We start from the raw sequence: 72089 nt of genomic DNA on the forward strand, positions 1-72089 counted from the left end.
GTCACAGAGCAGATTTATCCATGGAAAAAAATTTACATGAAGTAGACTAACCATTTTGATTATGTTAAAGACAGAGGACACCATAAGAAAACAAAGGCCAGCAAATTAATTTAAAAAAGAGATTTTAAGAACCAACAATAGATCATAATTGATTGAAATCATAAACTATTCATTTCCTTTGTTTTAGAATAAGAATTGAGGTTTTAAGTTTTGTCCCCCTGTCTTTTATCATATGTTAGATATACAATTAATGAAGTGTCACAAAAGTTTCAGGTAATAAAACGCACTATAATAAAACTATCAACATATTGATGTTCATTCTTGGTGGTTATGGTGGTTTAATTTCTCCTTTATGAAATGAGGAATTCATTTTTAGATGACCTACATATGGCAATTCTAAGGTTACTATGTGCGTTTTCACCCTGTGAAAATAATTTTTATTAAAATGAACAGAAATATCTGGTATGCAGTAGAGAGGTAATGTATATTTGATAAATGAAAAAAATAAATTTATAAATTGTCTTAGAGACTGCTGTGGTGTGTGCAAGGAATGCACTAGGCCAAGATACTGAATTTGAAAAGAAGCATGAAATCCTGGAAGTCAATTTTTAATTTAATTTAATATTTTTAAAAGGATAAAAGGCATTATGAAAATTCTTCTTAAATTACTAGTAGTGGCCCCAGGGAAAAGATTTAAGGGTAAAAGATGTGATTAAATTGATGTCTCTTAGACAAAGTTACCATATGTATGGGCCTAGAAAATATGATCTCATATAAACACACTTCTATCAGTGGCTTCTATAAGTTATTAGCATATTTTTAACATCTAAATTTCTATAATATTAAGAAGTCAATTTATTTCGAAGTATTTATGTGGTGCATAGGAACACTAAACTGTTGATTTTAGGGAAAGCTAAAACGTGCAGGAATTCTTAAAATTTTACCTTCTCTTTGATTAAATAACTGAACAAATAAGTCAACAAAATTATATTATTGGCCAGCCACCTGGTAGGTAAGCAAATACAGAATCCCTCCCTTGATGAAGTTTATGAGTTAGAGCACAAGACAGATATGAAACTGAATTTAAAGTGTGCTGAGTATACAGTGCTCTTGGATATAGAACTAATCTGGCCTGGGCATTTGTGAGAATTGCCTGAAAATGACATTTAAGTTGAGACTTTATTAATGGGAAGGAGTTAGCTAGGAAAGGAGAAAGAGGGGGAGAAAACAGGGGTTCAGGCAGAAGGAAGAGCAAGGCAAAGATCTCGAGGAAAAGAAGAATGTAGTTTGTCCAAGAAATGAAATCCAGCATGGCTGGTGCATAGATGCAGGTAGAGAGAGGAAAGAAAGCAAATACGCAGGGGGAAGGTCACTGCCTCTCACAACAATATATTATGTGGAAATCACAAAGCTTGAAACATTGCATGATTCCCTCAAAATGATCTCAGAATGGGTTACGTCAGTAAATGTCAACCTCCAATCAACTCCTCTTTCTCTATGGCTTTCTTCTTCTGGAAAGGACTTACCCGAGGCCACCCTGCTGGTTGGTGGCAATGTCCTAAACCTCCCCACCATACTTGCAACTAAGTTGTGCCATAGCTCTGGAAGATGAGATGTCTGGAAAGTCCCATTGGAGGGCATCACATTTTTTTTTTTTTCCCAGAATAAGTGTTAAGCATTTCTTCTTCTTTTTTTTTTTTTAACATCTTTATTGGAGTATAATTGCTTTACAATGGTGTGTTAGTTTCTGCTTTATAACAAAGTGAATCAGCTATATATATACATATATCCCCATATCTCCTTCCTCTTGTATCTCCCTCTCACCCTCCCTACCCCACCCCTCTAGGTGGAAACAAAGCACTTAGCTGATCTCCCTGTGCTATGTGGCTGCTTCCCACTAGCTATCTATTTTACATTTGGTAGTGTATATATGTCCATGCCACTCTCTCACTTCATCCCAGCTTACCCTTCCCCCTCCCCATGTCCTCAAGTCCGCTCTCTACATCTGCATCTTTATTCCTGTCCTGCACCTAGGTTCTTCAGAACCAATTTTTTTTTTATATTCCATATATATGTGTTAGCATATGGTATTTGTTTTTCTCTTTCTGATTTACTTCACTATGTATGACAGACTCAAGGTCCATCCACCTCGCTATAAATAACTCAATTTCGTTTCTTTTTATGGCTGAGTAATATTCCATTGTATATATGTGCCACATCTTCTTTATCCATTCATCTGTCGATGGACACTTAGGTTGCTTCCATGTCCTGGCTATTGTAAACAGAGCTGCAATGAACATTGTAATACATGACTCTTTTTGAATTATGGTTTTCTCACGGTATATGCCCAGTAGTGAGATTGCTGGGTCATATGGTAGTTGTATTTTTAGTTTTTTAAGGAACCTCCATACTGTTCTCCGTAGTGGCTTTACCAACTTACATTCCCACCAACAGTGCAAGAGTGTTCCCTATTCTCCACATCCTCTCCAGCACTTATTGTTTGTAGACTTTTCGATGATGGCCGTTCTGACCGGTGTGAGGTGATACCTCACTGTAATTTTGATTTGCATTTCTCTAATGATTAATGATGTTGAGCATCCTTTCCAGTGTTTGTTGGCAATCTGCATATCTTCTTTGGAGAAATGTCTATTTAGGTCTTCTGCCCATTTTTGGATTGGGATTTTTGTTTCTTTGATATTGAGCAGCATGAGCTGCTTGTATATTTTGGAGATTAATCCTTTGTCAGTTGCTTCATTGGCAAATATTTTCTCCCATTCTGAGGGTTGTCTTTTCATCTTGTTTATGGTTTCCTTTGCTGTGCAAAAGCTTTTACGTTTCATTAGGTCCCATTTGTTTATTTTTGTTTTTATTTCTATTTCTCTAGGAAGTGGGTCTAAAAGGATCTTGCTGTGGTTTATGTCATGGAGTGTTCTACCTGTGTTTTCCTCTAAGAGTTTTATAGTGTCTAGCCTTACATTTAGGTCTTTAATGCATTTTGAGTTTATTTTTGTGTATGGCGTTAGGGAGTGTTCTAATTTCATTCTTTTACATGTAGCTGTCCAGTTTTCCCAGCACCACTTATTGAAGAGGCTGTCTTTTCTCCATTGTATATTCTTGCCTCCTTTATCAAAAATAAGGTGACCATATGTGCATGGGTTTATCTCTGGGCTTTCTATCCTGTTCCATTGATCTATATTTCTGTTTTTGTGCCAGTACCATACTGTCTTGATTACTGTAGCATTGTAGTATAGTCTGAAGTCTGGGAGCCTGATTCCTCCAGCTCTGTTTTTTCTTTCTCAAGATTGCTTTGGCTATTCAGGGTCTTTTGTGTTTCCATACAAATTGTTAAATTTTTTGTTCTAGTTCTGTGAAAAATGCCAGTGGTAGTTTGATAGGGATTGTGTTGAATCTATAGATTGCATTAGGTAGTAGAGTCATTTTCACAATGTTGATTCTTCCAATACAAGAACATGGTATATCTCTCCATCTGTTTGTATCATCTTTAATTTCTTTCATCAGTGTCTTATAGTTTTCTGCATACAGGTCTTTTTTCTCCTCAGGTATGTTTATTCATAGGTATTTTATTCTTTTTGTTGCAATGCTAAATGGGAGTGTTTCCTTAATTTCACTTTCAGATTTTTCATCATTAGTGTGTAGGAATACAAGAGATTTCTGTGCATTAATTTTGTATCCTGCTACTTTACCAGATTCATTGATTAGGTCTAGAAGTTTTCTGGTAGCATCTTCAGGATTCTGTATGTATAATATCATGTCATCTGCAAACAGTGACACCTCTACTTCTTCTTTTCTGATTTGGATTCCTTTTATTTCTTTTTCTTCTCTGATTGCTGTGGCTAACACTTCCAAAACTGTGTTGAATAATAGTGGTGAGAGTGGGCAACCTTGTCTTGTTCCTAGTCTTAGTGGAAATGGTTTCAATTTTTCACCATTGAGAACAATGTTGGCTGTGGGTTTGTCATATATGGCCTTTATTATGTTGAGGTAAGTTCCCTCCATGCCTACTTTCTGGAGGGTTTTTATCATAAATGGGTGTTGAATTTTGTCAAAAGCTTTTTCTGCATCTATTGAGATGATCGTATGGTTTTTCTCCTTCAATTTGTTAATATGGTTTATCACATTGATTGATTTGCGTATATTGAAGAATCCTTGCATTCCTGGGCTAAACCCCACTCGATCATGGTGTATGATTCTTTTAATGTGCTGTTGGATTCTGTTTGGTAGTATTTTGTTAAGGATTTTTGCATCTATGTTCATCAGTGATATTGGACTATAGTGTTCTTTCTTTGTGACATCTTTGTCTGGTTTTGGTATCAGGGTGATGATGGCCTCGTAGAATGAGTTTGGGAGTGTTCCTCCCTCATATGTATTTTGGAAGAGTTTGAGAAGGACAGGTGTTAGTTCTTCTCTAAATGTTTGATAGAATTTGCCTGTGAAGCCATCTGGTCCTGGGGTTTTGTTTGTTGGAAGATTTTTAAGCACAGTTTCAGTTTCAGTGCTTGTGATTGGTCTGTTCCTATTTTCTATTTCTTCCTGGTTCAGCCTTGGTAGGTTGTGCTTTTCTAAGAATTTGTCCATTTCTTCCAGGTTGACCATTTTATTGGCATATTGTTGCTTGTAGTAATCTCTCATGATCCTTTGTATTTCTGCAGTGTCAGTTGTTACTTCTCCTTTTTCAATTCTAATTCTGTTGATTTTAGTCTTTTCCCTTTTTCTCTTGATGAGTCTGGCTAATGGTTTATCAATTCTGTTTATCTTCTCAAAGAACCAGCTTTTAGTTTTATTGATCTTTGCTGTCGTTTCCTTCATTTCTTTTTCATTTATTTGTTATCTGATCTTTATGATTTGTTTCCTTCTGCTAACTTTGGGGTGTTTTTGTTTTTGTTTCTCTAATTGCTGTAGGTGTAAGGTTAGGTTGTTTATTTGAGATGTTTCTTGTTTCTTGAGGTAGGATTGTATCACTATAAACTTCCCTCTTAAAATTGCTTTTGCTGCATCCCATAAGTTTTGCGTCGTCATGTTTTCATTGTCATTTGTTTCTTTTTTTTGATTTCCTCTTTTTTGAGCTATTTTTTGATTTCCTCTTTGATTTCTTCAATGGTCCCTTGGTTGTTTAGTAGCGTATTGTTTAGCCTCCCTGTGTTTGTATTTTTTACAGATTTTTTTTCCTGTAAGGGATATCTAATCTCATAGTGTTGTGGTTGGAAAAGATACTTGATATGATTTCAATTTTCTTAAATTTACCAAGGCTTGATTTGTGACCCAAGATATGATCTATCCTGGAGAATGTTCCATGAGCACTTGAGAAGAAAGTGTATTCTGTTGTTTTTGGATGGAATGTCCTGTTAATATCAGTTAAGTCCGTCTTGTTTGATGTGTCATTTAAAGCTTGTGTTTCCTTAATTTATTTTCATTTTGGATGATCTCTCCATTGGTGAAAGTGGGGTGTTAAAGTCCCCTACTCTGATTGTGTTATTGTTGATTTCCCCTTTTATGGCTGTTAGCATTTGCCTTATGTATTGAGGTGCTCCTATGCTGGGTGCATAAATATGTACCATTTTTATATCTTTTTCTTGGATTGATCCCTTGATCATTATGTAGTGTCCTTCTTTGTCTCTTGTAATAGTCTTTATTTTAAAGTCTATTTTGTCTGATATGAGAATTGCTACTCCAGCTTTCTTTTGATTTCCATTTGCATGGAATATCTTTTTCCATCCTCCCCTCCCTTTCAGTCTGTATGTGTCCCTAGGTCTGAAGTGGGTCTCTTGTAGACAGCTTATATATGGGTCTTGTTTTTTATCCATTCAGCCAGTCTATGTCTTTTGGTTGGAACATTTAATCCATTTATATTTAAGGTAGTTATTGATATGTATGTTCCTATTATCATTTTCTTAATTGTTTTGGGTTTGTTATTGTAAGTCCTTTCCTTCTCTTGTGTTTCCTGCCTAGAGAAGTTCCTTTAGCATTTGTTGTAAAGCTGGTGTGGTGGTGCTGAAGTCTCTTAGCTTTTGCTTGTCTGTAAAGATTTTAATTTCTGTGTCGAACCTGAATGAGATCCTTGCTGGGTAGAGTAATCTTGGTTGTAGGTTTTTCCCTTTCATCACTTTAAATATGTCCTGCCACTCCCTTCTGGCTTGCACAGTTTCTCCTGAAAGATCATTTGTTAACCTTATGGGGATTCCCTTGTATTTTATTTGTTGTTTTTCCCTTGGTGCTTTTAATATTTTTTCTTTGTATTTAACTTTTGATAGTTTGATTAGTATGTGTCTTGGCATGTTTCTCCTTGGATTTATCCTCTATGGGATTCTCTGTGCTTCCTGGACCTGATTGACTATTTCTTTTTCCATGTTAGGGAAGTTTTCAACTATAATCTCTTCAAGTATTTTCTCAGTCCCTTTCTTTTTCTCTTCTTCTTCTGGGGCCCCTATAGTTTGAATGCTGGTGCGTTTAATGTTGTCCCAGAGGTCTCTGAGACTGTCCTCAATTCTTTTCATTCTATTTTGTTTATTCTGCTCTGCAGTAGTTATTTCCACTATTTTATCTTTCAGGTCACTTATCTGTTCTTCTGCCTCAGTTATTCTGCTATGGATTCCTTCTAGAGAATTTTTAATTTCATTTATTGTGTTGTTCATCATTGTTTGTTTGCTCTTTAGTTCTTCTTGGTCCTTGTTAAATGTTTCTTGTATTTTCTCCATTGTATTTCCAAGATTTTGGATCATCTTTACTATCATTACTCTGAATTCTTTTTCAGGTAGATTGCCTATTTCCTCTTCATTTGTTTGGTCTGGTGGGTTTTTACCTTGCTCCTTCATCTGTTGCGTATTTCTCTATCTTCTCATTTTGCTTAACTTACTGTGTTTGGGGTCTCCTTTTCACAGGCTATAGGTTCGTAGTTCCTGTTGTTTTTGTTGTCTGCCCCCCATTCATAAGGTTTGTCCGGTGGGTTGTGTAGGCTTTCTGGTGGAGGGGAATGGTGCCTGTGTTCTGGTGGATGAGGGTGCATCTTGTCTTTCTGGTGGGCAGAACCACGTCTGGTTGTGTGTTTTGGGGTATGTGACCTTATTATGATTTTAGGCAGCCTCTCTGCTAATGGGTGGCTTGTGTTTCTGTTTTGCTAGTTGTTTGGCATAGGGTGTCCAGCACTGTAGCTTGCTGGTTGTTGCGTGGAGCTGAGTCTTAGCGTTGAGATGGAGATCTCTGGGAGAGCTTTCACCGTTTGATATTACATGCGTCCGGGAGGCCTCTGGTGGACCAATGTCCTGAACTAGGCTCTCCCACCTCAGAGGCTCATGCCTGACACCCGGCCAGAGCACCAAGACCCTGTCAGCCACACGGCTCAGAAGAAATGGGAAAAAAAAAAAAAAGAAAGAAAGAAAGAAAAATAAAATAAATGAATTTTTTAAAATAAAAAGCAAAAACATTATTAGAAATAAAAAAATTAAAAAGTAATTAAAAAAAAAGGAAAGAAGAGAGCAATGAAACCAAAAAACAAATCCACCAGCGATAAGAAGCACTAAAAACTATACTAAAAAGAAAACAAACAAACAAACAAACAAATGGACATATAGAACCCTAGGACAAATGGTAAAAGCAAAGCTATACAGACAAAATCATACAAAAAGCATACACATACACACTTACAAAAAGAGGAAAAAGAAAAAAATATATATATATATTTAAAAAAAAGAAAGGGAAGCAACCAACTCAATAAACAAATCTGCCAATGATAGTAAGCTCTAAATACTAAATTAAGATAAACATAAAACCAGAAACAAATTAGATGCAGAAAGCAAACCCGAAGTCTACAGTTGCTCCCAAAGTTCACTGCCTCAATTTTGGGATGATTCATTGTGTATTCAGTTATTCCACAGATGTAGGGTACATCAAATTGATTGTGGAGATCTAATCCGCTGTTTCTGAGACTTTTGGGAAGTCTGAGGTCTTCTGCCAGTGTTCAGTAGGTGTTCTGTAGGTGTTGTTCCACATGTAGATGTATTTCTGATGTATTTGTAGGGAGGAAGATGATCTCCACGTCTTAGTCCTCAGCCGTCTTGAAGGTCCCCTGGAGGGCATCAATTTTGAATAAAAGCCAAAGCCTTGCTAAGAGAAATCATTTTGACCCCATTTACCTTTCCCCACTTTTGCTGTTTGGAAGGTAGATATGAGTCCTGGAGATGCAGCAAACATCTTACAACACGAGGATCAATCCTTGCATTTTGAGGATGGTGATGGGAAAGATAAAAAGAGCCTGAGACTAGGCGGGGAGGATGGGACTTATTTTGCAATTGCTGTCACTGGCAGCACCTAGTATTGTGCACTGCACAGATTATGTGGCCATATGCAGATGCCTTACCTGTGATCCCATTAGTATGTCTCGTTGAGGCCCCTTATCAGAACTGAGCTGTCTATTCCCATTGTTATTTAAGCTGCCAAAATGAATATTCTGATAACTACTACCAGTCACATTTCCAACTTTCAACAATGTTATATTTCACCTATTTATAGGTCAAATATGTATGTTGAAAGCCTATGTATTGCCTGAAGAAAAAATATTTTTGACAGTCTGCTCTTTTTATGTGAATATATAATTAGTGTCTTGGAGTACTACTTTCTCCCCCAGGCAGTGTCCTTCTAAACAATTCAAATGTCATCTCCTCAAAGAGTCTTGCCCTGTTTCCTTCAGGCAAAATTAGTTATTTCCAGGGCTCCTAAGGAACCCTAGGCATTGACCACTTATCACATTCTCTTACAATTCTGTTTGTATCTCCATCTTTCCTATCAACCTGTGAGCTCTACGGGTACTATTTTTATCATATTTATTTTGTATCCCTATTGCCTAGAATGTTATACTATTAGCTTAGAATATTAGTGCTAGTAGTAATGTTCATTATTCTCTGTTGCATTGAAATTTTATTTTAATAAGCACTTATATAGTGCTTACCATATTCCTGACACTCTTTTAAATACTTCCCAGGCCTTGTATGATTTAGTGAATTTTATACTCATAACTCCCCATTGAGGTAGACACTGTTACCATCTGTGTTTTATGGATGAGGAAATTGTGACCTAGAGGACTGAGGTAACCTTCTCATGGTCACAGATCTATTTAGTTATGGAGTTTGGATTAAAACCCTGATAACAATGTTTGTGTTTGAAATAGTATCTCAGAATCAAATTTCAGATCAAGGGAACCTTAGAAATAATCTAATTTCCTTTGATATACAAAGAAATATTGTATATGACATATAGAGGCATAGAGATATTAGGTGACTTACTAAGTGTCAGAATGTTGACTTAGTAAGTGTCAGAATGTTAGCTGGTAAGAGCTGAGACTCTGGTCCCGATCTCCTGATTTACAGGTAAATGCTGCTTCATTTGGCTCCCCAAACTGATTTTGTATCAAAATCACCTGGGAAATTGTTGTGATAATCCAGATTCTAGAGTCCACTTTCCAAAGATTCTGATTTAGAATATAGACTTTTAAAAATATTCCCAAGATAAATTTAATTGTAAGACAGGTTTGAAAATTGTGAGTCAGTAGTATATGCGTATCTGTCTAGGTTTGGTCAGAAAAAATAGAACCACCACAACTATTATGGGAAAAAGGTATTTAACATAGGGATTAAGATTTACATGAATTAGGGAGAAGCTGGGGTAATAAAGGTCTGGAAGAGGTAGAAAGAGGATCAGAGAAACAGCCAGTGATGACATTGGCCAGAAGCACTGGAGTATGTGGAGCAGACGGAACTTAGCGGGGAATCTGAGAAGCTGCCATAACCATAACATGAGAGCATCTGAGAGGTCTGTAAAGTCTCTACGTCTGGGTGCCACAACCTCTATGGATAGTGGCTTTTACTTCACTTCTATTTTCCGAATCATATAGAAGTTCCTCTCACTGGCAAGCTCTAACCCACACTCACATACACAAGTTGGAAGATTCTGAGAATGTAGTTGCCCCTTTAGAAGGGAGATTGGTGGTGCCGAGTGAACAACAGATTCAGTGCCTCCCTTATCCTCAGCTCCTGTGTTCACATCCTTGTATGATCCCCTCCCCTTAAGAGTGAGCAGGACCTGTGAGTTGTTTCTAAAAATATGACAAAGGTAGTGGGATATATGTGATTTTATGGGTTGGCCAAAAATTTCGTTCGGGTTTTCCAATTACATCTTATGGAAAAACTCAAACGAACTTTTCGGCCAACCCAATATTCATGTGATTCCCTATGATTGTAGTACCTCTCTTGCGGGAGTCTCTTCATCATTGGCTCTGAAGAAGCAAGTTGTTATGAATTCTACAACTGCAGGGATATGAATGTTGCGAACAACTGTACAAGTGGGCAAGGGGCCTTTTCCTAGTCGAGTCTCAGGTGAGACCCTACCCCAGCGTTTTGATTGTAACTTCATGTGAGAATATGAAGCAGAGAATACAGCTAAGCTATACTCAGAAGCTTGACTCCCCAAAACTGTGAGATAATAAATGTGTATTATTTTAAGCCTGTTGTAATTTATTACATAGAATTGGATAACTAATATGACAGACAGTCTGGTACAAAAACACCTAATAGATTGCTGACATTACTAAAACCTGAAATGTGGACCATTAGCTTTGGGAACAAGTAGTGAGCAGGAAAGGATTTTCATTGGACATGGAAAAATGGTGAGCTGTTTTAGTGAGTGACAACATTTTTGGTAAAACTCAGCGTGCTCTGACTTAGAAGAAAGTATATAGAGTGAATAATTTTGTAACTGTTTTAGGTGCTATTGAGGCAAAATAATGAAATGGGAGTTGGTTGCAACTAACTGCATTTGACAAGGCACTCAATAAAGAAATAAGCTTGGGGGAAAACAAAGTGTTTGCAAGCAGAATTTAGAGTGAATGTAAATAATTCAGAAATTGCAGTGCTGTAAATGATACTACTCCTCAACAAATCCAAAGTGTGGCCATTATGGCATAGCTTCAGTTTAAAGACCAAATCAAAGCTGTGGCTGTATGCAGCCTTTGTTAGGACCTGGGAAGAGTTTAAGAGGATATTTAGTAGATTCTTTCATTTGGAAAAAAGGCTTCCAGCAAGCCTAAGGATATGGTCCTACAAAAGCCCAATGGATCCAAAGTATCCATAATTAAATCTATAGAAAGAAGCATGTCTTAAAAAAACAACTCTGGGGTGGATTTGGGCACATATAATTGACTAGAATCAAATATGTAGAGAGTTGTGTTTGAGACAGAGTGCTTGAGAGAGCTATGTTGCCAGCCTAAACACAAAGGATCAGAGATGTATTTGAGATGCAAAAGGACCTCTTGTTCTCACAAAAAAGCATATGTTCTCCCTTGACCTTTTCAGAGGTAGATGTCCAAAATGGTGAAAGAGGAAGGACCTCAGAGAGAGCAGAGCCAAGCACTATGCAGAACAATGGACCACAGAGCTATTCCTGGTCGAATAACTGGAACCTAATGAAGGAAAATGACCCTCCCCAGAGTAGGGCAAACTTGCAACATTTTCCAGCAGTATTTCAGAAATTTTGGGGAGTGGTAATTGCTATGGGCTGGGAAGTCTTCTGCTGTTTCAATGGAAATGTTATCTTAGTTATTCTGTCCCTCTTCCACATTGGATGTTGGACATATAACTTGCCTCTTTAGTTCCTGTGTCTCTGGATTCAGTTGGAGACCTCTCTCTCTCTCTCCCTCTCTGTCTCTGTCTCTCTGTCTCTGTCTCTGTATCTCTCTCTCTCTCTATATATATATGTGTGTATGTGTATATGTGTGTGTGTGTGTGTATATATATACACACATATATATATATATATGTATGTATCACAGCATTCTGGGCTTAATGTCTGACCATGTCTGATGTCATGATTGGATGCAACATTTGGAATGTCTTCTTTTGGGAGTCGTATTTTGCATGAGGTAGGCACATACATAATTTTGAACAAGAAAGTGGAGTGTGATAGATTATATTATTTAGCAAATATTCACTTGTTTTTACCCCCACTTTCTTCAGAAAAGTGTATATCCCTGCCCCATTGCTTTTGGACTTGGCGTTATTACTTAATTGGTCAAAGGAGTGTGAGTAGAGGTGGCAGTGTGACAGTTATAGGCCTATACTTTAGAAGGCACCAAATATTTCTGCTTGTTCCTCAGGAAGCTACAGAATATTTTAATGAGAAGAACATGGCCCTGAGTGGCTGTTGTCCCTTCAGCCTTGGTCTAGAATGAACATACATGGAGTAGAGCCACAGACCTGTGAGTGTGAGAATAAATGTTTGTTGTTGTATGTCACCAAGTTTGGGGGTGGTTTGTCACCAAAAAAAGCTACCTGACACCAAGCTTAGTTAAATTCTTTGATTATGCTCGGGTTTATTCATATTCTGGCCTGTGACCTAATTGGAATACCCAGTCACTCTAATTCTTAGCAAATGCTTAATGCTTTATATGTAGATTCAAAACTAGTATGCATGAATATGGAGAGGGAGGGAGGAAGGTGGGGGGAGAGAGAGAGAGAGAGAGAGATTGAATTTTGGCCACTTAAATCTTCAATGTCATTACTGCATCATCAGTGTGTACAACCCTAGGGGTGGGTAGGGAAGACAACAGAAAGATACAAGGAACTGTGAAGTAGAAAGTTAGAATGTTATAAACCAGGGAACCCATCTATAGTTATACTTGGAGCAACTTAAAAGGGTCCTCATCTTCGTATACCTTGGGATGGGTAGAAGTACATGGATTCAAGTTGCTCTGACTTCTGTTGTTAATGTTATTAGTGTACTTCCTGAACAGAGGAAAAAAATTCTATCTCTTTTTGTCATGTTGACAGCTTTTGCTACATAAATAGATAGCTATGTAGGCAGATACCAAGGTGTGAACTTCCCCCATGCATTTTAATTGGATGCTAGACTTGAAGTGTGGGACTGAGTATTTAAATGGTAAGGGTGCCCATCAAATAAGCCCAGATACCTGCTTTAACTCAGTGAAGTGGGCACTGCATAGTTAACAGTGGGACTAGTTTGTTATATATTAGCTTGTAGATCCCAGAAGCAGCCCTAAAGAGGGTGTTTTTGTGCTCTATAGAGAAAATACATCTCTCCACATTTTTTTTTTTTCTTCTTAAATCATTCCCAGAACAGACTGCTTTGGGAAACAAACTTCGAACTTTAAGTTTTCTTCAGACCAGAGATAAACCCTTTGATTACTTTTCCCCTAGAAGGTTTTAGGTTTTTTTTTGGCGATAGTGAAATATGAGTTGATGAATATTAATTGATTCATGATTAATCCATTGATTGATTAAATAAATATTTACTTAGTGTTTACAAGGTTACAGGCCCTAGAATCATCAGGTTGAAAGAACAGAAATAGCCACTGCTATCCTGAGGCTTATATTTGAAAAACCAGTAAACTAGTAAAAAGTGATATATATGAGATGATTATAAATTGCAGTGTGTTGCAGAAACAAGGGACTAAGACAGGCCAAAGAAGTAGTCCCTGAAAAGGAGAAATTTAAGCCAAAGCCTAAAGTGGGAGAAAGGGGCTGGCATGTGCATATGGAGAGGAGAGCATTTTAGTAGAAAGAAAAGTGTGTGCAAAGGGCCTAAAGTGAGAAAAGCATGGTGTCTCCAAGGAAGAGCAAGGAGGATGATGAGCAAGGCCCAGGAGAAGGGTGGTATGAGATAGGGTTGAGGTGATGGCTGGGAGCTAGGTCAAACAGAACCTCATAGATCATGGGAAGGAGTTTTATTCAATGTGCAATAGACAACCTTTAAAGGGTCGGACAGTGATATGATTGGTTTATTTTAAGATATATTTAGTCAATGTATGGAAAGTGTATTGGAGGACCAAGAATGGAAGTAGGGAGACCAGTTGGAAGGGATGCAGTAGGTCAGATGAAGGGAGATGGTGACCAGATTAAAGTGGATAAAATGGACTAGGAGAGACTCGGTGGATTCTAGGTATGTTTTAGAAGTAGATCTGATGGGACCCCATTGATGAATTATTTATTAAGGGTGAATAAGAGAAAAAGAGGATATGCCTCATGAATTTCTGATTTGAGCCATTTAGTGAAATGAAATTATGATGGGCAGAACTCTAAAGTTCCATTTTAAGATGTCCCTGAAGCATCTAAGTATTAAAGTCAAATAATTGTGTGTATCTGTTGGGAACTCCAAGGAGAAGACTGAACTGGAGATTTAAATGTGGTAGATATCAGCATAAATGTGTATTTAAAGCTCTGAGATTCTGGAGATAGTCAACTGACAGAGTAGAGAGATAAGAGAAGAATGCCTAAGATGGAACCCTGAAGAACCAGAGCATTAAAAGATTGGTTTTGGGATGATAAACCAACAATGGAGATGGTACAGGCAGCTTAGAAAAAAAGGATGCAGTGTGGTATGATTAAGCACGCATACTCCTTTAAGTGAGAGCAAAATCATGAGCAGGAGGGACGTTCCTTGTATTTACAGAGCAGACACAGAGAAAAACAAATTTCCCTCTGAACCACAGACTCTGGTCCTAAAGACTAACTTCCCAGTGCCCTGGTTTGGCATTTAATGTCTTCAGCAATCTCACTCAGACATTTCCTTTCATATCCACATGTAAAAATTTTCCCCTCCCAAGCCTTTCTCTTCTATTGAGAAGAGATACCTAGAAGGGATGGCCTTTGATTGGTGACCAAAAAATTTATGAACCAAATTTGGACCCTGTTGAGAGTAAAAGGGAGATGATGATGATGATAATAATAGTAATAATAATAATAGTAATATTAAAAAATTGGTGTAAACCTAGAATGTCCTGGGCAAACCTGGACATGTACCCATATAAGCTTTTGGAAATATTGAAATTGGATATTTGCTGTTTTCAGTGCTCTCCTCACTTTTATACATTGCAGTTGTTCTTCAGGTGCTGCCCCAAACTCTGAGAGTTTAGTTTTCCTCTTCTGGATTACGACAAGCTACTTTTAGCAGTCCAGTTGTGCCAATTGTCTCTGGGTATCTCCCATGTTTCTTAAGTTTCCAAATTTCCTCCCAATGAAGAAACCTAACATACCTATTATAAACCAAATAGCTTATACCCAAATCCATGCTAACCATTGATTACTAATTGGTTAATGTATTTCCTTTTATAAAAAGCAATAGAATCTGGACATTCAGAGACAATGCATTTAACCCAGGAGACGGTTCATTGTGAAACATTCAGGCATTGAAACAGGTAGAAGAGGGTAATTTTGAGCATCCAGGACTTCTCATGCTCCATTTTTTTCTACTGTAGAATTTGCTGCCTATTGAATATCCTTATAGTTCCAGTCCTGGACTACATAAAAGTTAGATGGGATATTAAAGATGTCAAATTTATCCTGCAGAAAGGATGACTTTTAAGCATACTGAAATCATGTTATATTCCTTAAGAAGCTGGATCTTTTACTTGTTGCAGGAAGTATTTCTATACTTGTTCTGTAAGGAAAGGAAGCCATTTGAGACAAGAGCATCCATGCCCACAGTAAAGGTTTAACCTTCCGCAACAGAACATAGAGATAATTGCTTGGCCTTTTCACTGTTTCAGTCCATCCTGTGTTTCTCATTTGTGGCTACTGTCTGCCATTTGCTTATGTGGTACTGACTAATCCAAAGACTAAGGCTAAAGCCATTTGTCTGCAAGCAACTTAAACAATTTAATTCCTTTCCTTTGTATTCTTGGAATTCTCCCAGGCCCTTCTCCTGGTAGGCAATTTTTTTCTTTTTCTTATTTTTTCCCTTTGAAACAGCTGACTCTTTTTGTCTTTCATTGTCAATTTATTTTATAATCATTCTGTTTTCCTCCCACTCAAGGGAGAAACATTCTAAAAGTTTAGGAAAGGAAGAGGACCTCATGAAGTGTCTATAGTTAAAAATTTTCAGGCTCCAATGATGATGGCTTAGATTTGGGATAAGTATATAGCTATAAAGTTTTGGATTTGGGCTTGTGTATTATGTGTATGAAATAAAAGAATGTTACCTGTTTTGTCTAACAGTTCTTTCAACCACATGCTAAGTGATTAGAAAAAACTTTTGAATTTCACTGTCACTAACCTTCCAGAATAGAATCAGGTTAAAAATAATTAATGTGTAGGCAAACCAGTAGGAATGATGAGAGAGGCTATAAAGTAGGTTAGAAGAAAATCTCTAATGACTCGCTTTGTCATCTGAGCACATTCTGAACTTCGTTGGTTTTGAAAAAACTGTCGCTTTTTGGATTGAGAGGAGAAAAATATTTTATTGAAGTATAATTGACTTAAACTAGTATATTAAGACTAACTTAATTAAGATTGTTTCAGGTGTACAACATAGTGATTTGATATTTTTATATATTATGAAAGAGAAAATATATTAAACTTGTATCAACTGTCCACTAGTTTCTTCCTCTCTGTCTGTCTTTGGTCTAATTGCAGTAAAACTGGGACCATGCCAAATAGGGATATATTCTTAGAAAGTTTGTGAGTCAAAAGAGCTGACTCTAGAATTTTCTTTTTTTTTTAAACATCTTTATTGGAGTATAATTGCTTTACAATGGTGTGTTAGTTTCTGCTTTATAACAAAGTGAATCAGTTATACATATACATATGTTCCCATATCTCTTCCCTCTTGCATCTCCCTCCCTCCCACCCTCCCTATCCCACCCCTCTAGGTGGTCACAAAGCACCGAGCTGATCTCCCTGTGCTATGCGGCTGCTTCCCACTAGCTATCTGTTTTACATTTGGTAGTGTATATATGACCATGCCACTCTCTCACCCTGTCACATCTTACCCCTCCCCCTCCCCATATCCTCAAGTCCATTCTCTAGTAGGTCTGTGTCTTTATTCCCGTCTTGCCACTAGGTTCTTCATGACCTTTTTTTTTACCCTTAGATGCCATATATATGTGTTAGCATACTGTATTTGTTTTTCTCTTTCTAACTTACTTCACTCTGTATGACAGACTCTAACTCCATCCACCTCACTACAAATAACTCCATTTCGTTTCTTTTTATGGCTGAGTAATATTCCATTGTATATATGTGCCACATCTTCTTTATCCATTCATCCGATGATGGACACTTAGGCTGCTTCCGTGTCCTGGCTATTGTAAATAGAGCTGCAATGAACATTTTGGTACATGACTCTTTTTGAATTATGGTTTTCTCAGGGTATATGCCCAGTAGTGGGATTGCTGGGTCGTATGGTAGTTCTATTTGTAGTTTTTTAAGGAACCTCCATACTGTTCTCCATAGTGGCTGTATCAATTTACATACCCACCAACAGTGCAAGAGTATTCCCTTTTCTCCACACCCTCTCCAGCATTTATTGTTTCTAGATTTTTTGATGATGGCCATTCTGACCGGTGTGAGATGATATCTCATTGTAGTTTTGATTTGCATTTCTCTAATGATTAATGATGTTGAGCATTCTTTCATGTGTCTGTTGGCAATCTATATATCTTCTTTGGAGAAATGTCAGTTTAGATCTTCTGCCCATTTTTGGATTGGGTTGTTTGTTTTTTTGTTATTGAGCTGTATGAGCTGCTTGTGAATCTTGGAGATTAATCCTTTGTCAGTTGCTTCATTTGTAAATATTTTCTCCCATTCTGAGGGTTGTCTTTTGGTCTTGTTTATGGTTTCCTTTGCTGTGCAAAAGCTTTGAAGTTTCATTAGGTCCCATTTGTTTATTTGTGTTCTTATTTCCATTTCTCTAGGAGCTGGGTCAAAAAGGATCTTGCTGTGATGTATGTCATAGAGTGTTCTGCCTATGTTTTCCTCTAAGAGTTTGATAGTGTCTGGCCTTACACGTAGGTCTTTAATCCATTTTGAGTTTATTTTTGTGTATGGTGTCAGGGAGTGTTCTAATTTCATACTTTTACATGTACCTGTCCAATTTTCCCAGCACCACTTATTGAAGAGGCTGTCTTTTCTCCACTGTATATGCTTGCCTCCTTTGTCAAAGATAAGGTGACCATACGTGTGTGGGTTTATCTCTGGGCTTTCTACCCTGTTCCATTGATCTATGTTTCTGTTTTTGTGCCAGTACCAAACTGTCTTGATTACTGTAGCTTTGTAGTATAGTCTGAAGTCAGGGAGCCTGATTCCTCCAGCTCCATTTTTCGTTCTCAAGATTGCTTTGGCTATTCGGAGTCTTTTGTGTTTCCATAGAAATTGTTAAATTTTTTGTTCTAGTTCTGTGAAAAATGCCAGTGGTAGTTTGATAGGGATTGCATTGAATCTGTAGATTGCTTTGGGTAGTAGAGTCATTTTCACAATGTTGATTCTTCCAATCCAGTAACATGGTATATCTCTCCATCTATTTGTATCATCTTTAATTTCTTTCATCAGTGTCTTATAATTTTCTGCATACAGGTCTTTTGTCTCCTTAGGTAGGTTTATTCCTAGATATTTTATTCTTTTTGTTGCAATGGTAAACGGGAGTGTTTTCTTAATTTCACTTTCAGATTTTTCATCGTTAGTGTATAGGAATGCAAGAGATTTCTGTGCATTAATTTTGTATCCTGCTACTTTACCAAATTCATTGATTAGCTCTAGGAGTTTTCTGGTAGCATCTTTAGGATTCTCTATGTATAGTATCATGTCATCTGCAAACAGTGACAGCTTTACTTCTTCTTTTGCAATTTGGATTCCTTTTATTTCTTTTTCTTCTCTGATTGCTGTGGCTAACACTTCCAAAACTATGTTGAATAATAGTGGTGAGAGTGGGCAGCCTTGTCTTGTTCCTGATCTTAGTGGAAATGGTTTCAGGTTTTCACCATTGAGGACGATGTTGGCTGTGGGTTTGTCATATATGGCCTTTATTATGTTGAGGAAACTTCCCTCTATGCCTACTTTCTTCAGGGCTTTTATCATAAATGGGTGTTGAATTTTGTCAAAAGCTTTCTCTGCATCTATTGAGATGATCATATGGTTTTTCTCCTTCAGTTTGTTAATATGATGTATCATGTTTGCGTATATTGAAGAATCCTTGCATTCCTGGGATAAACCCCACTTGATCGTGGTGTATGATCCTTTTAATGTGCTGTTGGATTCTGTTTGCTAGTATTTTGTTGAGGATTTTTGCATCTATGTTCATCAGTGATATTGGCCTGTAGTTTTCTTTCTTTGTGACATCTTTGTCTGGTTTTGGTATCAGGGTGATGGTGGCTTCATAGAATGAGTTTGGGAGTGTTCCTCCCTCTGCAATATTGTGGAAGAGTTTGAGAAGGATAGGTGTTAGCTCTTCTCTAAATGTTTGATAGAATTCGCCTGTGAAGCCATCTGGTCCTGGGCTTTTGTTTGTTGGAAGATTGTTAATCACAGTTTCAATTTCAGTGCTTGTGATTGGTCTGTTCATATTTTCTATTTCTTCCTGGTTCAGTCTCGGCAGGTTGTGCATTTCTAAGAATCTGTCCATTTCTTCCAGGTTGTCCATTTTATTGGCATAGAGTTGCTTGTAGTAATCTCTCATGATCGTTTGTATTTCTGCAGTGTCAGTGGTTACTTCTCCTTTTTCATTTCTAATTCTATTGATTTGAGTCTTCTCCCTTTTTCTCTTGATGAGTCTGGCTAATGGTTTATCAACTTTGTTTATCTTCTCAAAGAACCAGCTTTTAGTTTTATTGATCTTTGCTGTTGTGTCCTTCATTTCTTTTTCATTTATTTCTGATCTGATATTTATGATTTCTTTCCTTCTGGTAGCTTTGGGGTTTTTTTGTTCTTCTTTCTCTAATTGCTTTAGGTGCAAGGTTAGGTTGTTTCTTCGAGATGTTTCCTGTTTCTTGAGGTAGGCTTGTATTGCTATAAACTTCCCTCTTTTATAGCATCCCATAGGTTTTTGCTGCATCCCATAGGTTTTGGGTCGTCGTGTCTCCATTGTCATTTGTTTCTAGGTATTTTTTGATTTCCCCTTTGATTTCTTCAGTGATCACTTCGTTATTAAGTAATGTATTGTGTAGCCTCCATGTGTTTGTATTTTTTACAGATCTTTTCCTGTAATTGATATCTAGTCTCATAACGTTGTGGTCGGAAAACATACTTGATACGGTTTCAATTTTCTTAAATTTACCAAGGCTTGATTTGTGACCCAAGATATGATCTATCCTGGGGAATGTTCCATGAGCACTTGAGAAAAATGTGTATTCTGTTAATTTTGGGTGGAATGTCCTATAAATGTCAATTAAGTCCATGTTGTTTAATGTATCATTTAAAGCTTGTGTTTCCTTATTTATTTTCATTTTGGATGATCTGTCCATTGGTGAAAGTGGGGTGTTAAAGTCCCCTACTATGATTGTGTTACTGTCGATTTCCCCTTTTATGGCTGTTAGTATTTGCCTTATGTATTGAGGTGCTCCTATGTTGGGTGCATAAATATAATTGTTATACCTTCCTCTTGGATCGATCCCTTGATCATTATATAGTGTCCTTCTTTGTCTCTTATAATAGTCTTTATTTTAAAGTCTATTTTGTCTGATACGAGAATTGCTACTCCAGCTTTCTTTTGATTTCCATTTGCATGGAATATCTTTTTCCATCCCCTCACTTTCAGTCCATATGTGTCTCTAGGTCTGAAGTGGGTCTCTTGTAGACAGCATATATACGGGTCTTGTTTTTGTATCCATTCAGCCAGTCTGTGTCTTTTGGTGGGCGCATTTAATCCATTTACTTTTAAGGTAATTATCGATATGTATGTTCCTATTCTCATTTTCTTAAATGTTTTGGGTTTGTTATTGTAGGTGTTTTCCTTCTCTTGTGTTTCTTGCCTAGAGAAGTTCCTTTAGCATTTGTTGTAAAGCTGGTTTGGTGGTGCTGAACTCTCTCAGCTTTTGCTTGTCTGTAAAGGTTTTAATTTCTCCATCAAATCTGAATGAGATCCTTGCTGGGTAGAGTAATCTTGGTTGTAGGTTTTTCTCCTTCATCACTTTAAGTATATCCTGCCACTCCCTTCTGGCTTGCAGAGTTTCTGCTGAAAGATCAGCTGTTAACCTTATGGGGATTCCCTTGTGTATTATTTGTTGTTTTTCCCTTGGTGCTTTTAATATGTTTTCTTTATATTTAATTTTTGATAGTTTGATTAATATGTATCTTGGTGTTTTTCTCCTTGGATTTATCCTTTATGGGACTCTCTGTGCTTCCAGGACTTGATTAACTATTTCCTTTCCCATATTAGGGAAGTTTTCAACTATAATCTCTTCAAATATTTTCTCAGTCCCTTTCTTTTTCTCTTCTTCTTCTGGGACCCCTGTAATTCGAATGTTGGTGCGTTTAATATTGTCCCAGAGGTCTCTGAGACTGTCCTCAGTTCTTTTCATTCTTTTTTCGTTATCCTGCTCTGCAGTAGTTATTTCCACTATTTTATCTTCCAGGTCACTTATCCGTTCTTCTGCCTCAGTTATTCTGCTATTGATCCCATCTAGAGTATTTTTAATTTCATTTATTGTGTTTTTCATCGTTGCTTGGTTCCTCTTTAGTTCTTCTACGTCCTTGTTAAATGTTTCTTGCATTTTGTCTATTCTATTTCCAAGATTTTGGATCATCCTTACTATCATTATTCTGAATTCTTTTTCAGGTAGACTACCTATTTCCTCTTCATTTGTTAGGTCTGGTGTGTTTTGACCCTGCTCCTTCATCTGCTGTGTGTTTTTCTGTCATCTCATTTTGCTTATCTGACTGTGTTTGGGGTCTCCTTTTCACAGGCTGCAGGTTCGTAGTTCCCGTTGTTTTTGGTATCTGTCCCCAGGGGCTAAGGTTGGTTCAGTGGGTTGTGTAGGCTTCCTGGTGGAGGGGACTAGTGCCTGTGTTCTGGTGGATGAGGCTGGATCTTGCCTTTCTGGTGGGCACGTCCACATCTGTTGGTGTGTTTTGGGGTGTCTGTGGCCTTATTATGATTTTAGGCAGCCTCTCTGCTAATGGATGGGGCTGTGTTCCTGTCTTGCTTGTTGTTTGGCCTAGGGTGTCCAGCACTGTAACTTGCTGGTCATTGAGTGAAGCTGGGTCTTGATGTTGAGATGGAGATCTCTGAGAGATTTTTGCCATTTGGTATTACGTGGAGCTGGGAGGTCTCTTGTGGACCAGTGTCCTGAAGTTGGCTCTCCCACCTCAGAGGCACAACCCTGATGTCTGGCTGGAGCACCAAGAGCCTTTCATCCACACGGCTCAGAATAAAAGGGAGAAAAAATAGAAAGAAAGAAAGAAAGAGGATAAAATAAAATAAAATAAAGGTATTATAATAAAAAATAAGAAAAAAATTATTAAGAAAAAATTTATTAAGAAAAGAATTTTTTTAAATAAAAAATATGAAAAAACTTATTAAGAAAAAAAAATTTTAATTTTTAAAAATAGAAAATAAGGAAAAAATTATTAAGAAATCATTTATTAAGAAAAAGAAGTGTTTTAAGTAAAAAAAACAAAAAAACAAAAAAAAACGGACAGACCGAACCGTAGGACAAATGGTGAAAGCAAAGCTATACAGACAAAATCTCACCCAGAAGCATACACATATACACTCCCAAAAAAAGAAAAGGGGAAAAATTAATATATCCTGCTCTCAAAGTCCACCTCCTGAATTTGGGATGATTCGTTGTCTATTCAGTTATTCCACAGATGCAGGTACATCAAGTTGTTTGTGGAGCTTTAATCCGCTGCTTCTGAGGCTGCTGGGAGAAATTTCCCTTTCTCTTCTTTGTTTGTACAGCTCCCGGGGTTCAGCTTTGGATTTGGACCCGCCTCTGCCTGTAGATCGCCTGAGGGCATCTGTTTTTCGCTCACACAGGACCAGGTTAAAGGAGCAGCTCCTTCGGGGGCTCTGGCTCGCTCAGGCTGGGGGGAGGCAGTGGTACCGATGCAGGGCGAGCCTGCGGCGGGAGAGGCCAGCGTGACGTTGCACCAGCCTGAGGTGCGCTGTGTGTTCTCCCGGGGAAGTTGTCCCTGGATCAAGGGACCCTGGCAGTGGCGGGCTGCACAGGCTCCCAGGAGGGGCGGTGTGGAGAGTGACCTGTGTTTGCACACAGGCTTCTTGGTGGCGGCAGCAGCCGCCTTAGTGTCTCATGCCCGTCTCTGGGGTCCGCGCTGATAGCCACGGCTCGCGCCCGTCTCTGGAGCTTGTTTAGGCAGCGCTCTGAATCCCCTCTCCTTGTGCACCGCGAAACAAAGAGGCAAGGAAAAGTCTCTTGCCTCTGGCAGCTGCAGACTTTTTCCCGGACTCTCTCCCGGCTAGCTGTGGTGTGCTAACCCCTTCAGGCTGTGTTCACGCAGCCAACCCCAGTCCTCTCCCTGCGATCCAACCGAAGCCCGAGCCTCAGCTCCCAGCCCCGCCCGCCCCGGCGGGGGAGCAGACAAGCCCCTCGGGCTGGTGAGTGCTGAGTGCTGCTCGGCGCCAAGCCTCTGTGTGGGAATCTCTCTGCTTTGCCCTCCTCACCCCTGTGGCTGCGCTCTCCTCCGTGGCTCTGAAGCTTCCCCCCTCTGCCACCCGCAGTCTCCGCCCGCGAAAGGGCTTCCTAGTGTGTGAAAACCTTTCCTCCTTCACAGCTCCCTCCCACTGGTGCAGGTCCCGTCCCTATTCTTTTGTCTCTGTTATTTCTTTTTTCTTTTGCCCTACCCAAGTACGTGGGGAGTTTCTTGCCTTTTGGGAGGTCTGACGTCTTCTGCCAGCGTTCAGTGGGTGTTCTCTAGGCGCAGTTCCACGTGTAGATGTATTTCTAATGTATCTGTGGGAAGGAAGGTGATCTCTGCGTCTTACTCTTCTGCCATCTTGCCCAGACCCCCCCTAGAATTTTTTTAATAAGCATGGTGAAAACCCAGATCAAGTAGTGTGCTAGTATTGAGTGTCACATTAAGGAAATGGAACTGCATAATTATGAAAAGTAGAGAAGATAAAAACTTTTGGAAATATACATCTCCACTTGAGAGAGTCTCAGGAAGGCTGTGGTTACACTATTAAAGAGGGAATTAGAAACTAGATGACAAGTTCTATGTGAATTTGGTTATGGAGCACATTGCAGAGTCAGCAAGTCTGTCTTAGAGAATGAATGCATGGTCATAAAAATGGAATTAAGATAAGAATATCTAACGGTATCTATAGTAGTGGACCAAGATTGGAAGGAATGAGTAAAATTTTAGATTTGGAAAGGCAAATCCTCCCTCTAAACCATAAATTTCTGATACACAGTTGAGTTCAGAAGTCAAAAAAAAGAACTAGAAATTGTGTCACTATTGTGACATTTTATTTTCTAGAGGAAAGCTGTTATCAGATTCTCAAAGAATCTTTTTTTTTGGCTGTACTGCGTGGCTTGTGGGATATTAGCAGAGTCCTAACCACTGGACCACCAGAGAATTCCCTCAAAGAATCTTTGTGATGTAAAAAGTCTTGAAGTCTATTTGAGCCCTATAGATGCACATATTCGTAATATTCTATGGCAACTAGAATAACAGGATTTAGGAAATCTTTTTTTTCAATACACCTTCCCTATTGCTTAAAAACAAATTGCTTCACAAAAATGTATGGAGGTTCCTCAAAAAATTAAAGATAGAACTACCATAAGATCCAGCAATTCCACTCCTGGGTATTTATCCAAAAAACCAAAGCCAAAACAAAAAACACTAACTCGAAAATATATATACACCCCCATGTTCACTGCAGCTTTATTTACAATAGCCAAGACATGGAAACAACCTAAGTGTCCACCAAAGGATGAATGGATAAAGAAATTGTGGTATATAAATACAGTGGAATATTCAGCCATTAAAAAGAAAGAAAATCTTGCCATTTGCAGCAATATGGATGGACCTTGAGAGCCTTATGCTAAGTGACTTAAGTTAGAGAAAGACAAATACCATACGATCTCATTTATATGTAAAAATGAACAAACAGGCTCATAGATACAGAAAGCAGATTGGTTGTTGCTAGAGGTGGGGGTGTGGGAGGGTGAGCAAAATGGGTGAAGGGTGTCAAAAGTTACAAATTGCCAATTACAAGATAAATAAGTCATAGGGGTGTAATGCACAGCATAGTGACTATAGTTAATAATATTATATTGCATATTTGAAAGTTGCTAAAAGAGTTGATCTTACAAGTTCTCGTCATAAGAAAAAAAAATTTCTAACTATGTATGGTGACAGATGTTAACTAGACTTATCGTGGTGATCATTTTGCAGTATATAAAAATATCAAATCATTATGTTGCACACCTGAGGATAATATAATGTTATATGTCAATTATATCCCAATTTAAAAAAATGAGGACCAACCTAAGAATACACTGTTAGCATTTCTTGGAAAAACAGTTGCTTCAGGGGTAGAGCTCCTATTACTCCGGTGTTGAATGGGCATGTCAACTAAGGCATACCAGTGGTGGAACAATTATGTCAGATACATAACTTTGGGTAAGAAATGAAATTAATATCTGTATGCAACTGATTTTGAAGATTCTGCCAACCAGAGATTTATTCGTAGACTGCCTACTGTCTGTCCACATATCCCCTGGGCCATTTTCCTGCTCTGGTCTTCAATGATAACTATAGAAGGCAAAGACCACTTCATATTTGTTCATACTTCTCTTTATTGTATTACCAAGTGACCATTAATGGGTCTATGTAAATGAACCCTAATGGTCATTGAAACCAGATTTTTACCTGTAAGCAAATGCTTCCTCTGGAAAACATAACTGACTTAGAATAACTTGGCTCTGGTGCCTTTTCCTTCCCACTTGCAAGGCCTTAGGGATGACCCTCCTTTATCAGTCATTAAGTTCTTATATTCAGGAACTTTTAGTGAAGGGAGAACGCTACATTGCATTTTCATCCTGCTACATGTTATGATACATATAGTCTTGTTTTATAAATGTTTATCAAAACTGTCAGTTACTAGAGATTGAAACTGGCATTTCTATTCTTTACTCTTCAGTGACTCACAGAAACTTATCCTTTGACTCATCCATACACTTAAATCTTTTCACACTTGAAAAAAAATGTTCTGGGAATAAAATGTAGGCTATTTGTGTTCTTTCCAAAATTAGTCCAAGAAGTAGGTACAATAAAGCTATTTGCACTGTATCAACACTCTCCAGATGGTAAAAGGAAAAAAAAGTGCCCAGTCCACAGGCCCTGCTTCCTCTCCCCTTTCTGAATGTTCAGTATAATAATAATTGTTGGTCTTAAAGTTGAAGATATTTCATTGGTCTTTAAGCTGTATTGAAAACAAGACTTAATAAAAAATGATATTATTTGAATCACCTTTTGTTTGGGAAATATCTGGGTTTTTCTCCCTCTATAGCAAACTCATCCATATCCATTTACTTCAGTTATTTCCAATAGGGTATCAAATTCCAAATTTTGTTGCCAAATTGCCCTCTTTGAGCTTCAGACCAGTACACACAACTCCTTTCCTAATAGCCACATTTATTATTAGAGTGAACTTGTAGAAGTGTAAATTAAATTATATCACTCTGTTGTTTAGTCATCCACTGACTTCCTATTTTTTAGTTACAATTCAGTATCTTAGTGGAGTATAAGAGTCTGTATCATGTTGGCTTCCACTTAGCTTTCTGGCCTCAACTTTTATCTCTCTTCTCCCTTTGGGGCAAAGCATGGATATGCACCCTTTCTGAGCATAAAAGGAAGATTCTGTTTCTCATTCACTCTTGCTCCTAAGTTGGGAACAAATGAGCACTTTTCATCAATGGAATGTGAATGAGAGGGATGGACCCCATTTGTAATACCAGCGTTTCCCATGTGATCCACTCTCTTCCTTGGAGGAGAAGAGTTCTGAAATGGCAAACCCACCTAATGGAAAGAGTCTGTATGCCTGAATCATCGCTTGGAGGAGAAAACACCCAGAAGAGGAATCTGACCGGCTTTAGACAGCAGTAGTTTAGACATACATTTTCATCCTGTACGTTGTTTTATTTACTAGAGCTTTGTGTTTTTTCATCCTAAACTAATAAGCTTCCATCTCAAGGTGTTTTTACATTCAGTTTCTTGATCACATCGAACTCTCTCCTGTTACAGGGTCTTAGTACATGTTAATCTTACCACCAGGAATGCTCCTTCATGTACTCTTTGATTAATTCCTGCTCATTTTCCAGCTATCAGCTTAAATCTACCAATCTGTATTGTTTCCTTATTACACTAAAAAAAATCTGTATTTTTCTTTCGTAAACGCATTAAAATTTGTATTGTATATATATATATATTTTTAATTTTGCATTGAAACAGGAAACTATAAGCTCCATTTTCTTTGGTTTAGCCCTATCTCATAAAAATTCTGCTAATACCAGAGGTTGCAACCTTGAACTAATAGTTGTTCACAAAGTATATGGGGCAAATAAATAGTTGTTGACTCAGCTACAGTGGGGAAACATGACTCTGAGATAAAGAAGCATTCATAGATATCTGGTAAAAATAAAGGCTGACGTCTCAAAGCCCTTTGATTTAGAGGTTAAGACTGTACATCTTTACCCATATTGTATGAAAGACCTCTTCATATCAAACCTACACCTGTTCTGTATCTTGTAATCATAAAAATGTACTAGTTTATAAGAAGTCCACTTGAGACATCTAGATTTTATTAATGTTACGTTCTGTGAAATATTAATACACACTAAATGGTTATCTTGGAAAAAATCAGCATTTAACCATCAGGATAGAAGGTAAAATCTTTAGGCTCTAACACATGATCCATGATCTAAGTGTGGTTATCTACCCACTAAAGGGAATCCTGCCCTTAGAGATAAAATCCTCAAATGAGATTATGATATATAGGGAACACCTAAGAATTGATAGTCTGAGCATATAGATCTTTTCCTGAAATTCAGTTAAAGAAGGGATACAGAAAAGAACATTTTTGGCTAGACTGAAATATTCTAAATATGAGCAGAACTTCACTTGGTTAGAGATATATTTAGATAGATACAAATTTGAGCCAGTTCACAAAATATCAAAAGCTAGGATACGCTTATAAAGGAATGATCACTTCTTAAAAGGCTAACTCTCTGAATTGTGTCCTAGCAAATATCACAGTTTCTTGGGCTGAGCTGATGCACAATCTTCTAATCACTCATTCATTCATTCAATAAATATTGATATATATGGAGTTACTCAGGTTCTGTTTTATGTATTATGAATAAAAAAGTATACAAAGCTGACAAAATCTTCTGCATTCTTGGATCTAATATACTAGTAGGGGATGACCAAAGATAAATAAATCAAAATGAGTATATTACCCAGTAAGTTAGAAGGTAATAAGTGCTATGGATAAAAATTAAAAAGGAACATTGACAGCAATTTTTTGGGTGGGGGAGTTATGCATGAAATTTAAAATAGCATGACCAGGGAAGGCCACACTAAAAGATAAAATATGAGCAAGGCTTGAGGGAGGTGAGGCAGTCACCTGTGCACGTACCTGGGGAAAGAGAAATCCAGGTAGCAAAAATAGGAAGTGTAAAATCCTGATCAGGATCCAAATTTCAGAAAAGAATTCTCGAGTGTCGTTTTTTCCTCAACATCTTTGGTGCACAGGTTTACACAGAGAGTCAAAAATATTGTGAATGCTGCAATTCTTAAGTTGGGTATGGAATCATGGTTGCTCATTTTAAAATTATCCTTTATAGCTCATACCTACATTGTATACATTCTGTTGCACTATGTACCATGTATTTGTATCATACACACACACACACATACACACACAGATCACATGTGCACACATATTTGGGTAATGCTAGCTGCTGAACCAATAATCCTCCAAAGTATAAGACTGAAGTTTATTTCTTACTCATGTAAAAATCAGGGTATTCCTAGTTGGAGGACAGCATTTCTTTACGTGATGATTTTAAAGACTGAGATTCCTTCCATCTCATAGCTCTGTATTGGCAGAAAAGGAAAGAACTGAGTCCCATTGGTAACTATTTTTAAAGAAGCCAAAGTTTTTTTAAATTGTTAAATATATAATACATACGAAAAAGTGTACATATAATTTTAAGACAGATAAAATGAATACCCATATATCCTCTATGCAGTTAAAGAATCAATTATTATTGGGACTTCAGAGTCCCACCCCAATCATTTGTTCCTTCACCCGGAGGAAATCACTATCCTAAATTTTCTGTTAATCATTCTTTTGGAATTTGCCATTTATATGGGCACCTCTATTTAATGTGCTATATCATTTTTTCCTGCTTTTAAACTATATAGTTGGAATACTATTGCATATATTCATCTCTGACTTGGTTCTTTCATTTAATATTGTTTTATGATTCATCCATGTTGATACTTGTGGTTATAAGTCATTAATTTCACAAGTGCTTATTATTCCACTGTATGAATGTACCACAGTATAGTTTTAATTTATCCTTAAATGAACATTATATCACTTTTTCCTCCAGTTTTGAACTATCTCTTGCTACTACACATATACCAGTAATTCTCTAGGGTATTGTTTTGGACATTTTTTATACACCTCTTCAAGTTCTTTTACTTTCATATATATCTTTAGCATTTTATGAACCTCAGCTATGGCCAAGATTGATATGTTATACTGATCAGCCATATACCTGAATCCCCTGACTCTTCCTGCCACTTCTGGGCTTGAGAAGTGACTGTCACAGAGCAAGGTATCTCTTGTAGGGCAAACTTTGACCAATGAATTAAAGAAACTAGGAAGGAATAGATGGATAAATTCTCTGTCCCTTCCTTCATTCCCTGGCCTGTTCTAAAGCATGTTTTCTTCTGTAGAGCCTTTTCAGAATCATTCCATATGACCAAGTGGGATGCAGCTGTCAAACAACAGCTGTTGTCCATTCTCAACTCCTCTTGAAGCAGTTACCAGTACAGTAACTCATCACCTTGTATCACTTTCCATCTGTCCCTGTCTTGCTTTCATTTTCCCCTCACACTATTTGTCCTGGGATTGCAACTCCCAAATTAACCACTGGCATTAAGGCTCTGTTTTTTAATCCAGGTGAAAACAGTTACATCTATACAGTAATTTCTGGATTGTGGTTTATTAATCTGCTTTCCAAAATGTCCCAGCAGCAATGGATGAGGGTTCCCATTGTTTTACATTAGATCAACACTTGGAATTGCCCAACTTTTATATTTTGGTGGTTTGAAATGATATCTCCCTGAGTCCTGAGTGTTACAGTTGTCTTCCGTGACTGTTGTGACAAACGGTAAGACCAATTAGGCAAAGCTCCAGGCCCATGTCTTGGAAGACACTCAGTGGAAGTTAGTTGTTCCTGCTTTCCGGGCAGTTCCTATCGCCATAAAGCTTTTGCTAAGGTGATGACTGAATTTATACTTCACTACTGAGACATCTTTACTTGAATATTTAAGAGGGTCCTGCAACTCAGTAGTGCCCAAATGAGCTGATCATTTACTATGTGCTCAATTCCCTCAATTGTGCTTCTTTTCATATGTCCTAACTTGGTTATCTTCCAGTCATCTAGATAGAGAACTGATACTTTCCTTTATTTTCCTTTTCTACACTTTCTTATCTCATATATCAGTAAATCTCATGAATCAAATTTATAATATGACGCAAAATTCTACTTTTGTTCTATTCTTTAAGGATCGTAAATGGTTGTTTTTTTTTCACAGATGATCTGTGTCCTTGAAACTTCTTAAAAACAGGAAGATAGCATTTACATTGACGTTTCAACCTGGGGGCTGTGGTAGGAAGAGGAGGGCTAACTGGTAAGTTAAGAAACAAATCCCTAAAAAGGTACCACCCTTTCACTAGCTTCCTTACCTTTTTACTTTTCACATTTGTTCCACTGATGACTTTTCACTGTGATCATAACCATATCCAAATTTTTGCATGATAAGCACAATATCAGTTTTATCTGTGAATCCTCCATAGAATTTAAGACAAGGACTAGAACTAGTAGACACTTAAACTTTTTTTTTTAATACATAAATTCTCATTTATTATTTAAAGTTTTGATTTGAATGAAAAGGATCTGGAAACTGAATTATACTGAATATAGGACATTAGCATTATCCTTTTTGTTCATATTTATAAAGACCCAATTCGTAAGTTCTTTTGTATGAAAAAACATCGTTTTCCCTTCTTATGCATTTGCGATCCATTTTATTCCCTCATTTCTGCTTTTTAAATTGTACTTCCGTTTCTTTTCTTCTAAATTTTCTCTTTATCAAATTTATTTGAACATTTTCAGCTTTTCAATGATAATAAAAAACTTCTACATCATCATGGAGATGTTTTTATCTTGGGAAATGATCATAACATTTTGACTTGTGATTTTCTGCCACTCAATTCAATCTTAATCTTTATTTTAATCATTACTGTGAGTGAAAAATGTTTAGATTGCAAAGGTTTGAAAAGAAATAGGAGCAGTTTCTTTTCACTTTGGGTGGTTGACAGAAGCTGCAACACAAGCTGCCTTTGTTGCAGGTAATTTAAATCACAAACACCTACCCGTGTTTAAATTTTGTTCTGTAGAGCAGTTTGTATTTTGAAACTGTTTATGGCATGCAATTTTATTCCTGGGATTACCACCATAAATTGATGGACAAAATGCCTGGAGAGGGAATTTGTTTAGGAGGATAAAAGGTGAGGTAATGATGAAGCTAGGTGAACTCAAATGATGAAATTATTTAGTCTCAAATTAGGTGAACACGTAAATCACACAGGTAGATGTTTACCTTAACCATTATGTCCTCAGGTCTCCCGAAGATGAGGTGAAATGTTAATTTTGCTGCTAGTGAAGCCATTCATGTTTGATCAAAGATCAACTCGTTCTTACTCTCTTTTTGTGCACTAGAAACTACACTATTTCTCTCATTCATTTATTTGAAGAGCTAGAGAAAAATATGCCTTCACTCTCAGGTTCATTTCAAATTTTCACATGCAATTTTCCAGGTTTTTAAATCACTGTTCTTTTGAAATATTGGTTTCTGTTTCCTCAACAATCTCCAGGTCTTTCGTATGTTTATTTTAACATAGACACCAAACTTTATGAAATCTTTTAATGGGAGGAATAATGTAGAGTGTAAAGAATTTTTTGTGCCTTGGTATTTCCTAGAATTGTCACATTCTATCACTTTTCTATTTCCTTATGTTTTCAAAAGAAATGTCAAATTATTCACTTGATAAAGTTATGCACTTGAAAGTATTGCAGTCTCTTCTCAAGGCAACTGAAAACATCCTTAAATATTTGTAAAACATCTAGGTCTAGTAGTCAGTAATTTAGGTCACTGACTGGAAAATTATTTATTTTTACTAAAATGAGATGAAAGGTTCAGCCAGCCTATCTGGAAGAATAATTACCATGGCAACGAGCCTACTTGGAAGTAAAATGTGGACATAGATCTTTTTAAACTGAAATATTTATTTTGTATATACATACAATATATATTTATATATACATACACAGACACATATATGTATGTACACAATACATACATACATACATATATATATAAATATTTTAAACAATGTAGCATTGGCAATCGAATTTTTGGATCCTGCCCATTTCTGGGATCTATTCTTGATGGGGCTAGCAATTAATTTCATAACTTAGCTATCAAATGCATTGACATTTGAATATAGATAATGCCAAAAATTACTCTGAAAAACAATTGATCATCTTTACCCCAAATGATGATGAATTGTATTGCTTATTGACTTAAAGAGGAAGTATGGTGTTTTGGAGTTGAGGATTCTAAGTTTTAATTTTTAGTTTTGAACTGTGCTAATAATGTGTGAAATTATGCCAAGGCCCACAGTTGAGAATCATGCTACGTATCCACCTGTATGTCCTCAGCTGTCATTGAACATATCTGTGTTTTAGCATCTTCATTCCCAAAATAAGGAAATTAGATGATGTAAATTATTTTTCTAAACTTGTACCTCATGACACTCATTAAATTCAGTAGCGTATGAAACATTGGTCCTTTTACTGTGAAATGAAAACCTGTAATATGTTTGAAATGAATATGCAAATGAAAATATCTTCAAGATATATTATTAATTAAAAATCAACTGATATATACATATAAGCCCCATCATAATTTTCATACACTTTCTCAAATTTCACCTCTGCAAACTGTCCCTGACTACTCTGTATTAAATACTCCAACCTCCCCACCCAAGTCACTCTCTGCCACCAAACCTTGTCTTCTTTTTATTCAGAATAAGTACCACACCACTTGATATTATATTGAATATTTATTTTATTTGCTTATTTCTTTATTCCTTCTTTTCCATGAAAAGTGTTTTCCCATGAAAATTGTAGGTCAAAGTATTTGCCTTGTTCACTGGTTAATCCTAGGATTTAAAAATAGTGCCTTGCATAAAATAGATGTTTATGGTGTGTATATACACATCTTGGAGACATGACAAGTTTTAGGAACAATACATAAAAGTTGTTTACCATTTAGAGTATGGTAGGAAGGAAAGGGGGTTTAATGACATTTCCTTTTCATTTTGTACCCTTTGTACCATTTGAATTTATCGTGGGCTTCCATTATATTCATAATAAAACATTTATGAATGTAGGACATTAAACATACCACCAAAACCCTGAAGCCTAGCAAAAATCTCTGGTGATGATATTTTTAACTCATGGGCCTTGTTAAGAACCTCAAGGGTAGAAATTAGATCCTTGATTTCTAAAGGCAAGAATATGATCTGCTAAGCTAAAAATAAATATTAAAGATAAAATTATAAATATAAAATGCTTGTTTCCTCATACTAGAGATGTTTTAGATTCATTCATTTGTAACCCACTGATAATCTGGATAAATTTTGCCACTGAAACAAAAATATGAGATGGTTTTGCTTTTTTTGTATTTTTTAATGTACTCCCCCAAATTTTCTGTAAGGATCATTACATAATTTGCAATTATTTAGGGCTGTAAAGAATAAAACATAACTCCTCCAAAAACAAACAAACAAAAAAACGTAGTGGCTTAAACACATTAGGGATGATTTTTTTATTTACACTTGAGACATTTTATTGCTATTTACCAAAATGTAATCTCACTTTTCAAATTATTCTCAGATATTTTCTTTTTAATTTATAGTATATTCAGGTTAATAGCTATAGAGCTACCTCTTTTTTTTGTAATAGTTTTGTAATATTATGCAATATCTTTTACATGACACTAATGATTTCTGTCAAGGTATATACTGATAGACATTCAATTTTTTCTTGTTTTTTGGTTTTGTTTTTTTATGGTCTCATATAACAGAAATTTGGAAATTGAGAGTATAAGACTGGTATGATACTTACATTTCAGAAAGTCATTAGGGACCCAGGCTACTTCTAACCTGGTCCACAGTCCTTCCCAAGGGCTACAAAAGCACCAGTCATCACATCCACATTAGCAGTAATGAATTAGAGGGAAAGATAAAAAGAGCACATTCCATGCAGAGTCAGCTCTCTCACGGAGTCTTCTCCAATTCCCTCCCCAATGCATCTGCTTAAATCATTATCATTTTGGTAGACCTAGCCTCATGGCAATGTGTAGCTCCAAGAAAAGCCAAGTAATGTATTCTTGTTACTGGTTATCTTAATGGTCTGAATAAGTTTGATATCATTGCAATAGAAGAAGGGAAAGATAGATGTTGGATAGGCATGGAGTTTCTGCCATAATCAGTTATTGTTTTGCAATCATAAATATATGACATATATATGGATGCAAATAAAACCAAAACAAAGCAAAACAAACACCCTTGTAAAATCCTCTACTTCCTGGATATTCATTTATTTTTTCCTCAAGTATCCATTCCTAGCCATGCAAATGGGCTTTCCTAAGAGGAAAATACTAGTTAATATTTGGGATGGAAGAATCTTGTAATTTCTCTGTTCTTGAGAGCAGGAGTTTTTGTTCATACCTCTTTGTAGTTCATGAAAGAAAAAGATGAAGAAAGAAATTATGTTGCTAAGATGAGCAGGAAATGTGTTATCTCTATGGAGACTGGGTGTTTGAAGGACAAACTGTCAATTTTCTCAGTGCTTTGTCATAAAGCCACTAAACAGAAGAAGCAGTGAGTTTAAGGCAGAATATGGTAGAGGTCTTAGGATGGGAAGAGGTCATGGATGGATTCCTCCAGTGACTATAGTGATGAAAAGAGTGGTTCACACCTGTTGTTTTCAATTTTCATATACAACTCATATTTTCTTGTTGACAATATTATTTCTGTTTAATTATACCTCTTCATGTAAATCCTTTGAGCTAGGGTCTTCTTCTGGGAGACAATTCTCCTATATTTCTGCATGCCTTGCAAGCAGGAGCACTGGCTGCCTTTTTATCCTTCAAGGATGTTTGTCTAGTGGACAACCTTGGGAGATAGAGATACTATCTCTCTGCAGCAAAGTTCAGGTTTGTTTACTGTTCAGAATTACCTTAGTCCATTTGGCCTGCCATAACAAAATATCACAGGCTAGGTGGCTTATAAACAACAGACATTTACTTCTCACAGTTCTGGAGGCTGGAAGTCTGAGATCAGGATGCCAGCATGGTCGGGTGAGGAACCTCTTCCCCAGTTGCAGACTTCTCATTGTATCCTCATGATGGAAGGGATCTCTGTGGGGTCTCTTAAAAGAACATTACTCCCATTCATGAAGGCTCCACCCTCATGACCTAAGCACCTCCCAAAGCCCTCATCTCCTAATACCATCATATTTGGCATTAGAGTTTCAACATATAACATTTTTGGGGACAAAACATTAAGATTAAAGCAAGTATAATAAAGATAATGTCCCCCTTGGGGGAAAAGTTCAGACAGGCTTACTGTCCATGTAAAAGATTAGGTTACCTAAGCTTGGGATTCCTCTTGTGCACATATCCCCTTGCCTTCTTTCTGTTGCCCTGCAAGAATTGCGGCTTGGCAAAAATGTAGAAAATGACAGTACTCTGGGTATTGCTATCGCTATGAATAATAAACTTTCCGTGGTATCTGACTCAGGAATCTTGTGTCTTCTGCTGACATCCATGAAACTATGGCAGGCAAATGTGTTAGTTAAAGGTAGGCTAAGATCTCATATCATTTACAGTGCTTGAAAGGGTCTTCACACTAAGACAGCCATATGTAAACAGCCATGGACTTGCAGAGATGATGATGTCACCCGATATGAGTGACCTGTGCAATTGTCAGAGTCCATCTAATCTAATCTAACACTTTTTTTGGGGGGGATCATGACTGAGGTAGAGAGAGAGAGAGCACTAATGATTGGGAGCGGTGCATAAGCCAACAGATGCACTGGTTAAGCCTTAGAATGGAGAGACCTACTCATGCATCTTTAAGAGTCAAATTCTTCAACATGGGCACCACAGCAGTTCTTGGACACCTGGGAAAACTGCTAATTCCTGAGCAGTAATATGCATTTCCAGGGTGTGTGATTTTCCTTGCTTTTCCATGTTTACTTATAATATGCCTCCCTGACTTAAAGTAACCAGAATGTGCCTCTGCCTTTTTTTAACTGGAAAGAGATGAGCTAACAATGGGTAGAAAGATGATAACCTCCCCAAGGGAAACCTGGGCCCTTAGGATAAGGATTTATCAGACACAAGGTTTAACTAAACTATGGTCCTAGTATTTCTTGGATGAAAAGATTTAGAAATCCTGAGCTGACAATCAGGTATTAAATCTGCTAGCAACAGATGCTGATAAAAAATGAATTTAAACAGCTTATCTGTGTTGGTACAACATTAGGATCATTTCAGAATAACTGATTATCATGTGCTATGGATTTTCTACCTGTTGTGTTGCAACACCTGTTTTGAGAGTTAGAAGTGATGTCCCTGAAGACTGATTAATCAGGTAAAATGGAACAGTCTCAAAAGAGGGGTTTAAGAAAGCAAAATGTTCATTATTTTATACAACTGACAGTTTTTCAGGTGCAACTTAAGCAGATTAAAAAAGAAAGAATCAAAATATGTGGATTTTATCAATAGCTCCTGTTTTGGTCATCTAGATTTTACTGGAAAATACTTACTCAGACAAAACTCTAGTACAAATTAAGAAATAATAGTCTACACTGGGAAAAAAGAATCCCACAGCCTCTGATTCTCTGTACTGAAGTAAACAGTGTGTTTGAGCACCTAGGGAGGAAAGCTTGCTTAGCTTTTCTTGACTAATGTTAACTCAAAATTTAGACTATATTACTATAGCTAATCACACTCAGATGGCCTTGTGTGAGACAACTTATCTGAAGGGGAAAAAAACCACATCGTCTCACCGTCTAGCACAAAATGAATATATGATGCAGATTATTAGAATAAGATTGCCAGATCTGGTAATATTTTACTAAAATATTAGTAAGTTATTGTTGAATGTTTCCAGAAAGGTATAGATCTCTTTCTCTTTCTCTCTCTCTTTCTCACTCTCTGTCTCCTTCTGTATATGTGTATGTGAGTGTGTGTGAATGACCGTATATATCCTGGATCTGAGTCTCCTAACTTTGTGTTTGATAATCACATAGATCCCTTATCCTGAGCCAAACCATCATTTTCTAAAGAGTGTTCTGTGGGATACTAATTATGTTAAATGGAAAATTTGACACAAAAATTTACTTAAATCATCTACCTTAGTTTCCGTATTTCCATATCTGTAGAATGAAGATAATGTCAGAAAGTTGTTATAAAGATTGTATGAGACAATATGTATTAAGTACCTGAAAAGTACCTGGCACATGAAGGTACTAATCACAGTTGTCTATTGGCGTTATTTTTCTCCCACTTTCTGCCCAAACCTTTGGTTTCTGTTTGCTCTTGGATGCAGCTTCACAATATTTGGAATTCTTTCTAACCACTTTTTATAGTAAACCTCTATAACAAGTTTTCCCAGCCTTTAACACTCAGCGCTATTGTCTTGCTTTGGAAAAACAACAACAATCTAAATTGAGAGTCAAAAAATGACCAATGGCTTTATTCTTCTACCTAATATCTACCCTTCTCCTAAAATCTTGAAAACCATTGATTTAAGATATCAAAAACTAATGACATCACAATTTAAGAGAAATGGAAAAATCCATGGATTTTCAAAAGCATATCTATTATATTGGAAAACAATGGAAAATGTTGAGTTAAACTAACATTTGAATATTAGGTAGAAAACTTACCTCTTCTTTGTCCTTTTTCTGTCTCAGTCTTTTGAGACGGGAACTTCTTCTCTCAACTTACCAAAAAAGTCCCTACCCCTCTGTTCACCTACCTTTCTGATTCTTCCCCTAAAGAAGAAAGCGTTGTTAGTCTAGTCACCAGACCTCATTATATCAGTGGGCTGCACTACCATGCCTTAAATATAGTCATCAATTCCATTTATAAGCACAACCTGGGTGTGATGACCTTCTAGAAGCTGTCTCCATCATGCCTGAGTGCTCTGTTTCAGCTTCTCTAACTGTGGTTAGTGAGTAAGCAGTCCTGCCATATACAGTCATGTTAACTGCTCAGGATGTGGATTCACAGTCTGCTCTACCCACATAACTCTCCACATTCGAGTAAATAGAAAAAAGGTTGTAAGCCAGGTTGCTGCTAGTACAAAGAGGGCTATCAATCAGCATGTTGCCAGAGCCCTAGAGCAGGGGAGCAAAGAGAAAGAGAAGAAAAGGAAGGATTCCATATGTGCTTCTTTCCCTTCATTCTTAACCAAAGGAGGGTCTTAATACAAAGTCCTTTGATTGGAAAGGACATAGATTCATTACTCATAGAATTTCCAAATTCTGAAAAGCCAGAAGTGACCTGATCTTTACCAGTGATGAATCTGCCCCTGAGGAGATTGCCTGGAAAGGGAGAATTTCTCATAGCAGGTGGATATGTTCATTTTCAATATAAATGTAAGGGATTTTTTTTCTCCCATTTTTAGCTCCAAGAGTAACTTCCTGTGTTAATTTTTTTTTTCTAAAGCTTTCTTAACCAACCTCAAGGTGAATGATAATGTTGTATTTGACCTAATTATGAGTTTCAGAGACATGAATGTTATTGAAGGCCGAACCTTAATAGCAAGTCTATTTGCATGTCACTTAAGCCAGCAATTTCTGTATTTTTAGAATTACAAAACATGCTCTCATGTTTGGCATAATTTTGAAAACTTTGCAAACGTGGCCACCCATCTTTTAAAATGTTTATCTAATTTAAAATATTATGTACTGGATTCTTTGTTTAAAATCCTTTCTTCTCCTTGCTCAAATAAAAAAATCAATTTTTGAAAGGAATACATTTTTAATAAGCATATTATTTTATTACTGTAAATGCTTTGAAAAAGGCTGAATGTCAGACACAGATTCTCAAAAAGGCCAAAAATCATATCCGAATATATGCCTATTTTTTTTATATCTACTTTGCCAGCTTCAGCGTTTATGCCAGAAAAAAAATGATCGACACTAACATACTTTGGCAACACCCTTTCTCTTAAAAGCTTCTATAAATAACTTTAAAAAAATAGAATTTCTGCATTTAACATGGAATGACAGAACAATTTGGGGGTGAAAAATGGTCAGTTGTATCCCTAAGCCATGTTGCCCTTTCCCTGCTTGAGGAAACAACAAAGGCAGTTTAACACTGATCTCTGTTAAACTTTATTTAAGAAATTAGCATCATGGACTCAATTCTGTCAGTATACACAAAATCCACATGTTGTGATGACGACAAGAAAGGAAAGAAGATGAAGAACTCAGTCAAATACCTACTGGGATAAGTCTGTATAAAGACATAGATTAAATGTGTCTTCACAGTAGTTTTTTTTGAAGGTGATATACCATCTTTTAAAAATTCCTAATCTGAAATTTCCTTTTTCACTTAACACATTTCTTATTGAGAATATTCTCTGTGCACAGCTCTATGCTGGGCACTGGGTGAGAGTGATGGAGAAATAGAGAATTGGCAATATGTTTTGCAAAAGAGCATGCAACAATTTTATAACACTGGGAAGCTACAACTGTTTGTGTCAGTTTGAGGGAAACAGAACAGAAATCCAGAGGGGGAGAGCTCTAAATCGAGCATAGATTGGAGCACACTAAAAATCGTCTCCCCCCTCCTATCCCTTTCCTTCCACTTTGGTCCCAGCCTGCTGCTGCTCGTCTTACTCTAGTTCATGATTATACATCACTGCTGTCATTTCCTCAGGGCTGCTTCCCTGGCCCTGTTCTCTCCAGTGCAGAATTAGATGCCCTTTCCAATTTCCATGTTCTTATGCTCCACAAGATATGAGACCCAAGTTTCATAAGTTTTCTGGAAACAGGTAATTTATATCACTGTTCATTTATCCTGAAAGTAAAGACTCATGTCCACTATACAGTAGGAGCTCATCAATTGGCTGGAAAAAATAGGAATGACTTTTGGATGGAGTGGGACTTGAGATACACCTCAAGAGAGTGAAGTATAGAGAACTTTATTGCATACTATGATGAATCTCCCTCACTTGCTCTTAGGACTATAAGATTGAATCAAATCAAAATGCTGCATAAGATAATTCAAGTAGAACTATTGAAAGATAAAAATTTTGTTTTTCTGTGGAGAAAAATTAATTACTGTCATTAAACATATACTCATGAAAACTCTAAACTGTATGTGGAATATTTCATAATTATTTTGTTACTTGTCCTTATTAGGGTTGGTACTTATGGGTCCTTGATATTAATTATTTTGTTCAAATAAGTTATTGTAAATAGTGTGCTCAAAGAATTTGATCTAACTCATAATATTGTGGCATTCCTAACAATTCAGTTGTTTTCCAGTATTGGTAAATGTGCTGTTAGACTGGTCCACTGTTGTGTTAATGTTAAGAATGCACGGGCACTTGGTTTAAAAATGGCTTGGTCCCAGATAGGCCAGATAATTCATCACCACCAGTTATTTATGTTAACTTGTATTAGTTATGTCCATTAACTGGTTAATCCAGGAAAATAATCAGTCAAACACATAGACTCTGACTAGCTGAATCATCTGACATCAATGAATAATTTTTTTCTTTCTTTCCATCTCTTTGCCATTTCATTATTTAGATTTGGGTTTAGGGATGTGAATATTAGTAAAAAAACAAACAAAAGAATTCATGTGTGAAATAGTGTGTCTCTTTTATAATGAGTATAAAATTGTGTTTAGAAATGAACAAGATTTAAACACCTTGCAAGATTATTACTAAGGTAACAGAAGAGCCCAAAATAAATTGCTGCAAAGTAACATACACATTTCTTCTTCTTTTTTTTCATACTACTTTATCATCTACTCAGAACTACCCAATATTCAAAGTGTGAGTTGGAACCGAGAGTCATAGCTCCCCTTCAAACATACCAAAGTGTCTATTCCTCTTCAAATGATTATCATTGGCTGAACCTGTACAAGTCATAACTTAATCTGAAGTTTGCCTTTTAATTAAAACATCTTTTAAATAGTGGTGATAAATTATGTATTTTTGGAAGTCCACCTTCCTTTTTCATGTCTTCAAAGTAACGCATCACTAATTAATTTGTCTTTTAATTCTTTCCCTTTTGAAAAAAAGTAGATCTTGTGCCCTTCAATAGTTTGCTTGAATGAATACTCACGGTTTTGAGTTGATTCATTCTCATACTTCTAATTTTCCGTTGTCATCTCTAAGATAGATAGGGGTCACTTGAAAAAAATGGGGAGGGTGATACAGAAGGAAAACAGACTTCTAATAAAGGAAACTATTCTATTTCTTTCCCCTTTTCTTTTCTATATACTTGTTGGAATTGTTAATAAGTTGTCTTGCTCTCGATTTGAATCAGGCAAAAAGGTTTGTCAGAGAATGATCATGGAAAGATCAACACTTCTTTCTGAATTCAAATTATAGCCACATGGCAATTTTTATAGTTTCTAGGTCACATTTACATTTACCTAAATTGAGTAAATTAGGGTCACACAAAACCCTTGTGAATTAAGTGTAACTATCACCATTTTGCAGGTGACAAATATGACGGTCAGAAAGAGAGCAAATCAGTGTAGGTTGGCCAGCTAGTTATTTCTGATTGAACTTGAATTCAACTCTTCTGACCCTGCAGTTTTTTTGATTTTGTATTCCATTTTATTTCCTTGGTGTACCAAAGATCTGATTAGAATGTAATTGCTTTGTGTATGAAATGATTTATTGGATTAACTGGATTCAGCAGGGTGCAAGCAGAAAACAACTATTTTTTCCTTTACACCCCTGTCCTGTTGATTCTCCTTCATCCATTCTTGACAATACCTTGGTAAATGCATAGTCTTTCTGCCACATTCAGGTAAATTAGATCTCAATTCCAGATATAAAACATCCTTTACCTTCAAAGATTCTGCCTTTCATTCAGTTCAAAGCTTTTTCCTTCCCCATTTTGGGCTTGCCTCCAATAGGAAGGCTGCAGCTATAGCACAGAAGAGGGAATTTAACATTAAAAAAAAAATAGTTCCATGGCAAGTACATACTAAGTGTTAGAGATATTTCAGTGATCCAAATAGAGATTCTGCCCATAAGGAGCTTAAATTCAGTTTACATGTTATAGAAAATGGAAAAAGCTGAGCAGAGAGAACATAAGTACTAAGTATCGTGGTGGGAGAGTGTCAGGTTGCAGAAATAAATATGTTGGTGGGTAGGCCTTGTGGAGAAATGGATATTTGATAAAGCCTTGAATAGTGTTAATGAGTCGTCCATGCTAATATGTGGATTGAGAGCCCTCTAGGCAGAGGAAATGGAGAGTGAGCCTAACACATTCAAAGCACAGTGAGGAGACCAGTGAAGGTAAAGCAGAGTGAGTGAGGTAGAGAGTAGGAGATGTAAGGTCATAGAAACACAAAGAGCCAGATCATGGTAAGTTCAAGTCTTCCAACAAGCAGAAGCTGAGATAGAGTTAGGATTGCAAGAGTTTAACAGGGGCAACATCCTATGAATCAAGAGGAAGAGGGAGCCCCATATATTTGTTTTTGCTTTTATTTCTTTTGCCTTAGGAAACAGATCAAAAATATTACTGCGATTTTTTGTCAAAGAATGTTCTGCCTATGTTCTTTTCTAGGAGTTTTATGATTTCAGGTTTATATTTAGGTTCTTTAATTCCATTTCGAGTTTATTCTTGTATATGGTATGAGGAAATGTTCTAATCTCATTCTTTTACATGTAGCTGTCCAGTTTTCCCAGCATCACTTATTGAAGGGACTGTTTTTCTCCATTGTATATTATTGTCTCTTTTGTTATAGATTAATTGGTCATAGGTACATGGGTTTATTTTGGGGCTGTCTATTCTGTTCCATTGATGTATGTGTCTGTTTTTGTGCCATTATGAGACTGTTTTGATTACCATAGCTTTGTAGGCTTTGTAGTATAGCCTGAAGTCTGGGAGGGTGATACCTTCAGCTTTGTTCTTTTATCTCAGTATTGCTTTGGCAATTCAGAGTCTCTTGTGGTTCCATAGGAATTTTAGGATTATTTGTTCTAGTTCAATGAAAAATGCCATGGTATTTCAATAGGGATTGCATTAAATCTGTAGACTGCTTTGGGCAGTGTGGCCATTTTAACAATATTAATTCTTCCAGTGAAAGAGCATGGGCTATCTTTCCATTTCTTTGTGCCATCTTCAATTTACCTTCCGCAGTATTTTATAAGTTTCCAGAGTATTTAACCTCCTTGGTTAAGTTATTCCTAGGTATTCACTCTTTTTGATGTTATTTTAAATGGAATTGTTTTTTACTTTCCCTTTCTGACACTTCATTATTAGTGTGTAGAAAAGCAACAAATTTTTGTATCTTAACCTGTATTCTGGAATTTGCTAATTCATTTATCAGAAATAAGAGGAAAAATAAACAAGTGAGACCTAATTAAACTTAAAAGCTTTACACAGCAAAGAAACCCTCAACAAAACAAAAAGACAACCTACAGAATAGAAGAAAATATTTGCAATGATATGACCAACAAGGGGGTAATACCCAAAATATTATAAACAGCTCATACACTTAATATAAAAAAAAACTCAAACCAGCCCATCAAAAAATGGGTAGAAAACCTGACTAGACATTTTTCTAAAGAAAACATATAGATGGCTAACAGGCACATGAAAAGATGCATAACACTGCTGATTATTAGAGAAATGCAAATCAAAACAACAATGAGATATCACCTCACACCTGTCAGAATGGCTATCATCAGAAAGTCTACAATAACAAACATTGGTGAGGATGTGGAGAAAGGGAACCCTTGTGCACTGTTGGTGGGAATGCAAGTTGGTGCAGCCACTATGGAAAACAGTGTGGAGGTTCCTCAAAAAACTAAAAATAGAACTACCATATGACCCAGCAATTCCACTCCTGGGTATATATCTGGAAAAAACAAAAACACTAATTTGAAAAGATACATGCACTCCAATGTTCATAGCAGCACTATTTACAAGAGCCAAAATATGGGAGCAACCCAAGTGTCCACCAACAGACAAATGGATAAAGAAGAGTGTGTGTGTATATACACACATACATACACACACACACACACACACACACACACACACACACTGGACTATTACTCAGCCATAAAAAGGAATGAAATTCTGCTGTTTACAGCAATGTGGATGGTCCTAGAGAATATTATGGCCTTAGTAAATAAGGCAGAGAAGGACAAACACTGTAATCATTTATATGTGGAATCTAAAAATTAGTACAAACAAATATATGTAGCCAAAACAGACTCACAGATGTAGAAAACAACTAGTGGTTACCAGTGGGGAGAGGGAAGGGGGTAGGGGCACATTAGGAGTACAGGATTAAAAGATAATACAACTACTAGGTATAAAAACAGATATAGCAACAAGAATATATGGTATAGCACAGGGAATTATAGCTGTTATCTTGTATAACTTTAGTGAGTATAACTGTAAAAACACTGAATCTATGCTGTCCACCTGGAACTAATATATATTGTAAATCAATTATACTTCAATTTAAAAAAAAGGAAGAAGGGGGCAGAATAGGTTAGGGAAAAGCCTTCAGACTGCAATGTAATCTAATATCTAAAGTCCTGAGGTAAGGAGATAGAGTTTGGGCGGGACTACCTCACTGTGATTCATATTTAACATATCTCACTAAACCCGTGTTTCAGAGCAAAGATGGCCTATAAGAGGAGTCCTTGCATTTGGCTGGTCTAGTTTTCATACTATATGTACAATCATTGGCTGGGGACTACCTGGGAAGGGTGTGGCCTCAAGTGCTGCAGCAGATACTGAGGTCCGCAGTTAGAAACTCTCAGGCTAACATACTACTTCAAGCAGCTGGATGTCAGGTTATTTTTTGAAAGGACATCTGAGCATGCGCACATTCATGTCTGCTCCAAGCCTTTAGGTCACTTTATTGTTTTGATTTTTAGTTCTAAGAGAAATGGGGTGTCTACGTAGAGGCAATGCATGGTTTTGACTTAATTTGAACAGAATCACTAACGGCCTGTGTCAATAATATACTGTAATGGGCAAGGGTAGAAGCAGGGAGGAGGTTAATGCAGTAATTCATGAGTTAATGCCCTGGACCAGGGCAGTGGTGGTAGAGGTGGGTATGAAATGGTGATATTCTGGGTGCACAATGTCACAGTAGCTGCTTACTGATGTGCTGGCTTCTTCAATGCTTACCCTTGCTCTTCTATTCTGCTCCTCATCCCCCAATCATTTTGTTGCCTCAGATATTCTAGTGTTGAAGCTAAGGGACAGAAGATACGTAGGGTCAGAAAATTTTACTTGGCTACTGGAGTAGTAATAGTAGTAGTAATCTAGTATGTAATAGTAGAAATTAGCAAGTAATAAGTAGTAATCTAGTAGTAGTAGTAGTAATCTAGTATGGTAGGCTCTGTGGTGACAGTTATCAATGCTTATATTCTATATTTAGGGATTAAAAATTCTTTGTTGTTGTTGTTCTTCTTCTAAGATACAACTATTAGGTTTCCTCTGACTATACTTTTCTAGTGGGGGGTCAAAAATCTCTGCTGTCTGGCTACTTATATTTCTCCCCTCTGCTCTTATTTTCCTACAATCCACTCCATAACAGACGCACCCGAAGGAGGTTTTTTTGGATGGAGACCTTTCGGTATAACTCTGAGGGGGTTACCCTATGTCCCACAGAAAACATGACTACTTGTCACCAACAAACAAGACAGTACAGCTTTCTCCCTCTGGAGTTATCTCTCTTCCTCTTCCTTCTTTTATTCTTTTCATCAGTGAGTCATGTGCCAGGCTCTGAATTTCAACATTTCAAAAGATACAGACCAAACTCTTCGGATGGTTCTTTCAGAGGATTCCTCACTTAAGGGGGTAAGGTACAAAAATGGCCCCAGTTCTCTACTGTTCCTGTATTCACACTTCTTGCAACATGATTTTGCAGCTCCTTTCATCAGAGGGTTGAGTCTACTTCTCCACCCTTAAATATGGATTTAATCTGGGATGGTAAAAGCACTGTTGGGTCAGTCCCAGTGCTAGTACTCAAAAGACCTTGCATATTTCTACTGTCCCACTTGGGACCCCTATCACCTCTGCCATGTGAATAAGTATGGGCTAAACTGCTGGAAGATGAGAGGCCACGTGGAATCCAGATGAACTATCTCAACTGCAGTTTCACTAGGTCAGCCCTCTCTCACCTGATCAGACAGCTAAATGAAGAAGCATAAGTCCAGCCAAGATCAGGAGACTGCCCAGTGGAATGCCGCCCCAGTAGTTGAGCCACATAATTACAAGCTAAATCAATGGTTGTTATTTTAAGCCACTAAATTTTGTGGTGACTAGTTATGTGGCAAAAAAATAATTGGTATGCTTGGATTCAGTTAAGGAAAGTAACCCCACCATACTATGAAGTTAAAAAAAACCAGACACTTCACTCTAAAATTACTCTTCTTTCTAAAGAAATATTCACTTTCCTAATCAATATTCAAGTCTTTCTTTATCTACCTTCAAGGTCAGTGATAACCTAAATGTCATTAACCTGATTTTTAGTGGTTATCACTTAAATTCTCTAAGGGTGGTGTGATGTTTCCTTCTAGAATGTTCAGGCATTAAATAAACATTCTCGGCATTGGAGATTCAGCCAAAAGTGAAAATAAAAAGGAAAGTCTTATTTCAGCAACTTTTTAAAAGTGCAAGGATCATGTACACTTCAGCCTTCAAGAGGTGGGATAGATTACTGGTGACATGTATGGACTTCAAAGTCCTAGTTAGAAACTGAAACCCCACTTATTTGATAACCTGGACAAGTTAGTTAACTTCTTTGATGCGCAGTCTCCACATGGTAAACTTGGAATAAAATAATCTCTATGTCATATGTTGTATGGATCAAATGAGAATATCTAAAACACTTAAAATCATATTTGGATTAGCATATGCACTCAATGAAAAGTAGATATCATTAGTATCGTGTTTCACTTAGCACAGTGAAGGGTATTACATGGGTACAATGAAAATACATTGAAAGATCCAGATGTCTGGAATTATCATGCAAATCCATGTAGCTATGTAATTCTATGTGTCTGTATACCTACTATGCTATTTTCATTTGCAGTCGTGAGTAATTTGGGGCATCTATGACTGGTATATGGTTTAAGAATCATTTAATATAAATGATAAAATAACAAATGCAGCCAAGTTTATAAGAAATTATTTATGTCTGAAATGTCTTGAAATATGATTCCATCAGCTGTACCAATCTTGAGGCTCTGAGTCCTAGTTTTAAATTCTGCAAATGACTAACTGAAAGCCTCCACCAGTAATTAAAAATTTTCCATTATATCTTCTTTTCATTTACCAAAGTGATTATATATAAGAAATCAACTTTGTGGTCATAAACTTTAATATATTAAAATATGGTAAATGAAGATTGTTAGCATCCTCATCCCTATTTATACTTGTTAGCTTGTGTTTTTGTTATGAATTGTATTAATTGAATATATTAGGCTTCCTACAGGTTGATGTAATATTGATGCTGTTCTACATCACAATTTTCAGTTAATGATGCCTGCCCTCCAAAGTGATAGAAGTAATTATTTTGATGGTTACTCAAGCCAGTGTCCATAATGATAGAGAGTACATTAATGACTAGCAACACAGTTATGAATAATTGAATATTACTGGTGAATATCTCAGTGGTTTTAAAACATTTCTATCAGCTATCTCATAAAATGATCTCTGCAACTACTGAATTAACAACTCAAATTTAAAAATCATATAAAAGCTCTCTCATTAAAATAACTTGTGATTAACCAAGTGTTTACTCATCCATTGTCAAGAGCTGATAAGATGCAAAAGAAATCATTTTTCAGTTACAACTCTGTCACCTACATGTCTTTATCACAGTTAGAAAAGCATGACAAGAATGGCAGAGGTTCTCTTTTCACAAAGCTTTTTTGCAGTGTGAACACTGAATGCCTCTGGTCATTATTTTCCCCACAAGAATGCATTAACATAATTTCGAGTCTTATTACTGTAGAAGTGTGACAGAACCAGTGTTATCCTTGGCAGCGTCTTATCATCGATTAGTCTCAGAGCTGGGTAAATGCTTCAGCAAAACATAAAAGGCACAACTGTTCAAACAAAACTTGCAAAGCTGTTAAGTGTTTCTACATATTTCTGCAAGACCTTTTTTGGTTTAAATTTTGTTGATACAGGTTAAAACTCTTGTTATTTTGGCACTCTTTTAGATTCCTGTTCAGAGGAACTGTCTCTGTGTGCTGAGGCTTTGATATACTGTGAAAATTTATGCCATCATGGTAGCACATTAGAAAACATGTGGACTGTTGTCTCACCAAACTGGCGAACTGCTTCAATAGCACTTCGTATTGGTTCTTTTCCAGGCCCCAGTGGCAGAGCTTAATCCATCAATACAGAGTTCATTCCATTGTCAAAAGACTCTCACCAATAGGATTGGGTTTTTTGTTTGTTTATTTAACTTACCAAGAATATGTCACTCTCTAATTTCCACTTACTGAAAATATCATCTGCCTCCTGAAACTACACCCAGAAGAAATTACATTTTGATGTCCTTCAGATATTTGAAGACAACCCTCACATTTCTTTGAATCTTTTCTTTTTCAGGCTCTATTTTATTTGTTTATTTTTTTTCATTCCTTAGTGTAGTGTGTATAACCTTAGTGGGCAAAAATGTAATATCCTTTATTCTTCTTTAACTGCACTAAATTTCTATCAGATACTCCCCTTCTACCAAGAAGCAGAGACTTTATCTCAACCAATTCAGCATTCCCACCAGTTTCTCTACATTCTAAGGGTCATAAGTATTGTGAAGACCCCACACTGATGCCCAATAATACATTTTATTTCTGTAGAGCATTTGGTTCATGAATGTCAATGCTATATCCTCTTCATCTCAACTGCACATGGCCTTCAAGTCCCCTGGATTTTCTGAGGCACATTCACTCTGGTAGAAGAAAGTATAATATTTCATCTTCCATGAATCCTTCTCATAAAACATGTCCTCTGTAATTCTGTCCCAAGTCCATTTGCTTAGACTCTCAAGTATATATCTTTTATCCTTGAACTATACAAGCAATAGGAAAATTTTGGATTCTTGCTACTTTCCTGGACTCAACCCCCAAAGGAGGGATAGAGGTCCCTATGTCTGGATTCCCCAAACTTCTTCAACAGGTGCAACACGTCTTCTCTTTATGTCCATCTCCTCCTGTCAGCCATAGTTTTTTAACGTAGGGTAAGTGCAATATCTTGATATTTTATTGCTGCCTACAAATCTGTATTCTCTTGTATCTAAAGAATTATGTTTTCAGATTATCTGCTATATTAACACTCTCTTGCTTTAATAGAAATATCTAAGTGTAGTCTACTTTGATGAATGACTAGAACCTCCAGAGCAAATACCAGGAATTAATTTCAAGCTTAATCAACTTATTACATCTACTTCTGAGCCTATAACTACATAAAGTAACATTATACCTGTTATTTTCTCCAGGTAATTATTTTATAGCATTTCCAACAATGGAACCTGTCTGTTAGTTTTCCCTGTTCCCTCAATTTTCCCCGAGTCAGTTTCCTTTAAATTTTAGTTTGAACTTGTCTTTATGAGTACATGTCAAGTAGTACTTTCAGTTCTCCAGAGGACCTCTTAGATTCTTGCCAAGAGTCTGTCCATCATTGCTCTATAATATATCTTGGTTTAGAAACCAAAATCCTGTCTTTTCATGTCATCAATATAACCATCTGTTTCCCTCTAATGCTTTCTTCACTTTTAATGCCATGACTTTCAATTTTATTCCCCCAATTTTTAGTGTGATACACAGAATATCTACATTCATTCAAATGAATCAGTTCAAATGAAAGCATTCATTCATTCATACATTTTTATATTCTTGTGTCTGTTACATTGGAGAGGCTTGATAACCACCAAGATAAGACCTCTGAAACAAATAATTGAACATACAATTCTATTGACTGAGTGCTATGATTAAATATATAGACTGAGGTGGTGAGTGGTATCAAGGGAAAGAATCTTGAAGGAGTTCGTAGCTTAGCAAAATTTGGGAGCAGATAAAAATCTTTAGGCAACCATCAGGTAAGAATTACTACAGTGAAACATTCAAGATAGGGGGAGCAAGATGAGTAAACACACAATTGCTTCTAGAAAAAAATAAGTTCGTCTTTGTTAACAAAGAGAAGATTTTAAAGTGAAAGTTATAAAAACTGGGGACTAGATCATAAATGTCTTTATAGGCTGTTCTATGGTATTTGTATTTATTGTGAAGATTAGAGAGTCCTTTGAGGGATTATTAATAATGGGATATTGAGTGTCCATTATGTGTTATCTTACATACTTTTCACAGGTGTGATACGAAGGAAACGATGTTCAACAAGGTTAGGAAACTTGTTTCAAAACCAGATGCTTCTTCCATTATGTCTCTTTGACAATGTCTAAATAAAATAGCAAGAAGAGGAATGGAAAGGTGGGCACTGTTTCAAGAAATATAAAGTCAGTAAAATGACAGGGTACTGTGGCTGAGTAACTGAAGTTAAGGGAGTTAGAATAATAAATAATGGTGACAGGTGACTGACTCTAGTGACGGAGTAGGTGGGCATACTCTTGATTAGGCAGGGAATTCAGGAGTATTCCTGATGGAGAAGATAAATTATGTTTCAGACATTTGAGTTTGAAATCCCTGAGAGCTATCTGAACAGAGATGTAAATTAAGAAGCTGGCTATATGGTTTGTTGTCCAGGAATTTAAATCTAGGGTAAAAATACAGATTTAGAAGAATAGGCCCTAACTGATGATATGAGAGTTAAAAGGACTCATAAAAATTTTTAATGTGAGAACAGGAGAGAGAGAGAAGTACAGACACCAAGAAAAACTAGAATGTAAAGGATGGGTCCAAAAATGTAAGCCTGGAAAGAGACCAAGAAGAAGCAACACGAGAGAGAGAGGACTAAAAACAAGTGATATTCTTGTTAGGGAAACACAGAGGTGAACAGATACTGCTGAGTGATTAGGGCAAAAAAGGACTAAAATGTGTCACTGTATTGGGCAATAAAGAGGCAAGTTGTTATTGTGATGACAGCAGGTTCTGTGGAGTGGTTGGGGACAGAAGGAAAATTTCAATACCTTGAGAAATGACCACCAGGAAAACCTCTTCTATTATAGTCTCTGGGGATGAAGACCCTGGACTTGTGCAATGTCCCAGCTCAGGTTTGAGGTGAGTGATGTCTGAGAAAATGAGAAGAATGAGCGTATATCACTCAGAGGAAACCTGGTTGTATCGAAGAGAAGGGACTTGAATGTTTGCTTTGCATTTAAGTATGGGAGAGACTTGAGGACTTTTCTAGCCCAAGAAAGAGGAGTCAGCAGGGGGCGAATGGCTGTATACATATGTGAATGAGGAAATATTTGATTGAGTGAGGTTGCTGAGGAAAAGTGATGTGGGATCAAGAAACTAAGAATTAGAAAGCCTGACAGGCCTTGCTTGGCTTACTTACACATTTTAGACACATTCACACTCTAGGAATGAACTGTCCAATATGGTAGCCATTGGTCCCATGTGGCTCTTGAGTACCTGAAAAGTGACTAGTCCCAATTGAGATGTACTGTGATTATAAAAATACACACTAGACTTCAAAGATTTAGTATATAAAAAAGAATTTAAAATATCTGTTTAATAATTTTTATATTGAATAAATATTGAAGTGAGATTATTTTAGATAGTGTTAAATGAAATGTATTATTGAAATAAATTTTACCTGTTTCTTTTTAATGTGCTGTTAGAAAATTTTAAATTGCATATGTGGCTCGCAATAGATTTCTTTTGGACAGTGCTGCTCCAGGAAGACCCTGCACCTCCAGTTAGCACCTGTGACTATCCTTTCACACAAAGCATGGACCCAGCAAGCAAGCAAAACATATATTACTCCAAGGACTAGGCCCAGAATTCCTCTTGTCAGTCCTTGTTTTTGTCTTGTGAGTACTTCCTCAGAAGGTCAGTCTTAACATACAAAGGTCAGGATAGAGGCCTCTTGTATAATTTAAATCTTCTATAGCATGTAGTTCCTTCTCTTTGTCACATGTCATATTCTCTTACTGGTTCTAGTTTTCTTTTGCTCCTGAGCAATTATTTTTGTTGCTGTCGGTATGACCTCCTTCATTTTTGTCCTTCCTTGGGGTCCTCATCTTTACTAATAATTTGCTCAAGCTCTTTCCTTTCCTCTCTAGTAAAGAGATGGGTCTTTTTTAGAGCAAAGATAATTTGTCCCAGGCTCAAGTAGGAAGACAAATGCATTCGACTTTATAAGTGATTAGATTAGAATTTTTAAAGGTCTTAGGTCCCAGGTTGGTCCACCTTCCTTGCCCCGTCACCATGAAAATGTGCCCTGTAAACTGCTAGGATAAGTGTCCCTTTTGCTATACCTGTTAGTCCTTGAGCCTGTGATCAAGATACTCCTGGCAATTCTTATTTGTCGTCTGTCGACATAGTGTTCTCTTCCACCCTGCTGCCCCCACGCATAGGCCCTAACACCCCTCGCAGACTTGCTGAGTGTTAGGAATTACCAATCATTTTTACCAGCTGGGCATCATTCTCCTCCAGAAAACATAAATACAAACTGTTGACCCAAATATTCTAAATTTCTCCCTTATCACTCCTTGTCCCTTGCTGGGCCTGTTAACTGAGGTCTGGTATTGAAAAATGCTGGATTTTATCTTGTCTACTGAAAAGCCAATGAAAGTTAGGAAGATTACAAGGATATCTATATCTTTACTTCCATCACCACAGCACTCTATGTTGTATCAGTCCTGAAACTCAGTCTCACTGCTAATTCAGAGATTTTACACATATACTCAACATCCTTTCCAGGCTCTATAAAGAGGTTAAAAATTAGGTGTAAGTTTTGGCAAAGGTAGTTTTAAACTTGTGTGAAATAATTCACTTATTATAATGAAATTTTAATTAGAAACCCTCCCTAGTTCCTCTATCACTCAATGCACGTGTTAACAATTCTCAACCATCAAAGACGAATGATGTGTTTATTTTATTATCACTAACTGGAAGACAACATGTAGCTTTAGTTAAATTTCCTCACAAAAAATTACTCTGTTGCTCCCTCTGTTTTCCTCCAGAGTTCTCCTTTATTAAATGATATTTCATTGCCAATATCCAGCTTCTATAGTTTTCTGACATGTTCTGAAATAGAGGGGCATTTGTCTAAATGATTCTTTGCTTGTCTTATAGAATAGAAAGAAAACTTGAGGAAAACAACATTTTCCTTTCAGCTAGTTTTTAATTAGAAAGCCTTTTAGGATAGCAGTTTTTCTCCTAACTAAAATTTACTGTTGTGCAATTACACAGATTTCAGTTCCAGATTGTTTATGCTCTTCACTCATTTAAAAATTGATAAAAATCTATAGTGGAAATGTAAAAGTTAATAATTTTCAAGAAAATCTGATTTTTACTGGTAAATGCAATAATACATATAAATTTGAAAATCCCAGAGTTTAGCAATAATTTTTCTTTTTTAATTCATATATAATTGACACATAAAATTGTGTTACTTTAAGGTGTAGATCTGACCCGTTTATATGTTGCAATCTGAGTACCACTGTAGCTGTAGCTAACACCTCTATCATGTCACGTATTATTATTTCTTTGTTGTGGTGAGAACATTTAAGATCTAGTCTCTTGGCAACTTCAAATTTTATAATACAGTATTGGTGACTGTAATCACTATGCTGTGCATTAGATCTCCAGAAATTATTCATCTTCTAATTGCAAGTTTGTTTTTGTTTATTCACATGTTCAACAAATTACACTCCACCTTTCTGGAGAGATCTGGTTATTCAGCTGTGAATGATTTCAGTTTTCAGGCACTCTTTCTGCCTGTCATATTTTCATAGAAAACCAATATACATGTTCCACAAACTGGGAATGCTCTATAATGCATTACCTATTGGCTGCCAACTGCAAAGAATGAAAAAAGTGAAAATAGATTCTTTTAAACTTTTTATTTCATATTAGAGTATAGTTGATTAACAATGTTGTGATAGTTTCAGGTGTAGAGAGCAAAGTGATTCATTTATACATATACATATATCTATTCTTTTTCAAATTCTTTTCCCATTTAGGTTGTTACAGAATATTCAGCAGAGTTCCCTGTGCTATATAGTAGTCCTTGTTGGCTATCCATTTTAAATATAGTAGTGTGTACATGTCAATCCCAAACTCCCTAACTCTCCCTTCCCCCCACTCTGCCTCCCCCCAATCCCTGTAACCATAAGTTCGTTCTCCAAGTCTGTGAGTCTGTTTCTGTTTTGTAAATAAAATATATTAATGCTATTAAGAATGCATCAACAAATTATTCTTCAGTAGCTGCCTTTCAAGTGGAAATTGCCTCAAATGACTTTCTTACAAAAAGGCCATTGCCCCTCTCTTCTGTAGCAAGCTGTGGTCAGAGTTATCACTAATTCCATTCTACTGCTAACACTGGCACATAGATTCCTGAGGACTGCTGTGCTGCATTGTGCATAAAACATCCTTTGTCATTCCTGATCAACAACTATAAAGAAAAATTTAAGCAAGATTTTTATACTGTTATGGTCAGAGAAGACATGGGTAGGACAAGGAGAAATTCTGTAGTGCCCATTGTTATTAAGTGATGATTATGCCTGCGCCTGTTCTGGGAATCATAATATTGTGGTCACCTTCCACTGAGAAAAGAGGGGATTCAGCTCAGTTGCCACAGAAAGTACAAAGGGATGATAAGGCTTTCAGAAGAAAATTCTTAATTGTTACAGAATGATTTATTTCCAGCCAAAATTAACTGCTGCACATGACTCAGAAATACCAAAAAAAAAAAAAAATTCAGACATCAACAAGGCTATCTGGTTTATGTAACAAAGGAAATCTACTGGAAACATCCATAATTTCTTGGCCCATAGACAATTCTCTAAGCCTCCCTTTGCCACCTAATGCCAAGAGTAGCATATTTTCCCATTCCTTGTTTCTGAGACGTTGGATGTTAAGAGGAGGATAAATGTAAGTTTATTTATTTTTCAGAATTTCAGCCAAAGCCAAGAACAATAAAATAGGTTCCAGTTATTCCAGACCTCATGGCAAGGTGCTTCAATAGCAAAGTGCACCAAGCTAGGAGCGTGTGAAATGAGTTCTATCAGTATTGACTCATCAACCACCTCAAGGCTAAGCCAGCAGAAGACTAGAGATTTATTAGAACATTCAAGAGGGTAAGAAGAATTTCTTTGGAGAGAAGTGTGCTATATATTCTAAGCCCTTCCACATGGGGTGAGAGGAAGAGAGTGCTTCCCCAGCACTGCAAATCTAGTGAGAGAAACTCAGCAAAAGCTTAACAGGTGTAGCAGATGCAGTGAGCATCCTGCTCAGAGCCCCTTAACTGGGCTTATATGCTCAGCCCCTGACTGAGGATGCTTGCAGCCAACGGTAACTGGTGCAAAATGTGTGCACCCTTGCTCTACATTGGGACCAATTCTGTTCTTTCTCCAGAGACCCTCATGGGATCAGCTGTAGGGAGACTTCAGCTAAAACCATGTCTTTTCTTACACTATCCTGCTTCTCTCACTCCCTTTCTTCTGAAAGACTGCCTCAATAAATTAAATGTTCTCATATCCCCACCTCAAACTTTGCTTTAAGGAAACTGACCTAAGAAAACAGATATCTGCAGGTTGTGGGATATAGGGTCTAGTACTGCTTCAGACCTAGGAAAGTCTAAATATGTGGGACTGTGGCCCATAGCCAGCTGCACCACCTTGGACAGCAGGGAAGTGAGTCATAAGCAGACCCTATAAAAGTGAACCAGCTACAAGCTGTCTTGAATAGAACCTTGCCTGACCAGGCCTTTTTTCAAGGAGTGAAGCAACATCTCAGGTGTCCAGAAGCATTAAAGGACTAGATACACATAGTCTCACATTGTCACTGAAGATAGTTATCCCTAAGGGACCCATAACAAGATCCTTTATGAGAAACAAATGGGATTTAAAATCTGTTACACCCAGAGGGCAGTACTGTGAGGTTATAATTCAGGTTTATTTTATGACTGTTGTTTCTCCATTTTCTGCCTGCTCCAATACTGGTGGGCCTACATCAGCAGCTACTGAGGGGAAGGAGGTAGAGTGAAGAAATAGGGGAGAAATGCTCCATGATCCTCCTCCTTCACTGCAGGCTTCTAGACCCAAGGCAGGTCTAAGCTGAGTAAATAAAGACATTTTATATTGGACGAGAGTGCGAAGATTTGGTATTAGATTAGATATCTTACTACTTGAGAGTTAGTGGGAAAGCCATGGAAACCTTGAAATTCATACAAAAGTCAAAGGGAAACAGACCCACTTAGAATAAAGTTACCTTCTGCTTGTACCTGACAGATTCCAGCTTATTCATGAAACCCATGGCTTACCTCTATATATATATTCCAAATATCAATAAAGCCCCTCTGCTCCTTGCTATGTAGTGAATTACCTTGAACCCATTTATCCTGCTACCTGGGTATATCAAAGTCTTTCCCAAGATTTCCTTAGATTCCCAGGAAGATGTCTGTTCTCATGGTCACATTTGTCTCTGGCAAACTCTGTTTAGCTTACATCAGCATTTCCTTTCCAAGTATCTTCAACAAAGTAACTCAATGTCCAAAAGGTCTAATGGAAATTTCTGTATATTGCCCAGGATATGATCTCTTTCTTTTGATGAAGAGCTTAATTCCCATCTACTAACTTTCCTAGCGTTTCTGGAAGCTAAAGTATGGGCAGTTATGAAGTATAGGTTTTCCCAGTCAATTGTGCATGAGCCAGTGGCACGAAGAAGCAGAGGCAGAGGAGAACTCATTTATTTTACGAGTGGTGGTAGTAACAGCCATCTATAGGCCGAGCAGTATCCAGTGTCCTCAACCAGAGGTGACAGCCACATGCATGAAGCATCCTTTGGTGGTCTGCGGAAGCAGCAATCGACAGGCCAGATTCTGTGCTGTGGTTTGGCTGTGATTCTGTGTTCGATTTCCATTCCTTTCTGCCTGTTTTCTGAGCCAGTTTCTTTAGACTTCCCAGAGATTCTGTAAACTACCACCAAATGTTTCAAGAATATCTTTTTCTACCTAACTTACCCATAGTCAATTTTGCTTGCTCTAATACAAATCTTAATTAAAAACACAAGAATTGAAATATAAGTTAATAATGTGTTAGGGTCATGGAGAGGATCACACTGCAGAATGAAAGGCTTTTTACAACCTCGTTTTGTTCTCTCTGGGTTATTTATTTTTCCCTCCTCCTATCCATTTACTCTCCCCCTTCCCCTCTTCTTCAAGAGACTCAAATACCAGATCTTCCTTTTATTAGGAAGAATTCAGCTCATTTCAGATCCTTGCTCAATCCTAAAAGGTGCTCACCTTTATAAAGGGAGTTCCAGTCAACTGGACCCATACACTTTCAAGGCAGTCGAGGTTATAAAAATTGTAAATAAATGAACAAATAAGGGTTTGTTTGTTTGAGAATTATGATATATATACATATATATCTCACATTTGTCTACATTTCAGATAATTATTTCAAATCTAAGTTATATTTATTACCATTATTTACAGTCTATATTAGAAGACTAGGTCTAATGTGATTCAAAATTATAAAGCATATAGTGATTATCATGGTATATTTAGATTTATTTCAGCCAGTGTTCAGATAAACCAATTTAATTACTTAAATTTGGGAGAGTAATTTGAAAATCTACAAACAAGTGTACTTTACATGATCTTTACATGATACGCTGAGGCACTTATAGCCTAAGGATTACTATGAGAATTAAGTGAACTATCTGGTAAAAATACCTAACATTTATTGGAAGCTTACTGTGTACAACATGCCTTTCTAACTGCTCAACATGTATTAATTCAGAGGATTTTTTTTCTAACAGGTTGTATTTACTTGGTACATTTTAAAACAATGGTTATACTGGTCATATGTATTAGAAACTATAAAAAAAGTTAAGAAAAATTTACATCATACATTTATATATGTATTTTTTACACAGAAGTAAAAAAGCTTATTATAAAAAAATCAATACAAAGGGGTTTTTAATATACAGATTAAGAAAGAATTATGCTTCAGGCAGTTTAATTTGTTAATGTGAGCAAATAGCTTGGGGATTCAGAAAATAGCTTGGGGATCCTGTAAAGTAAGCAGTGTTATTACTCCCATTTTATAGATGAGAAAACTAAGGCACTACATCAAGCTCCTATGTCTGGAAAGTTGCAGAGCCAGATTTCAAACCCAGGGAGTCTGGCTCAGGATTTCAGGCTTAGCCCTGGGGCAGTGGTGCTTTAAAGTGAATGATATTAGTACCATACAGGAAATAGAGTAAGTACATGAAAACGGTCAGTTTTCCTTATTCTTTTTTCTCCTTTAGGACAAAATTTTGCAATATCAAATATACCATTTGGCATAAATTATGCAACCTTAAAGTACCACTAACTTTCCCAAGCCTAGAATATAATGATAAAAGCAATGTGACACCAGTACAAATGTTAGATGTGTTTCAAATGTTTGTAACCTCCAAGATTCTAAGCTTTAACTATTGGCCTGACCTCCTTAAATCAATACTATAGACAGTAGGTTCCATTTCTCTATCATTCACTACATTTTAGCTTAGAATTATATAGCCTCTTCTTCCACAGTTACATTGGAACGCTCATGATATTTTAGCCATTTTGAGTGGGTTCTTTTCTTCCTCAACCTTGAAATATCATTTTTACCCTTGTAGCTTCCTTATAGATTCACTCCCTTCCCTTTGCTTTCATATAACCATATGCTCCCAAATCATCTAGCTCATTCAGTACTCCTCTCCTTTGTCTTATGTGCTTGCTTTTTGTACTCTTTTCATTCCCTGAACATCCTTAAAAGCTTGGCCATTGGACCCATACAGTTCTTGTTCTACACTAGCCCCTTCTGCCAGCTCAGATCCATGGTCTCCTCTATCACTCTCACACTATTTCCTCACCATAAACATCTTCAGCCATTATTGTAATCCAGTTATGTTTACAGTAAAAATTGCCCAAGGACACACAGCTAGAAAGGCACAGACTGGAGAATTGAACTCATTCCTTTCTTCCTTCTCAGTCTATGGTCTTAACCTGTATATCTTATTAATTTACGATTTGACTTACAGGACATCTCCACTGGGATAATCTGCAGTCACTTTAAATTTAACAAATTTGTCCTTTCTTGATATTTTTCTTATCTATTTTAATAAAATTCCCTTCTCTTCTTTGCCTTTTCCCTTAATGTGCAAAATATATTTTTATACTCTCCATATTTTCTCCTGCGACAATCCTTTTAATTCGTCACTGTCCCCACTTGCTAGCTCAAGCCTAAGGTAAAAAACATGGTTATTTACTTATCCTTGTACCTGTATTTATTCACAGTACTATTAAGTGCTCTTTTTTAAAGAAATTAAATTTTAATTATTTTTTATTGAGATATAATTGACAGCTGACATTGTGTCGGTTTAAGGTACACAATGTATTGATTTGATACATTTATATATTGCAGTGTTAGCCAACACCTCTACCAGTTCACATAATTATCATTTCTTTTTTGTGGTGAGACCAATTAAGGTCCGGTCTCTTAGCAACTTTGAAGTTTATAATACAGTACTGTTGACTATAACCACTGTTCCCTGGTATACAGTTGAACCTGGAACAATACAGGTTTGAATTGTGAGGGTCCACTTATACACAGATTTTTTTCAGTAAATATGTTTACAATCAACGGTTGGTTAAATCTGTGGATGTGGAATCTGCTGAAAAGGAAGGCTGACCCTGGGACTAGAGTACAGTAGATTTTGGTATCTGCAGCTGGTTCTGGAACCAATCCCCCTTGGATACTGAGGGATGATGACTGTATATATACAATGGAATATTATCCAGCTATGAGAAGGGAGGAAATCCTGCCATTTTTGAAAACATAGATGACCTTGAGGGCATTATGCTAACTAAGTGAGATAAGTCAAAGAAAGACAAATACTGTATGATATCACTTATATGTAGAATCTAAAAAAGCTGAACTCATAAAAACAGAGAGTAGAATGGTGGTTACCAGGAGCTGGGGAGTGCGGAGATGTTGTTTAAGGGTACAAACTTGCAACTACGTTTGCAAAGTTCTGGAGTGCTTGGTTCTTCAAACACAACTTTCTTGATGTCACACTTTTTTCTCAAGAATTTATTACCTATTAGTTTTATGCCCAATTTCATAGCTATATATTTAAAGTCTTTCCTTAATTAAGTCTGTTTTACAGGTATCCTCTGCTTTTTGAAAGTTTGCTTTACACTACTTCACTTTTACAAAAGACCTACATTAATACCTGTTTTTGCTAATTGAAAGAAATCTGAAGAGGATTTTCGCTTTTATGAAAGAAGCCAGAAAGTGAAAATAGTGTTCAGCATTTGTTTAGCAGCTATCAGTTATAGAAGCAGCACACACCCCAAGCAGTGAGAGTGGTACTGCCAAGCTTCTTCCCCAGGAATGACTCTCAGCATCTCAGCATCAAGCTGCCATAGCTTTGAACTGTATCTGTGAGCATCTGTGATTTATTTCAGTTTATTTTGTGCATCTGTTAGCAAGATGTGTCCTAAGGTAATTACTTCTTCACTTTATGCCATTTCAGCTTACGAATGGTTTCATAGGATCTCTCTGCTTTTGGAGAGTGTGGGAAATCTGTATTTAACCAAAGTTCTTGGGATAACTCCAACATGGATCCTCCACAAAATTAAGCCAATTTTTTTCATCCTTTTCACATCCAAGCTCACTTCTGTTTCTTTGACTTGTCTGAAGTCTAAACTTTATCCATGTTTATCTTTAATAAAATCATCTTTTCCTCTTCTGATATCCTACATACCTGATTAAAAATTGATTTGTGTTATTCTCTTTTTTCTTCCACAGAAATATAAATACAGATTGAAAGTGAGGCAAGAGTTAGAAGAAACTTAGAAACTGCATGACCTTAGGGATCATGTAGTTATTCTGCTTAATTTTATAGATAAGGAAATGTGGTTAAGAGAGGTTCTTTTAAATCCTGGATCCTCAGCGGTACATGATGCTCTCTCTTTGGCATTTATTACAGAGGATTTGGTCTCAGAAGATGCTTAGTAAGATGTGTTGCATTTATTTTTATTTAGAAATGGGAAGAATGTCCTGGTAAAATTTAATTTTCACTGGGACTACTTAGGCAAACTCATTTCAAACCAGCCTCTGGGAACTTTAAAACAACAGAGTAATGACTCATTAATCTACCTTCCAGATCTTGCTAATATAAAATTTATGACTTTGGCAAATAGCTTTCAATACCAGTGATACCATCTGTTACTCTTTCTGGTTGAATCTTTCAACATTGTACGTCCCCAGAAGGGAATATGAACCCAAGTAATACACCAATCAGAACATAAGCTAGGGTCTGAATGAAAAAAGGGAAAAGAGTTTATTAAATGAAAATCATTATGGATATCTATAATAAATATTATAGTTTCATTTTAGCAAATTAATTTACAAAGCCTTGGTAGTATATAACGTATCTTCACTGTTCACATACTCCAGTGTTTGATTTCTAAATCACTTTTTCTGAAACGCACACTCCTAAAATAAATACTATTCAGGACCAACACTAGGTAAAGGCAGACCTAATTTCTATTTGCTTGTGCTCATATAAAAGATAAGCTTCTCTGTTGATAAAGTTTTATTCATAATTTCAGAATTATTATATCTCTTACATCTTCCAGGATGCTCATTAGGTAAACCTGGTATATTTTCTACATGCCTTGTTATATTACTCATTTGTGTCGTAGATAGTTTCAAATATGTCTGAAATATACATTTCTTGAGATCAGGAACTATGACTTATTCAACTTCCTTATATATTAGCAGGTAGTCAATAATTATGACTTTTGTCTTCATTGAATTTGTGGCAAATCAGTGGCCACACATACAATATAATACATATAATCTTTACTGTACCACAGAACGTAAGACTTTCCTGTATTCTTTATGTTCTGTTCTCTCTTCTGCATTCTCTGTTTATTTATTTATTTATTTTTTTGAAGTATAATTGCTTTACAATGGTGTGTTAGTTTCTGCTTTATAACAGAGTGAATCAGTTATACATATACATATGTTCCCATATCTCTTCCCTCTTGCATCTCCCTCCCTATCCCACCCTCCCCATCCCACCCCTCTAGGTGGACACAAAGCACCGAGCTGATCTCCCTGTGCTATGCGGCTGCTTCCCACTAGCTATCTATTTTACATTTGGTAGTGTATATATGTCCATGACACTCTCTCACCCTGTCACATCTCACCCCTCCCCCTTCCCATATCCTCAAGTCCATTCTCTAGTAGGTCTGTGTCTTTATTCCCATCTTGCCACTAGGTTCTTCATGGCCTTTTTTTTTTTTTCCTTAGATTCCATATATATGTGTTAGCATACTGTATTTGTTTTTCTCTTTCTGACTTACTTCACTCTGTATGACAGACTCTAACTCCATCCACCTCATTACAAATACCTCCATTTCATTTCTTTTTATGGCTGAGTAATATTCCATTGTATATATGTGCCACATCTTCTTTATCCATTCATCTGTCGATGGACACTTAGGTTGCTTCCATGTCCTGGCTATTGTAAATAGAGCTGCAATGAACATTTTGGTACATGACTCTTTTTGAACTAGGGTTTTCGCAGGGTATATGCCCAGTAGTGGGATTGCTGGGTCGTATGGTAGTTCTATTTTTAGTTTTTTAAGGAACCTCCATACTGTTCTCCATAGTAGCTGTATCAATTTACATTCCCACCAACAGTGCAAGAGTGTTCCTTTTCCTCCACACCCTCTCCAGCATTTATTGTTTCTAGATTTTTTGATGATGGCCATTCTGACTGGTGTGAGATGATATCTCATTGTAGTTTTGATTTGCATTTCTCTAATGATTAATGATGTTGAGCATTCTTTCATGTGTCTGTTGGCAATCTGTATATCTTCTTTGGAGAAATGTCAATTTAGGTCTTCTGCCCATTTTTGGATTGGGTTGTTCGTTTTTTTGTTCTTGAGCTGCATGAGCTGCTTGTAAATCTTGGAGATTAATCCTTTGTCAGTTGCTTCATTTGCAAATATTTTCTCCCATTCTGATGGTTGTCTTTTGGTCTTGTTTATGGTTTCCTTTGCTGTGCAAAAGCTTTTAAATTTCATTAGGTCCCATTTGTTTATTTGTGTTCTTATTTCCATTTCCCTAGGAGCTGGGTCAAAAAGAATCTTGCTGTGATGTATGTCATAGAGTGTTCTGCCTATGTTTTCCTCTAAGAGTTTGATAGTATCTGGCCTTACACTTAGGTCTTTAATCCATTTTGAGTTTATTTTTGTGCATGGTGTCAGGGAGTGTTCTAATTTCATACTTTTACATGTATCTGTCCAATTTTCCCAGCACCACTTACTGAAGAGGCTGTCTTTTCTCCACTGTATATGCTTCCCTCCTTTATCAAAGATAAGGTGACCATATGTGTGTGGGATTATCTCTGGGCTTTCTATCCTGTTCCATTGATCTATGTTTCTGTTTTTGTGCCAGTACCAAACTTTCTTGATTACTGTAGCTTTGTAATATAGTCTGAAGTCAGGGAGCCTGATTCCCCCAACTCCATTTTTCGATCTCAAGATTGCTTTGGCTATTCGGGGTCTTTTGTGTTTCCATACAAATTGTGAAATTTTTTGTTCTAGTTCTGTGAAAACTGCCAGTGGTAGTTTGATAGGGATTGCACTTAATCTGTAGATTGCTTTGGGTAGTAGAGTCATTTGCACAATGTTGATTCTTCCAATCCAAGAACATGGTATATCTCTCCATCTATTTGTATCCTCTTTAATTTCTTTCATCAGTGTCTTATAATTTTCTGCATACAGGTCTTTTGTCTCCTTAGGTAGGTTTATTCCTAGATATTTTATTCTTTTTGTTGCAATGGTAAACGAGAGTGTTTTCTTAATTTCACTTTCAGATTTTTCATCATTAGTGTATAGAAATGCAAGAGATTTCTGTGCATTAATTTTGTATCCTGCTACTTTACCAAATTCATTGATTAGCTCTAGTAGTTTTCTGGTAGCATCTTTAGGATTCTCTATGTATAGTATCATGTCATCTGCAAACAGTGACAGCTTTACTTCTTCTTTTCCAATTTGGATTCCTTTTATTTCTTTGTCTTCTCTGACTGCTGTGGCTAACACTTCCAAAACTATGTTGAATAATAGTGGTAAGAGTGGGCAACCTTGTCTTGTTCCTGATCTTAGTGGAAATGGTTTCAGTTTTCCACCATTGAGGACGATGTTGGCTGTGGGTTTGTCATATATGGCCTTTATTATGTTGAGGAAAGTTCCCTCTATGCCTACTTTCTGCAGGGTTTTTATCATAAATGGGTGTTGAATTTTGTCGAAAGCTTTCTCTGCATCTATTGAGATGATCATATGGTTTTTCTCCTTCAATTTTTTGATATGATGTATCACGTTGATTGATTTGCATATATTGAAGAATCCTTGCATTCCTGGGATAAACCCCACTTGATCATGGTGTATGATCCTTTTAATGTGCTGTTGGATTCTGTTTGCTAGTATTTTGTTGAGGATTTTTACATCTATGTTCATCAGTGATACTGGCCTGTAGTTTTCTTTCTTTGTGACATCTTTGTCTGGTTTTGGTATCAGGGTGATGGTGCCCTCGTAGAATGAGTTGGGGAGTGTTCCTCCCTCTGCAATATTTTGGAAGAGTTTGAGAAGGATAGGTGTTAGCTCTTCTCTAAATGTTTGATTCAATTCACCTGTGAAGCCATCTGGTCCTGGGCTTTTGTTTGTTGGAAGGTTTTTAATCACAGTTTCAGTTTCAGTGCTTGTGATTGGTCTGTTCATATTTTCTATTTCTTCCTGGTTCAGTCTCGGCAGTTTGTGCATTTCTAAGAATCTGTCCATTTCTTCCAGGTTGTCCATTTTATTGGCATAGAGTTGCTTGTAGTAATCTCTCATGATCGTTTGTATTTCTGCAGTGTCAGTGGTTACTTCTCCTTTTTCATTTCTAATTCTATTGATCTGAGTCTTCTCCCTTTTCTCTTGATGAGTCTGGCTAATGGTTTATCAATTTTGTTTATCTTCTCAAAGAACCAACTTTTAGTTTTATTGATCTTTGCTATTGTTTCCTTCATTTCTTTTTCATTTATTTCTGACCTGATCTTTATGATTTCTTTCCTTCTGCTAGCTTTGGGGTTTTTTTGTTCTTCTTTCTCTATTTGCGTTAGTTGCAAGGTTAGGTTATTTATTCGAGATGTTTCCTGTTTCTTGAGGTAGGCTTGTATTGCTATAAACTTCCCTCTTAGCACTGCTTTTGCTGCGTCCCATAGGTTTTGGGTCGTCGTGTGTCCATTGTCATTTGTTTCTAGGTATTTTTTGATTTCCCCTTTGATTTCTTCAGTGATCATTTCGTTATTAAGTAGTGTATTGTGTAGCCTCCATGTGTTTGTATTTTTAACAGATCTTTTCCTGTAATTGATATCTAGTCTCATAGCGTTGTGGTCGGAAAAGATACTTGATACGATTTCAATTTTCTTAAATTTACCAAGGCTTGATTTGTGACCCAAGATGTGATCTATCCTGGAGAATGTTCCATGCGCACTTGAGAAAAATGTGTATTCTGTTGTTTTTGGGTGGAATGTCCTATAAATATCAATTAAGTCCATCTTGTTTAATGTCTCATTTAAAGCTTGTTTCCTTATTTATTTTCATTTTGGATGATCTGTCCATTGGTGAAAGTGGGGTGTTAAAGTCCCCTCCTATGATTGTGTTTCTGTCGATTTCCCCTTTTATGGCTGTTAGTATTTGCCTTATGTATTGAGGTGCTCCTATGTTGGGTGCATAAATATTTACAATTGTTATACCTTCCTCTTGAATCGATCCCTTGATCATTATATAGTGTCCTTCTTTGTCTCTTGTAATAGTCTTTATTTTAAAGTCTATTTTGTCTGATATGAGAATTGCTACTCCAGCTTTCTTTTGATTTCCATTTGCATGGAATATCTTTTTCTATCCCCTCACTTTCAGTCTGTATGTGTCTCTAGGTCTGAAGTGGGTCTCTTATAGACAGCATATATATGGGTCTTTTTTTTGTATCCATTCAGCCAGCCTGTGTCTTTTGGTGGGAGCATTTAATCCATTTACATTCAAGGTAATTATTGATATGTATGTTCCTATTCCCATTTTCTTAAATGTTTTGGGTTTGTTATTGTAGGTCTTTTCCTTCTCTTCTGTTTCCTGCCTAGAGAAGTTCCTTTAGCATTTGTTGTAAAGCTGGTTTGGTGGTGCTGAACTCTCTCAGCTTTTGCTTGTCTGTAAAGGTTTTAATTTCTCCATCAAATCTGAATGAGATCCTTGCTGGGTAGAGTAATCTTGGTTGTAGGTTTTTCTCCTTCATCACTTTATATCCTGCCACTCCCTTCTGGCTTGCAGAGTTTCTGCTGAAAGATCAGCTGTTAACCTTATGGGGATTCCCTTGTGTGTTATTTGTTGTTTTTCCCTTGCTGCTTTTAATATGTTTTCTTTATATTTAATTTTTGACAGTTTGATTAATATGTGTTTTGGCGTGTTTCTCCTTGGGTTTATCCTGTATGGGACTCTCTGTGCTTCCAGGATTTGATTAACTATTTTCTTTCCCATATTAGGGAAGTTTTCAGCTATAATCTCGTCAAATATTTTCTCAGTCCCTTTCTTTTTCTCGTCTTCTTCTGGGACCCCTATAATTCGAATGTTGGTGCATTTAATGTTGTCTCAGAAGTCTCTGAGAGTGTCCTCAGTTCTTTTCATTCTTTTTTCGTTATCCTGCTCTGCAGTAGTTATTTCCACTATTTTATCTTCCAGGTCACTTATCCGTTCTTCTGCCTCAGTTATTCTGCTATTGATCCCATCTAGAGTATTTTTAATTTCATTTATTGTGTTTTTCATCGTTGCTTGGTTCCTCTTTAGTTCTTCTACGTCCTTGTTAAATGTTGCTTGCATTTTGTCTATTTTATTTCCAAGATTTTGGATCATCCTTACTATCATTATTCTGAATTCTTTTTCAGGTAGACTACCTATTTCCTCTTCATTTTTTAGGTCTGGTGTGTTTTGACCCTGCTCCTTCATCTGCTGTGTGTTTTTCTGTTGTCTCATTTTGCTTATCTTACTGTGTCTGGGGTCTCCTTTTCACAGGCTGCAGGTTTGTAGTTCCCGTTGTTTTTGGTATCTGTCCCCAGGGGCTAAGGTTGGTTCAGTGGGTTGTGTAGGCTTCCTGGTGGAGGGAACTAGTGCCTGAGTTCTGGTGTATGAGGCTGGATCTTGTCTTTATGGTGGGCACGTCCATGTCTGGTGGTGTGTTTTGGGGTGTCTGTGGCCTTATTATGATTTTAGGCAGCCTCTCTGCTAATGGATGGGGTTGTGTTCCTGTCTTGCTAGTTGTTTGGCATAGGGTGTCCAGCACTGTAGCTTGCTGGTCGTTGAGTGAAGCTGGGTCTTGATGTTGAGATGGAGATCTCTGAGAGATTTTTGCCGTTTGGTTTTACGTGGAGCTGGGAGGTCTCTTGTGGACCACTGTCCTGAAGTTGGCTCTCCTACCGCAGAGGCATGGCCCTGATGCCTGGCTGGAGCACCAAGAGCCTTTCATCCACACGGATCAGAGTGAAAGGGAGAAAAAATAGAAAGAAAGAAAGAAAGAAAGAGGCTATAGTATAGTGAAGTAAAATAAAGCTATTATAAAGCAAAGTTATACAGACAAAATCTCACCCAGAAGCATATACATATACACTCACAAAAAAAGGAAAAGGGGAAAAATTAATATATCCTGCTCCCAAAGTCCACCTCCTGAATTTGGGATGATTCGTTGTCTATTCAGGTATTCCACCGATGCAGGTACATCAAGTTGATTGTGGAGCTTTAATCCGCTGCTTCTGAGGCTGCTGGGAGAGATTTCCCTTTCTCTTCTTTGTTCGCACAGCTCCCGGGGTTCAGCTTTGGATTTGTACCCGCCTCTGTATGTAGGTTGCCTGAGGGCGTCTGTTCCCTGCCCAGACAGAACGGGGTTAAAGGAGTAGCTTCTTCGGGGGCTCTGGCTCATTCATGCAGGGGGGGAGGGAGGGGTACGGAGGCGGGGCGAGCCTGCGGCGGCAGAGGCTGGCGTGACGTTGCAGCAGCCTGAGGCGTGCAGTGCGTTCTCCCGGAAAGTTGTCCCCGGATCACGGGACCCTGGCAGTGGCGGGCTGCACCGGCTCCTAGGAGGGGCACTGTGGAGAGTGACCTGTGCTCGCACACAGGCTTTTTGGTGTCGGCAGCAGCAGCCTTAGCGTCTCCTGCCCGTCTCTGGGGTCCGTGCTGATAGCCGCGGCTCGCGCCCATCTCTGGAGTTCGTTTAGGCGGCGCTCTGAATCCCCTCTCCGTGCGCGCCGCGAAACAAAGAGGCAAGAAAAAGTCTCTTGCCTCTTCGGCAGCTGCAGAGTTTTTCCCGGTCTCCCTCCCAGCCAGCTGTGGTGCGCTAACCCCTTCAGGCTGTGTTCACGCCGCCAACCCCAGTCCTCTCCCTGCGATCCAACTGAAGCCCGAGCCTCAGCTCCCAGCCCCGCCCGCCCCGGCGGGTGAGCAGAGAAGCCTCTCGGGCTGGTGAGTGCTGCTCGGCGCGGAGCCTCTGTGCGGGAATCTCTCTGTTTTTTCCTCTGCACCCCTGTTGCTGTGGGATCCGCGCTGATAGCCGCGGCTCGCGCCCGTCTCTGGAGCTCGTTTAGGCGGCGCTCTGAATCCCCTCTCCTTGCGCACCAGGAAACAAAGAGGGAAGAAAAAGTCTATTGCCTCTTTGGCAGCTGCAGACTTTTTCCCGGACTCCCTCCCGGCTAGCTGTGGTGCACTAACCCCTTCAGGCTGTGTTCATGCCGCCAACCCCAGTCCTCTTCCTCTGTTTATTTTTATACCAATATTATCCTTTGTTAATTACTGATGTTTTAAAGTCCATCTTGAAGTCTAGTAATATATGTCCTCTGACTTGTTCTTCAGGACTGTCTTGCCTAATTTAGGTTTTTGCACTTCCGTATACATTTTGGAATCAAGATATGAATTTTTATAGAATGGGCTGCTGTGATTTGGTTTTTGTTTTTTTTTTTTTTAAATTAATTAATTAATTTATTTATGGCTGTGTTGGGTCTTCGTTTCTGTGTGAGGGCTTTCTCTAGTTGTGGAGAGCGGGGGCCACTCTTCATCACGGTGCACGGGCCTCTCACTATCGTGGCCTCTCTTGTTGCGGAGCACAGGCTCCAGACGCGCAGGCTCAGTAATTGTGGCTCACGGGCCCAGTTGCTCCGCGGCATGTGGGATCTTCCCAGACCAGGGCTCGAACCCGTGTCCCCTGCATTGTCAGGCAGATTCTCAACCACTGCTCCACCAGGGAAGCCCCTGTGATTTTGTTTTGATTGTATTATCTTGACAGTGAGAGTGTAGTGATCAATGTTAGAACAATAGACATATTAAGAATATTGAGTCTTCCAATCCATAAACAAGGTGCAACTCTTCCTTAATTGTCTCCTTTTATGTCACTCCACAGTGTCTTATACTTATGTGTAGGGAAGTCTTTCACATTTTTTTTTTTTTAAGATTTATGTCTTGACCCTTGATTTTTTTGATGCTCTTATAAATAGTAGTTTTTAATTTTAGTTTTCTGATCCTCTCTTTTTAGAATATAGTAATACCATTGAGTTTTGCATCTATTGACCATCCTAACATCTTATTAATTCAAATATTTTGTAGAATTTTGAGTTTTCTATGTATGTAATCATGTCATCTGAGAATAAAGACTGTTTTACTTTTTCCTTTCCAATATTTATACCTTTTTAAAATTACATTATTGCACGAACTAAGACTTCCAGTACAATGTTATAGAAATGACAACAGTGACATCCTTCTTTTGTGCCTGATCTCAAGGAAGTCTTTGAAATTTTATCATTAAATATGGTGTTAGCTGTAGGTTTTGTATTTCTAGTTCTTCATGAACATTTATCAAATACTTGTTCTATATCTATTGAGATAATCAAATAGGTTTTTCTTCTTCCTTTCATCAATGTGGTAAATTACTTGGTTGATTTTCAAGTGTTAATTTAGCCTTATGTTCCTGAGATAAACTTGAGATTCAATATGATAGTATTTGCTTATAATTTTTGCATCTATGCTTATGAGACACATTGGTCTGTAGTCATTTCTCATATCTGTCTTAGGGTTTGGTATCACCTTCAGAGGTTGCCGCTTTCTCTGTTATCTGAAAGACTGAAAAATATTGTTTTATATCTTGCTTAATGTTTGTAAGCATTCATAGTAATAAAATCTCAATTGATGTGTTTCTGTTTGTAAAAAAGTTTTTTTTTTATTATCACGGATTCAGTTTCTTTAAAAGGTACATGATTATCCAGATTACCTACTTTTTCTTGTGTTAGTTTTAATAAATTTTTAAAGGATCTAAAACATTTTATCCCAGGTATCAAAATTATTGGTATAACTTTAAAAATAATATTCTATTATTAACTTTTTAATATTTATGACATCTGAATTGATATCCCAATTTTTCTTCCTGATTTAATGACTTGCTTTTTCTATTTATCTTGATCAGTCTTTCTATAAGTTCATCACTTTCAAAAATTAAGCTTTTACCTTTTTGTTTGCTTTTTTAATACATTTATAAACTGTTTCATTGATTTCTCGTCAAAGCTTTATTGTTTCTTTCATCTGCTTTCATTGAGCTTAAATTGCTTTTGTTTTTTTTTAGCTTCCTGTGATGGAAACTTTCATCACTCTTTTAACAACATTTTCATTTCCTAACATATGCTGAAATGTGTGCTTATTTCCTTCTGACACAGACACTCTATATCCACTAACAGAGTTCCATTATTCTTTCTCTGGACATCTTAAATCCATTCTTTTAGTCATAGCTCTGAATGATATTGGACAAGACACTTCACCCTTCCTAGGATGAGAAAGAGTGAAGTGAAGTAAGTGAAGGAGAAAGGGAAAAAATGAAAAAGATAGGAAAGATAGTTGGACTAGAACATTTCTAAAATTCATTCTGGTACTAAAATTTTGACTCTTTAAATAGCCTGAATGACTTTACTCCATGCTTTCCAATCATCTCTATATAAAAAATAAGCAGTCACTGTATGCTCAGTGTAAACAAATGGCTTTTTACATCTGGAAAGGCCCAGTGAACTGCTCAAGGGCTGGACGAGAATGGCTAGGATGCTCTGGGAAGTATAATCACTGGTCCCTTTGGATGGGTCTTATCCCATAGGGGGTAAAATGTACGTATGCCTAAGGTATTAACCTGAAACTTTCTTATGTTAAATCTTATGTAGTCTGGGCAGAACATGTCTGACTCATATATTTTTCTTTTCACATAAATTCAAGGTTAAAAATTTAAATGTCTATAGGGAATGTATATGTAAATGAATGAAATAGCCAGGTATAATAATTCTGATATTTCAATATTATTATTTTTAGTTTTTAATATTGCAGCTGAAACTTAGCATTGATGTAGATGAGACAATGAGAAGTAGGACTTTAGGGAAAGTGGAGAGCATGTAACTTTCTGTTGAAAAAGGATGGCAGCTGCTCT

Source organism: Balaenoptera musculus, chromosome 5, assembly GCF_009873245.2.
Source record: "Balaenoptera musculus isolate JJ_BM4_2016_0621 chromosome 5, mBalMus1.pri.v3, whole genome shotgun sequence".
In the NCBI taxonomy this organism is placed as follows: Eukaryota; Metazoa; Chordata; class Mammalia; order Artiodactyla; family Balaenopteridae; genus Balaenoptera; species Balaenoptera musculus.